Source organism: Symphodus melops (genome assembly GCF_947650265.1).
Source record: "Symphodus melops genome assembly, chromosome: 18".
Classification (NCBI taxonomy): domain Eukaryota; kingdom Metazoa; phylum Chordata; class Actinopteri; order Labriformes; family Labridae; genus Symphodus; species Symphodus melops.
Genome location: NC_136708.1, coordinates 9332609 through 9404697, shown reverse-complemented (window position 1 = coordinate 9404697; position 72089 = coordinate 9332609).

The window sequence follows — 72089 nt, the reverse complement described above, 5'->3', positions numbered from 1 at the left end:
TCTCTCTTGCACATAAACTGACATTCTGAACAGCAGTTCAAGGCTATAAGTCTGTCTGAACAGGGCTGTCCACTCATTTATAGGTACTTTTATGAAGCAACAATGGCTCTCTTCTTTTCACATGAATCACTTGACATTATCACGAGTGGATGAGTCGGTCAGAGTTTGTTGCATGCTGTTACCGCCGATTCCTTAGTCTGATTTGGTGCTCTTTGATATAGAAAATCCACCTGAGCCCTGCGTGTCACATTCTTCCCGGTCTGAATAGAAGTCAGGGGTCATTATCAGGCAGTGCTGTGCATGCAGGATGCTTAGAGGACAAAGCACTTATCTTTGTTGTGCACAGTTGGAGGCTTGGGCTGTAATTAAAGAAAGTTAATTTGACTCTTCATGTGGAGTGAAGGATCTTTTCACTGCAAAGACAATATGCTTGCTTCCTGCCTGATTGATGTTGTAGTATAATGTGTGCTGAAGTGTATTTTGTGAGGGTGTGTGACTAATCTATTGTGCAGTTTGAATGGCCTTTCCTATATGGCACTCCTCTCCTCCATCTGCCTCAGTTGCCATGACACATCGCAGATGTGCTCCCTCGTTGCCTCACCTCCCTTATCTCTTTATCGTATTTTTCCAGCAAGGGACAAGCTCAATTATGGTTTGGAAAATACCAACTGCGATCTGGTCGAGGGTTGTAAAAATGTTAAGCGTCACCAGGCGGTACCTTTTCGTCCGCCAAAGCCGCATCAGTATTTTTTCTTATTGAATGATGACGCTACATGGCGATTTGTAAATGCTGTTCAAATGTACCGAATATTATTGTAACTTGAATCGAAATGAGTTTAAGAGACGGGCATAATCTTGCTTGAGCTCCTGCTGAGTTTTTGATGCACAAGTCTTCAAAATATTCAAACATTGCTTCTCAGAGGGGTTGAGTTGACTTTTGATTGGTGCATATCCTCATGCCGGAGCAGCTTGCGTTCCACAGTACCACTTTAGTTTCCGGGGGGGGGGGGGGGGGGGTTGACGGTTGACGGTGCCACTGACAGAGTGAGACTGCCGCCTCACTCAGTGAAGCACAGCGCTTGGATTCCCCCTCGTTCTGTCACCGAGCAGAGTCTCAGCTCTCTGTCTCGGTGCTTTTCTAGGTCAGCACTATCACAGCACTGCAGCAGCACAACACACCACGACACAGACACACGTGCATGAACAGCAGCAGGCCAACAAAGACTGTTTACTGTACAGTATGATCACATGAAGTGTTGATGTTCATGTTGTGCACAGTCACAATAAATGAGGCGGTAGAAAAAAGTTTTTAAATGCTTTTGATGGATGACAGAGAAATGTGTTGTTGCACTGGTCAACTTCTGTTTAGCTTAATATATGGCTTTCTGACACGGACAATACCAGTCTTTTGCAGATGGATGGATGGATGGATGGATGGATGGATGGATGGATGGATGGATGGATGGATGGATGGATGGATGGATGGATGGATGGATGGATGGATGGATGGATGGATGGATGGATGGATGGATGGATGGATGGATGGATGGATGGATAGATAGATAGATAGATAGATAGATAGATAGATAGATAGATAGATAGATAGATACTCACTTTATTGATCCCAACGGAAATTTAAGTTTCAACCCTTCTAATAGGTTTGTTTTAAGGGTATTTTGATATTAATTATTAATTAATTATATAGATATTAATTAAGATAATAAGGGTATTATCATTTCTCTCTACTGGCAATAGACTTAAAACACTTTCAGGTCAGGTGATGAGATCAGTATTTTTACATGCGACCTCGACATAATACAGCTCCATTCATTGTGTTGACATTAATGTGCAGCAAAAACAGCATGCAATGCCTTGTCACGTTGTCCGACGCGCTCCACAGACAAGTGTCGACCTGAAGTCTATTCTTCACAAATGAGCGCATTGGTCCACTTAGGTGCCTCATGGAGGCAACTTCACCTACATTGTAATTGGTGTAATTGTATTATAATCTACAACATGATGCCAGAAGCACAACCTCAATGTCAGTAGGTGAGTGACAGTGAAACATGTGGTCTGCTTATGGACTAACAGGGAGGAAGACCTTATCCTAATCCATGGAACTATATCGGAGAGAGTTTGCACACTCAGATTCCTCTGGGTTTCCATCTGCACCTGACCTTGATTGACCACATAAACACCATCACAAGAATAATGACATGATGGTCCTCTTACGCCTGCATTCTGAGGAGGTCTTACATGGCATTATGGACACTCTAGTACAGAGTGTTTCCCGGCTGCTCTCCCACCACTGAGTGCACAAGGCCTTACAGACATTGCACCAGTTTTAGTTTTAAAACGCCAGACACAAGCGATGCCACAAAAACAAGAAGAAGAAGAAAAAAAACAACAACTCCTGAGCACTAATAACAAAACAAAACACTGAATGGACCTCATAGATGAATAAAAACCCCAAAAAGCATTGCTGCCAAGTAAAGTGGGTCATCTTCACTTACTCTATTCCCTTTAAAGCTTCTAAAAGCTATGCAACAGTGTTTTGTTTTTTTGGAGAACTTTGTATAAGACGTTAAACTCGAGACTTGATGGAGTTCAACATGCTCTCAGGCAGTTGAAGCAAATGAAAAACTACAAGCGATCAACAATGTACCAGTGTCGAGTTTCCCCTCTCTTCAACATATCTCTATTGAAAGCCAATTAGCCAAAAAGCACTTTAATGATTTAATCAATGCTTTTTGCTACTAAGAAGACCCCGATGTGGGCTTTGAGTGAAGAATAAACTCCAACGTTAAGTTTATTGACTTCAGTACATTATCATCATCATCATGTGCACTTCACTGGACATTAAAGCACAAAAGCTACAACCGAAGCACATTTTCAAGGCCCAGTCATCATACCGCCACATAAACCTTTATCCTCTCTACCTGTATCTTTTTAAACTTCGCTCATGTAAAGCACCTTGAGTTTCCCCTGTGTCTAAAATGAGCCGTATAAATGAACTAGACTTGTCTGCCATGAAAGCACAGCCCAGAGACGTCGTATAAGGGATGAACGGACACAATAAGATTGAGAAACACTCTCCAGAATGCCTTATTTTGAAGAGGCAATGAGGTTTGTTTCAAGAGCAAACCGGCTGCCATCATCCAAAATGAGAGAGCAAAGTAGTCCAAGAGCCCTCCTTGATTAATAGAAATTGGCTCGTCAACTTAATAGACGGGGCGAGGCACAAATGAACCATCAGCTCTTGAGACACTAATTATACATTCTTTGTGAACAAATTGCATTATAAGTATCACTTTTCTATTTATGCTTGTTTCTTTCCAACCACTCTTCAAAATGCCTTTCCTTCACTTGCCATTGAGACACCCTCACAAGACAGTATAGCTTCAGACAAAGCAGTCTGGTAAATCCAAGAAAGGATGGATCCATCGTGGTTTGAGCCGTCACTCATAAGTTGCAATGTCAGTCTTGGCAGTGAAAAGAATTTTTTTGAACCGGCTCGAAGGGTATGCATATCAAATGAAATGGAGTCTGAGAGATGAGGAGCTCTCAAATGAAAAAAAAAAAAAAAAAACCCAAAAACAAACAAACAACAACAACAAAAAAACAACACAGTTTACCATTGAGAGATACACAGGGAAAAATAGATAAACAAACCAAAAATGCACAATAATGAGCATTCCCCTGGCTGATTTGATTGCGTAACTCATTGGCTTTGACTTCCACACAGTCTATTCAGCATCCTCCCAGGAGCTCCTGCTGTGCAAACTTTGCAATCACAAGTAAGTAGTTCTGTGGGCTGTTTTCTCAATAATGGATATTTGAGGTAACAAAAATAGAGCTTGCAAGTCTTTCATTTCATGAAGGGTCACTTAAAGGTGCAGCTAGAGACACAATTCAACCAAATAAATGTTTTCCAGCAGACAGTTTTACTCACAGTTTGATCATGTTATGACTTTACAGGGAATGTGTAATGCATGGTTTCTGTTTTATTCAATCATTACTGTTCACAAATCCCATGAAAAATGATGATGCACAAAATGATGCTGACGACACCTAGTCATAACTATGTCCCATTACATCCACTTTTTAAGCACTCCTGACTACCATTCTACCACTAACTTTTTTTGAATGAAAACTTCTGGACTGTTTAAACTCACTCCAACTTAACAAATTCCAAACAGAAACTATCCTTTTAACCATAACCAATTATTTCAGAAAGTCCACACTCTCGGATCCCTATCATCCAGCTGTAGTCCCTGGCCAGTTGTGAATCAGAAACCTAAATTGCATAATAACAAAATTAAAATACAAGAAAATACATCACATTTGTGATAACAGAAGGCCTAGCTAAGTAGTTGCTGAATTTCAATGGTTAAATTGCGATAAATCACATTTTCTTAGCACAAGCTTGAATTCCTATTATTTTGCATTTTAAAATAGGTTTTGCTGTTGTTTTATTTTGTGTTTTCTACTGTTTCACACTACGGCTATACTCAACTTCCTGTTTTGAAAAAAATAAAAAAAATCATTCATCTTAAAGAAAATAAGAAACTTCTCATAGATCAAATGTTACAACATGAACCTAAACACAAAACAAGGAACTTGATGCACATCAAATTTGAAACGCAGGGAAAAGTTAAATGTTTAATGTCACAAGTTGAATATTACTTTTGACTTGTCAACTAATCAGGTGTTTAAGATGAAGTGAAATGAGCCATTTGAAGGCGCTGCAGGTCATTTTTTTCCATCACAAGAATAGAAACTGCACAAACAATACAATTAATGCGATTCCAATAAATGAATAAATTACATTTGAACCCTACTGACAGTCCTAAACATAATAATATATTATCTGTAATATACAATAGCAGTCAATCCAGCACTTTATTCTCCCTGATCCCACTTTCTCTTCCTCTACCTGCCACATGAGTTTGTTAAGATCAGTGTTTCTGGTCTTGTCCCACTCCAGAAAGCCACAGAGACCCAACAATAATGTGGCAATGTTGCTCAACATGGCGTGAAATGACTTTATTGCATTTTTACATTAAAAGCACTGATAGAATACATTTCAAGGAAAACGGCCCCAGTGCCCCAGGGAGCAGGCATGTGGTCTGCCAGTCATGCGAGGTATCGCATGAGTGTGTGAAAGAAAGTAAGTGAGTCTGGAAAAAGAACACAGCAACGATGTAATGGAAATGGCGCCGAGACCAAAAGAAACTTGTCAAATATTTCCCAGTATTCTCGGAAATTACATTCAAAATAGAATATATAAAGGCCCAGGCAAAGTGGTGTCATGAGAGTCCTTGATTGATTTTTTTTAAAGTAATTTTGACAACTAAGGGCATATCTTACTGCAGGCTCAAACACTACGACCACAATAATGGGACGATATATATATATATATATATATATATATATATATATATATATATATATATATATATATATATATATATATACAAACTGTTGCTGAAGAAACAAGACTACTTTGGTTGGTTTTTGATTGCTGGTTCCATTTTGTATTTGGTTCGAAGTCATTTTAAAACATTTCAATTAAATCATATGTTTTGTCTGTCCTCTGCTCAAAGCAGCTGGCTGGGATTATTACTTTTCAGTGGATGCACCTGTAATTCGAATAATGCTCTCACCTTTATATCAGTCCAGAGGGGTAAAATGTGATTGGAGGTTGATAAAGACACGATTGAGAGAACATTTGCAGAAACGTCAGCTCAAGTCGGAACAACAAGTCAACAACAAGGAAATAATTAGGTGCCCGATTTCCGCCATGAACTGGGGGGCAAAATTAGTTTTGTAATGTGAAGATACTTGTTAACAGGCTAATGCTCATGAATTTTAACATTTTGCTCAAAAATTAGGCTACTCGTACCAGAGACATTATACACATTGTCTTCGTAGTATCCATGCTGCCTGTTGTCGTCGTCACAACATTCTGACATTTCAAACTGAAAACACACTGAAGTCGGATTAATGACTGTGACCATCCGAGGAGCACCTGAATGCAGCATGCAGCTCCGGTGAGTAGCTGCTGCTATCATTCAGCCTGTGCTACAACCTGAAAGTAAACAAGACAGTGGAAAATTGGCATCCAGTAAAGCAGTACACTTTGACAGTAGCCTATTTTCATTTGTATATTCTCTTTTGAATATCAAAATATGAAATGGAACATGCCATTACCGAAAAAAACGAGATGTAATAAATTATTGACACACTAAAATAAACACAGGATGTTATTTTTAAAAGAGAGCATGCAAAATTAATTAAATGATGTATTTTGTGTATATATATGACATAAAAAGCAGTCCTATGTTAAAGGACTTCAAACCAATGGAAATCCAAAGAGTTTGTCTCTTTTTCTTTATAAAAACAGCTTTTCCCACTTAAATATTTTGCATATGGTGGCATACTTTTTTGAATGAAATTTTCCTTAACTTTCATCGAGGATATGCAAAATATGACCTTATTTACAGTATTGCAGTATATCCCAATATTGCACCCTGTAGCTATAGGTTTGTTTGTGTTTGTGGCACTAAAGAGCCATAGCAAAAACCGTTGTGCATCTTTTAGACTTCTCGGCCAACTCATCCAGTCTTAAACTCATCAGTTCATTCAACAATCAAATATTCACTTTTTAGTATTGTGAGGTACATGTCTGAGGCTGCCATTGCAGGATGTCCATGTTGTGTTTTTCCTCCTATAATAACACCAAAAATGAGCCTCCAGATATGTTGCTGGACCAGCACTTCTGCCAGCTCTCTCATGTTTGTGATCAGTCCATGAAGGCTCCTGGCTCAAAGCACTGCAGCAATCATCCAAGCAATTAAAAAAAAAAAAAAAGGATGTTTCTTACAACCAAAGCCAACAAATCCAAAAAGCAGAGATATGAAGATACAGAAGACAATAGTTTAGTTGGACGCTTTGTTTGTTCTCTCATATGATGGGGGAAGGGCTACTGAGTGATGCTGAAAATCATTATCTGCATTATTTTGACTGGTAGCAAGACCACGGTCATTTAACACGATTAGTTACTCTAGTTACTCATTTTGACACATCTGCATCACATAGCATTCCTCAAACTGCAACACTTAAAAATTGTGAGCACTTTGGGGGAAAAAAGCAATACAACATAATATATAAGTGAAAAAATATAATACACATAGGAATAAATTGAGGTAGTGGTGAGGCACTCATGTGGCCAAAATATAACAACAAACTACACCACACGTGACAAAGCAAGCACAACACTGTATGCAGCACAGTAATGGTTTAATCAGGATTATCTCATTTTTATGACCGAGGATTAATTAATTAATTGCTCAGCCCTACATGAGGGGTGTTGTTACAAAACTTTTTGAAACGTTTTGCTCCTCTCCCCTGTTGTTCGTATAAAAGCTAAAGAAAGAAGCGGAAAGATAGGAAGGCAGCACAAACACCATTTTGCCTTGGTCCTGCAGCAAGCTCTCATTCCTTCCCATCCCCTCGACTGACGTCTGATGTGATAACGCTGCCAGCCCTTGCCAGAAAGCCCAATGTCAGACAAGCGCTTAATTGCCTGGCAACATGTGTAAATAGCCCATCCTCTGTCCGGGAACAAGACTAATTCGAGCTGAACCCTGTGGCCGGAGGGACTCTTTACACATAACGCGAAAAACAACAGCATCACAGAATGGCCTTACCTTCCTAATGTGTGAGAGTGTGTGATGGAGAGTGAGACACACAATGAGGGAGAAAGGAAAAGGGAAACAGATTTTGGTTATTATCATTATAAGACTAATCACTAACATCTGCAGTGCACTATCACATGGGAGAGAGGGTGGAGGACCATTTGGTTAATGCACGTTTGTGTGTGTGTGTGTGTGTGTGTGTGTGTGTGTGTGTGTGTGAGGGGGGTGGGGGGGTGGATAGTTGCACATCAACGCTATTACTGTTATTTTTTTTAAAGACTATTCAGGGCCAAGGGGAGGAAAGAAGAATTTGGTTTTATCTGGGAAATTGCCAAACGGCCAAAAATCCAACAAGTGTCTATCACTGAAACAATTTTAACAGACTACTGAAGCTTTTACAAATGGAACCAAATTTACTCAAGTCTGTTTTTATTAATGAACCATCCCTTAAAGTACTTATTGGTTTGTACCAATCAATATTAATAGACACAAGCTAAAATAAACTTAAAAAGTAGTGAAGATGAAGAACTATTTTGTAATTTGGAGTCATTTTGCAACAGAAATGGTCAGAAACGTGACACATCAGTTCCTCTGGTGTTTTCTATAGCTTCACTGATTGAACTGCACTTTGTTGGACTCTTTGAAAACGCAACCATTTCAAGTAAACTTCTTCAGAACTGCTTGTAGGAGGGCGATACAGCTTTGTAAACTAAGTCCACTTCTCCTTCCCCATGCGGGTAGGGCTTTAAAACTTCTAAACTTCCAAACTGTTCGAGTTTAGAATGCAACACCTAGAATGCCTTTTAAAACAAAGATGTGTCCGGTAACCACCAACAAGAAAAAAGTTCAAACTCTTGATCCTCTGGCAACACCAAAGAAACCTAATTTAATGGATTTTCAAGCATTTATTTATTTCTTGTGGCCCTTTTTGGGCCTTTATTAGGACAACTGAAAAGAGACAGGAAATGTTGAGAATAGAACGTGGCGGTCGACACATCGCGAAGGGGTTCAGTCGGATTCGATTCCATGGCCACCGCTCGGACAATAGCTTCTGCACACAGGCCGCACAACATAACCATGAGGCCATCTGGCAGCCTCAATTATCCACTCTGTTGAATTATAACTGAAAGACTTCATTTCACAAAAAGCACACCAGACTTGGTAAAGAAAATAAATTAACATATGTAACAACAGCAGGGTGGTGTGTGAAGTGTGTTGGATGCCTTGTGAGTCTGATTCATTATTGTTCTCATTAGTTTGGTTGATTGCAAAATGGCAAAAACAAGCATGAGACAGAGTAATCAATTCTCCCTTAGCTGGAAAGCACTTGTTTGAGTTTGTGTGAACTTAAACTTATGTGACTCACACAGAAAACCGCATTTGAGAGGGAACCTTTTCAGGACTTCATGGGGATGAAGTTTCTTTTTCTTTTAAATGGTTTAATAAAAGCCTCTGCTGTTAAATGAATTTGTGGGTATTTAAATATTTTCTTCCTCCACTCCTAGAGAACATTTAAACTTTGAATATGTCGGAAACTCTATTCCACAAGTCAATCCCTGATGGAATGAATGGATGGCGGTTGAAGGATCTGACATCTGTGCTTTCCTTTCCCTCCGTGTCATTGCGTGTTTTTAGCTCGAAGTAGGATCTCAAAACACGGCCTCTCCGCTAGCTGTGCTTCATGCAACCGCTCAACTGTTCTCAGGTCGGAGAGTGTGTAATGATCTCTCACAGTGCTGATCGTCCACTCGCTCTGTCCCGTACTCCACTGCAGTATCTAATTAGCACCTTACTGAGAATCTGTACACACACACACACACACACACACACACACACATCACGTTTAATCTTTAGAAGCCTTTTGCTCACACAAGCTCAGACTTGCCTGGACATACTTTTTTAAAATAAGCATCAAAAGCAAGTTTGAAAACTTTTGTCGTCAGTCTGCTGAACACAGCTGCTCTTGTTTTTGGGGTGAATTTTTGCTTAAAGGCAGGTATTATATTTGAAACAAGAGTGTGTGACCTTGTGCTGCTGCGGAAGTAAACACAGGCAAAGATCACCAGATGTTCCTGCTTCTTTAAAGCAGCACGTTTCACTCTGAAATTAAAGTTAAAACAAGTAAAGAAGCTCTCCTCGATTTAACATTTGTATTAAAGGCAGCCACATAGGATGAGGTTATGCGGCGAACATGAGATGATCTCGCTTGAAGCACTTGCACAGTATTTCTGCCGAGCTGGTCTTTAATCGTTGTCATTTTACTGTATAATTAATTAGCACATTTTTGGTACAGACAAATGCGCCCTCTGACCCTTTCAAAAATTAATCACACTGCGATTCGTGATTCAGAAGGCAAAAACATAAAGCAATTTCATCTATAATCTGAAAACATCCTCAGTTTGGAACTATATATATACACATGATTCTGCAAAGGTTATTAATATGCATAATACCATACATATTTATTTGGCTTGTCCTGTATTTAGTAATCACGTGTTCAAGAAACGTTTCATTTTTGTTCCCTGGAAAAGTCAATTTGCATTGATGGACTGTTGGTCATATTTTATTTTTTCATCCTCACTGAGACCAGAAGCCCAAAATCCCCATTGATGTGAAAGAATTAGGATAATATTCTCCCTACTGCAATGCCATCATTTACTACATTGTCATTTTTTAACAGTGAACAAAACCCTGAATCTACATCAGTGAGGACAGACTCATTCAGTCAGGATTCATCAATGTCAGAAAAAAAGATTCAAGGAGGGAAGTGGAATTCCGTTGGTCTTGATGTTGCGTCCTGTAGTTTTGCCTGGTCTAACATGCTTTTTGGGACAATATTCTTGCTACATCCGTGCCTTGAAGGAAACGATGTGCCAGATGTCATGTTGATTCAGAGTGGCTGAAATATTCTTGGAAACAAGAGTGTGAAGCTCATCAAAAATATCTGAAAGAACTTGCAGGACATCCAGCGGCAGAAAAAAAAAACACCCATCTCTTTGCATCCACCAGGAAAGCCAGCCTATGGAGTTTAGATAACTAATGTGGATAGGGGATTCAGCCAAAAGTTTTGTCCTGTTTAAGAAATACTTTGTATTTAAGTGATATGCAGTCCATTTAGATTTACTGAATCACTGCACAGAACATGGGAACATGTGGCAGATTTCCGAAATAGTAAAAAAACGCTTTTGTTAAGAAAACATACATCAAACAACACATTACTAACTATTCTTATATACACCGTGGAAGGATAACAATTGTGAAAAGTTCGAGCAGAGACTGGCCTTCTCTGAGGTCACTTATAGTACTATCTTATACTGATAGTTAAGCAACAAACTAAAAGGTTTTTGCTCTCAGTGCTTAATAATGTAATGTTACATAACTGTTCATGGCAGGCCAGAGATATTTTCTTGGAAATCGTCTCAGCAAAAATATTGAAAAACCTGGCCTGCAATACCTGTAAAATCAGTAAAATAACATTTGAATTTAAGTTCAACCACAATAACATTCAGATTAATAATATAATTAGCTAATTTAGTTTGATCTGGAACTTATTCTCTAAAGTAAATTATAATTGGGAACTTGGAGGTGTGGATCAATCGCTTTCCACCACAAAGTTGACATTAGACTTGTTGTGTTTTTTAACTTGAGACTACATACAAATGACTCATGGTGCTTCATAGAGTTTACAGCGTTTCTGCTCAACATGTTGGTTAAAAACAGATATTCATATGGACAAAAAGTTAATGTAGTTGTAGCTTTATTTGAATTCTTCATTAGCATTGACACTCATTATAAAATGTAATAACATACATTTCAGATATGCATCTGTAAATATTGACAACAAAAACATTTCTGCTTGTAATGCGAAAAGCAATATTTGGAAGAACATATATATTATCTAAAGTGTATTTGATCTGGACATCGCAATTACATTTGACAAACCAGACACATTGAGTTGAGTGTTTTAGCACGTGCTAATTTGCAACACTTTGCGGCTATTGAAAGGATGAAAGAATTAAAATAGATGAAAAGGAAAAAATACAAAAAATGAATAAACAAAAACACAACTGGCAAACAAAGAATAAAATAACTAACAAATGCAAGCAAATTTCCACGTTAGTTACATACTAGAGAAAACAGCAACATGATCAAGCAATCACCAGTTAAGAGCTATTCACATGAGCACTGATGTTTAAATGTCAGCCATTAATTGAGTCCTTTGTTAAAAAAGCATTACTGTTGTTTTATCATTTTAGATTGTTGAGTAGAGAGTTCCAAAGTGAAGTACCCTTTACAGAGAGAGCCGACTGACAGAATGACGTTTTGCATCTTGCTAGCAGACAATCGCCACTCATAGTGCATTTCTATAATGGTGACCGGCATCATTGTGCCTCAAAATGCCTCTTGAGAAATCAAGGGGTGAGGTCACAGAGACCACATCCTTGTTTTATATAGTCTATGGTGTCAATGCAACTGTAAAAGCAAAGCTATAGGTGGAATGACCTTGGAGGAAAGTGGTTACAAAAATAAATGCAAAATAGGGATTTTTTTTTTTGCACCCTCAGTGCTTGACTTGGTATATTTTGTGCATGATTAAACACATGCTCCAGTAGTGCAGCAAGTTTTCCTGGTGGTATCAGACTCCATGGAGCGACACCAAAATGCTGACGAAAGAACAAAAGTAAAGACTGAGTAAAACAATAGCAAGACAATATAAAAATTGACAAGAAAATGGAAATGGAGCCATTGAAGACGTGCGAGAGACTGACTGAAAGTGGGTGAGGAGATGAATAGTTGACAGAAGTGGAAACAGAGTAGAGAAAATTGAATGAATTGAGACACATTTGAGAATTAAGATTGAGAAGTAAGAAAGGAACAAAGCCACAGAAAGATTGGAAAGACAGAAATAAATGAGAGGGGGATGAGGCTGGATGAAAAGAATGTAGGAAAAATGGAGGGAAGAGCCCGGTGAAGAAGGACAAGAACAACTAAAACAGGAAACACTGGTGGAGACAAACACAGAAAATGAGAAGACTTGAGGGAAATCAAATGGAATATTATGATTAGCTTTGTGCAGAGGAAAAAAAATGTTTTTGATTAAAAACATCTTTAAAAGTTATCTTCTTCTTTCACTGTATGTCAAAAATGTCCTGCCTACCGCTATACTATACTGCTTGAAAATAAATTTGTAATAAGTGAAATTGCTGCTTAATACCATATAAAAATAATTTTCTTAAATAACTTAATGTTTGTGTGAATAAAAACTCCAGCAAAGGTTTGTAGCTAAATGTAGATCAATGTCAGCATTCTATTAAGTTCAGTTACAGTGTGTCAAACCACTGTTGATTGGCTTTTGTGACAAACTTGTATCTGAGTGAATTGTGTGATCGTATCAAAAGTGTCTGTGACACTGACAATGACATTGATTCATAAATATACCTTAGATGTCAGAATCCTGTCCACTAAAAGCTAGACTTCTTCTTACACTAATGCACGTTACTTCATCCAAGTCATTAATTAACATAAATGAATAAAAAAAAAAAAGTTTTTGGTCAGAGAACATTCATGTGAATAGACCATATCTTTACAAATAATGTGGAGATGTGCTCCAGTGCAATATCTGTTCCCACCAGATGTAGAGATCACAACATTAAAACTATGTCTAGGCATGCAAAGGTACCTACAGGAAAGCACAACATAACGTATAAAAGAATCAAACAAAAGAGTAATTCCCTTACCCAAGTTTATAATTACAGAACTCTTCATCAGTGTCATCATCATCAATATGTGAAAACTTAGCTGGGTCTTCAGCTCTGCCGAGTGAATGAAGTATGGTAGTTTGTTCCACCACTGGGGCAACTGAGAAGAAGAGTCCGGCAAGAGACTTAGGGACCTGTTCTGAAAGATGGACTTGGCGCCTTTCATTGGAAGAGGGCAGTGGGAGGGATATGAGCAGTAACTGGTAGCCAGTGGAGGGATATGTTCAGTGGCCTGATGTGCTGTTTTGAGTAGTTTGAAGACTAGTCACACTGCTGCGTGTTGTATCATCAACACAGGTGATATCAAAAGAGCTTGTACCTGGAGCTGTTTCGCTTCGTCTGAAAGGAAACTTCTGATCACCTGATGTTGTATAGAGCAATCAAGACCAATTGAACCTTCAGCCATCAATCACACCTAGGTTCCGAGGGGATAAGGGCATGCGTTTGGTTGTGCCCAGCTGGATCTTGATCTGTGGTTGCGTAGAGGGACTGACTGGGATGACAAAGAGCTCAGTCTTTGAGAGTTTGAGTTGAAGGTGGTTTTCATTCATGTATTTAGAGATATCTGCAAGGCATAACTATATTCTTGTTGAGACTGTTATGTCATCCTGCAGGAATAACAAGAACAGCTTGGTATCGTCTGCATAGCATTAGCATGAAAAACCTTGACAGCAGATGACCGCACCCAATGAGATGGTGTATGTGACCAGGTACTGAACCTTGAAGCAGCCCTGTGTGCTTTGGACACTTCTTCTATCCAAGTCACTCTAAAAAAGATCTCCCTGAGAGGCAGGAGATGAACCAGCAGAGAGCAGATCCTGAGATGCCAAGTTCAGAAAGCCACCAGCCACAATCTCCACATACTCCGTAAGTGCCGCTCACCATGTCGCTTTTTGCTGCCAGGCTAGTCAATGATTATGTTTCCATAGCAAGCGCCAGGGTCCATCCTTTGAATGTGCCAGAGGTTCCATTATGCGCTGCTCCTTTTCAAATACAATGCAAGTACATTTTTGAATGATGAAGATAAGTTGACTGAATTAACTCCAATATTCAATTGAGGAACAATACCTGCTGAGCCTTAAGCAATACATCATTTGCTCTGCCGTCATCACATCAGGTTTTTGCTGATGTAATCAATCAGCATGTGTTTGAAAATAGAGACGGCATAAGATAGGCCTTTGGATATTTAGTGAAGGGTTTGCACAATAAGGCCATCGTGTAGGCCATGGGTTCTTCATTTCCTCTAGCATTGTGTCTTCTCATATCCTCCTCAAAATGTATTCCAACAGGCCTGACAAGTGGTAGTGATGCATTAACGCTGAATTTGGTTGCCTCAGAGAACCATCATCCACATGGAGGACAGACTGATAGAGACAAAGAGAAGCCTGAGGGATGACAAAAAGGAATGAATTCAGTCACCCTGGGGAGAGAGTGAAATATCCTCTATCACCAATGGGATCTCAGTCAACTCTCTATCTTAGACTTCACCTATTAACAAAGTTTAAAAAGGAGTAAAAAGACTTGACATTAGCAAGTGAATATTGAGCAGTAACACTTCATGCCATGTCCCTTTTGACCAGCCAGCCACAACCTACCCCTTTAAGACAAGAATCTTTGCATGCGTTGCCAATAACAACGTCCCATTAACTCACACTGACAATAATAAGGTCGGTCAGGGTCAAGGTGACCGCTCTTCTGCTCACCATGTAACCTACTGAAAGTAAAGAGTATAATGTGCAGAAAGCAACAGGAATAACCAAGCAGTCTTTCAAGACAAACATTAGTCACAGAACAATACGATTAATTAAAGGGCGGCCTTGCAAGATTGTGCAAAACCCACAGGCATCCGTGGATCCTGGCCCCAGACAGTTCTCTGTAGATATTTCTCTTTTGAATAAGTGTCAGGGTAGTTGTTGTGCATAGTAAGCTTGCTCGCCTCAAACAGAATGGCGTGATGCTGTTAATATAATTTCATGATGTGTAGTTCTGTTGTTACCGTCTCAGAGGCCTGCACTTTATTGGTTTTCTAGTTTGTGTCTTCCACTGTGGGGAGAAAAAAAGTAGAGGATAAGATAGAACAGAGTGAGAGGCATAACTAGATTTTTGGATAGATGCTTTGCAATTATTTTGAGTTATGCAAACGTGTTTGCTGGGTGACTCAGAAACCGTGTGGGTGGTATTTTTTTCCGTAGTGCTGCAAATGCACCCTGAAACAAAGTGCTCTGTCATTTGGTACAATGCAACCCCATAAGATGATACAAAACCTTGTACAGAGGACAAAGAAAATAATGCCCGGAAATAATCACAACTAGAGGAGGAGATTCAATATGGATGATTTATTCATCCATTTGTTTGTCATTTGTTCCTACTTGACTTTCTGCTATAGTAAACGTTGCATTTTTGAGTTTTAATTAACCTCAGAAAACCAAAAAAAGGCATTTGCCCTTTCTTCATAAATACACACAACGTACTGTTGAAGGGCATGTTCCCTCCTGACATGATTGATGTGAACAGGGGAAGGTATAAAACTAGCAATATAAAACATGCTTATGAGAACTTGTCATGCTCTGTGATTGGCTTTGCATGGGCTCTTGGCACACGAGAAGGCAAACGCTCATGTACATACTTTACAGCGTGACTTCAACGATGGCTTGTATCCGGCAACCTTATTCCAAACGGTGAACTGCTCTTTGATTTATATGAGAGTCAGACACAGGGCTCTTGGCACCGCTGTGCATGAACAAAGGTGGAAATTATGTGGAATGTAATTCATGGGGACAGAATGGACAGCCATAAAGGGGATCCTGGTGATGACTGCTCAATGTGCCTCGGCAGGCCTTTGGGAGAGTAAGTAAAGGGACATGAGGTAACACGTGCCCTACTATTGCACTCCATCTCAAAGACATAGAGTACATAAGGCTTTTTGTGCTTCCTGCATGTAGAGTTGGACACTGGGGGATATCTAGAGGGCTGAACAGTGTAATGTCCATAAACGTGCCCTTGTTGAGCAGCATTTATTTAAGACTACTTTAAGGTTTTTGCGGATCTACTTCGACGAGCTAATAATGCACACATCAGGGTACAGATCAGAAAGGAGTAACGCATTCAGCAACTTTGTCCCGCAAGGAATTCCTTTAGTTATTTTGAGTTGCTTGAGTTCTCTCTGTCAGCATTATTTTCTTTTATTGTACCCCCTGGGTTTTACACTAACTTAAATACACGCACACAGACAAACACAACGTACTGTATGTGTGTGTTAGTGTCTCAGCTTCGCAAATGTGACTCATCCCATGTCCTTCTTGACTCGGATGTGACCAACTGGCACCAGAGTGTGGCAAAGTACTCAGTCTGACTCCCCGAAACACAGGCCAGTACATGGATCCATGTGTGGGTTTTTTTTTCTCTCTCAATTTATCCAGATGAGTAAACCTGTGTATGTTTAAATTTAAATATGTATCGCCATCTTCTGCAACAACAAAGCTTTTTTGTTTTTGTTTGCATGATTCATATGCCTTTCAAGTGGATTTGAAGAAAAGCAGTTTTCAGTTTTAATCTTGTGATTGCATGCTCATGTTTTCTCACTTGTCTAGCTTGTGTATAGGCTGACATTTGCGTCATAATTCTTACACATATAGAGAAAGCTATAGTACATACAACCAATATTTACCCACTCTCTCACTCATCGTAAGAAACACAAACAAGGAACAAAAAGAGAGGAAATGCTTATTAAAATGAACAAGAAGCATTAAGATAAGAATTGACCAAGGGGGAAATTAGAAATGATGTCTGATTACTATTCCTCCCCCTGCACAGAAAGAGGCTGCTGGTGACGGATGAGCTCATACATCAAACACACCACACTGCTGACAGCTGCCACTGTCGCAGCTCAACTCCGACCCCTCGGCTTCATTCATCTGACTGCGTGTTGGCACGTATTTCAGGCAGGATTTTGCCTCTGCTGACATGGAAACCACACACACAGTCTCACACATACCACGTGTTTAAAACTGGTAAAGCCTCACATATATCTGGCTCTGCTTGTTCATGGTTATTATCTACACACGTGAATCTGCCTTAACAGACACACCGACGTATTCCTCTAGGCTTATCCCCCACACACCCTGTTTTCCCAGTGAGTGGGTTCATAGTGTAAGGGGAGCTTGGAGGAATTGGCTAATGGTGGGTACTGAAAAGTTAGCTTAAAAATACTACATTGACCCCACTCCAGTACCCCCATTACTCATAGCACCTTTGCACAGGTTTTCCCAGAATCCCTATGAGGCCTCTTCCTTGGGTTATTTTCTGTCCATGGGTAATGATGCTGCTCTCCTCTATGGTGGTCATATATCAACTGGTGGAAATGACAGGATAATGGGGGATTGGGTTGCACAGATTTGGATAGCATTTTGAGACTGAAATCAAATCCGGCTAGTATTCGATATATATTTCATTTTACATATACTCTGTTAAGGATGTTAACGATTCCGTCAACTCGCGATACGAGTCAATTCAATTCAATTCAATTCAACTCAAAAAAACGTTATTTGTCCCCGGGGCAATTCAAAGGCACACAGAGCAGTAAATGAATGACAGTGCAGCTATACTAAAAGTTTAACAAAAGATAAAGTGTCAACAAAAGCATAAACAATATTCACATATATTGATATTATTGGGTTCACAATGTGATTCTGTTACTATTTATTTTACAAAATGAGATTAAACAAAAATTATGACTAAAAAGGATTCCTTTAATTTTTAACAAAAACACCAATGTACCTCTTTATCTCTTTGGCTCTTAAACTTGTTTAGGCGAGTGGGGCAACACACCTGCTTGTTATGGTTTGGTCTCCACAGCTGCCATGGTAACACCTGCTAGTTACAACCAACCACCTCTGCTCTACAGCTGCTGACACTCACCATATGACCGACAGGGTCCGAAATTAACTGATTGACTCACCGGCCAAGGTGAAATAACACATAGTGTTGATGTGTCACATATACATATTGTATGTTTCTGTACAATTAATTGCAAAGGCTTTATGTTCTATTCAATCTTTTTTTCAGAGAAGGAAATTGAGAAATTAAAAAAAAAAAACATTTGCTGGCCTATATTTTTTAAATAGGTTGCCTAGTGCGGGTGGGTCGTGCTTGTGTGTGTGTGTGTGTGTGTGCATTGAAATGGATGTCGGTGTGTCTCTGTGTGCAGCAGATAGCTGCAGTTACATAAAACACACTTAATACTCACAGCACAGTTTTTATGACCTTATGGTGAACCTTTTACAGTTAGCCCTCTGAAATGTACCCACCAAACTGAAAATCTACCCGCATTTGGTGCTTGGTAGGTGTTGAGTTCGGACCGTTACTATGATTCAAGTATACCGTGAAAAACCATAAAAACCTTGAATCGATTTTTTAACTCACGATTAATCGTTACTTCCCTATACTCTTTCATAAGGAACAAATAGGGTCTTATTAAGGACTCTCATTTTAATCACAAAAAGCCTTTGGCTGAGTTGTATGGCCCACTTGTAACCTTGGTAACGCCCTGGCTGCTCATCTATTAACAAAGTTGTGTTTTGCTTGATGCTATTTGGGGCATCTGGTTATGCTGAAGGTGGCAATGGTGTTTAGGTTATGGTGGTCGCTCAGAGCCATGCGTCAGTGAGGCAAAAAGGCATTATTGTAACTTATCAGTAGGGGATAAGGAGATAATAGTAATGAGTGATTGACTCACTTCCTCACTTGTCATTTTCATTAGGGAACAGGTATCTAGTGTCATTTAAAAATTCACAAAACAAGCCAGAGCTCTGAGGTTAGCAACATCTGTTTGCTGTGTGGGTGGTTAGTCCACAACTTCGGTCCAGATTGATGCATTTCAACACGTTCTAGATGAATTGCCCTGACTTTTGTTCAGATATTCATTGTCCCCAGAAGAAAGCTACCATTAGCTAACTTGCATGGTGTTTGCAAAAAAGGAAAGAAAAAGTGAATACCATGTTCCAATTACAAAAAACCTATTGCTGTTTGTGACAGATGCACCTCCCTCCACCCCTTAATGTCTTTAATAAGAAGGAAACTAAAGTCAAACCATGCATGGTGTGACCGAGCACCAGGGAACCACAAACTAATCTATGGATGTTGAAAAAGTAAATTATTTTCCATTTAAATGTTATTGATGAGCACATAATCCACCAAAGGGGGGAGCTGGCTAATTAGTGAAAACGCTGTGTTATAAGTTGGGTGAAACGCTGACTTTGATGTCAACACCCTCTTGACTATTTAACTTCATTTTAACTCAGTTTTAATTTACAAGTGAAACCAACAAATATAAGAATACAGTCTCTTGTTATTGTATACTTCCTCACAGAGTTGGTAGATATTTTTTGTCTCATCCATTCCTTTTGCACTTCTGAACCTCCTGTGCACACACGGTGAACTCTCTGGGTTCCACTCCACTGACTATGAAGGCCTCCCAGAGCATTATATTATTATTATTATTTTACACCCTCGTTTATTTTTAATGCCACAGGCCCTAATAAATCCAATCCGATTTTTGTCTTGTGCAAATTTTACTCAGCACTGTGACTGTGCACAGAAGAAAGAGCCTTTTCAAAGCATGATTCACCATGTGTACTATACACAAAACAAAGTGCAATAACAACAATATGGCAGAGTTGTGTGAAAAAAAATAACAAGTTGCTGACTGGCTTGCCTTTGTAAATAAAAGCAAAAATGCAAACAAATACAAACGAGGATAACGTATAAGGCTTGTGAGGGATTTTGAGCTGCACTTCAAGTTTAAGGTAAATCTAATCTGCTCGGAATCCAAATGAAGAAAACAAATTATACAAATAGAACAAAGTGTGTTTTAGGCTCCTCCAACCATCCCATAGAATTGTTAATTATTTTCTCCTACTTCTCTATTCCCTATAGTGTGTATATAAGTGTTTCCTATCCACCAGTTGCTGCTTTCTTTTTCCAAGACATAGCCCACACTTCACCCAGCAGTCTGTTGTCACATTTTCCATCTCTTCATCCCTTAACAGATCTGTTTTCTATAAATACTAACCAACCACACCAAGCCAAGCCAAGGTACGTTAGAGGACTGCATTCTGGATATTGGTCGGGATGTGGTCGCCAGCTTCTAAAATAAGGGTATAATGGTGTTCATCTACCTACGAAGAAAGGAGCAAAATAGACCAGACTAAATAGAATGTTGAGTACTTTTTAAAAGAAAAATAAATTTGTGTCCCCTGAACCCAAATGCAGTCCTCATTCTTTCCTACCCTTCTTCTAGATGCCAATGGTTTAATCTTGATTTGGTTGACATCTACCTTGTAAAGCATTATGGGTAAAAGCCATCATCCATTAATAGACTGCTCAACATCATCATGTTAAGTTGGCATTATGAGCATATTATCAATAAGACGTCCTCATTTTGCTCATTTGTGTCAATTTTGGCAAATACTATTATCTCATAGCTTTTTGTCCTGTACATAGCTAAAACTCACCCTGCTGTCTTTTCACAAATCTATCACTGAAAATGTAAACAAAGGCTGTTTCTGTCATGCATACAATCACTCTGTCTGACATGTACCCTGCAGCAGCAGTTTGAGGCACGAGTGGTCACACTAAATACATCATCTTGTTGCTGATGCTCAACTTTGCATTTGCATATCACAGTATTCATTTCAGTTTGCTTCAAAAGTAGTCCAAAACTCCTCATAGCAGCTTTAAAAAAAGAAACACCTTTTACCTTGCACAGCACAGCTACTCTTACATCTCTCCTCTCAAAACTGATCATGTTTTCATTCAATTTAATCATGTTTTTTTTTTCTTCTTTTATATAGTTACAGTTCACTGAACACATTGCCTTTTCATTTAATTGTGGAAAACCGCATTTTAGATTCGAGTTGGTGTAATGATGACGACCGCAGTGTGGGGAAAAGAAAAAAAAAAAAAAAAGCGCCAAGATGCGAGCGCTGCTGAATGTGAGCAGCCGTCTCTGGCTGTTAGTGTTGGATTTGAGAACAACTTGTCAGCTACAGTAAGTGACAGGGGAACAAGCAAAAGCTGTTATTGTTGTGTCTGTCAGATAGAAATTCAGGACAGCACACCCGTCCCTCTCTCAGACATTTATCTATTCTCACAGCTGCCTGACTCAAACCCAAACAAACGCTGCAACGTTGTTTTGCTCTCAATTTAACATATTTTTTTCATGAAGAATTAATTAGAAGACATGCCTGCGACTGGTGAATACAATTACTTTTGTTTGCGAAGATTTCAGTACAACCTATCTTCCACCACATCCTTTTAAACATGATAAAGAAAAAATGAATGCGTTTATCCAGTTTCTCGGTTAACAGGGGGTTTCAGAAGTACTGGAGAGGTGAGTCATCATGGGTCACAGAGGACCTTATTTTTCGGACCATTCGTGTCTTGCGCCTGTGAGAGATGTCGATGTTACATTTTGTAAGACCTGTTCTGTGTCACTGCACCAAATGTCCGCGGCACTGCAGAGCTTTGATAAGGTTATTGATCGAAGTCAATGACCATGTTCACACTGAGGGTACGACAAGTCTGACTAATATGGTGCCCTTCAGAGGAACACACCACCTTAATCCTTTGGAGCTCACACACGTTTGGATGAAAAAGAAAGCGATAACCAAATAGGACATGTATACAAACAAGAAAATGCAAAAGATATTCTTACCCATCCTTACACACTTGTTTTCTTTGAGGTGTCTTTTAATATGTTGTAAGTGTGAGCGCAGTGATTGAAATGTGACCTCGGAACATTCACAGTTTGGATGAGACCCAAAGCTGAACTCTTAAGTGCTAAGCGGTTCACTTAAAAGGAATAAAAATCTCAGGAGTGTGTGAAGTTGTTGTCAAAGGTAATTAATCACAAGAGAAACCTCCTTGCTGCGCAATAGGTGAAACAGTTTTCATGCTTGTACAATGGTAGTAAGATTGCAGCCAATGATAACTTTTTAAAGGGGTTGTGAGTTCAAGGTTTTAAAAGTTCCCCTTTTGGCTCATGTCGATTAACTTTCATAGCAAACAAACAAATTCTGCTTTTGCTTCCTTTTTGTGTTGATGGTTCTTTGACTTGCTGAGAGTTAAATATGAGATAAGGAGATAAATTTCAATCTCATAGCTGCTGAGTTAAGGCTACACACAAGGCACAAATATAAAAAAAACTATCTAAATTTATCTAGAAAAATGTGGGAGGACTGCTCCAGATATTCTTCTGACCTGGCTGTTCACATTTTACTATCCCTGTCAGATGGGAGGAGGTGCGGGGGGACTCTTAAAAAAAAAAAAAAAAAGGTGCAGAAGTAGCGGACGGAGCAACAGTGTTGGGAATTTTCAGGAGCGAATACCTGACCAACAGTTATGTTGGGTTTTGTGAAGTAAAATTTGATTGTCAAAATAAATTAATAATTAAGTTTATTTAATTATTAATCTAAATCAATAATTGTTATTAAACTGCGTTTAATAAACCTCGGGGCACCACCCTGTAAACAGGGAACAATCAAAATATTACCAATATCAGTCTCAAATTATTTAATTAAATACCAATATCATTGATAATTAATAATCCGTATTTAATTGAAGGTGTGAAATCCGAACACAAAGCCCTTTCACCCAGCCTAAGTCACAAAGCAAATTCACAGTGATCACAAACAACGACTTTTTAAGATATAATAGAATTTATTTAACAAAGCAACATCAAGTAAATCAATGAAACCCAATCAAACAAATAACCATCATAAGCCAAACTACAAGTAACAAACAAAACAAACAAGCGTGGCACGTGTGTGTGTGTGTGTGTGTGCGCGCGTGTGAGAGAGAGAAAGAGAGAGGGGGAGGGACAGACAGACAGAGACAGATCAAAATGGCGACGACCACGCGTGGTCACGTGATGGCGGACACAGAACGTGATCTACGTTTCTGCAGCGTCTGGAAAGCCACAGGTCTCTATGTGTGTGCGTCTACCGAAAGGTGTGTGTGTAAAGGCGAGAGAGCGAGAGAAAACAACGCACCTCGACAGCTCAATCTCGGACTGGAGCTCACCACAACTCAGAGCACAGTTTACGTCGCGTACCAGAAGCTAGTGGCCGGATTTGTATCAGACGGCGTTCACACTAGTCTTTCTGATAGTGAGTCTATTACCCGGTTATGACGTGGGAGCTCACAGATAAACACACGAGACACAGCGGCACAAATAAGGAGAACAAAAGAGATTTTACTCTGGTAAAATCTAAGACACAGTGGTCAAACACCAAGCAAATATTATCACCGTTTCACAATAATAACTCAGTTATTAAACACACTCTCTATATCTAACTGCCCAGACCTAGTTAAGCCTCACTTGTAACCGTTTGTCCACGGTTGATGAAAGGAAGAAAAGAGGTTCTGGCGCGGCCTTTCTGCAGTTGTAAGGTGATGGCGGTGCGTGTCCAGTGGGGTTGAGCAGGGCCGTCTTGTCCTCCGTCGAGCGAGGTGATCTCCGTGGGTGTCCTTTCTTTAAAGGACGGAACGAGACGTAATCCTTACAGTCTCTCTCAATACCGTTTTGATACGGGAGAAATAGAACGCTATACTTCTGAGATGCGTTCAAGTGGATGATCTAGGCTCGGAAATTAGGACGTCGGTGTGCTTCAAGGCCTTGGATCAGCTGCGCGCCAAAACTTTTAAACAAAGAGAAGCATGCTGGAAACAGGAACAGAGTTGGGTATCCTCGGACGTCGCCAGACGATGTTTGAAAGAAAGTGAACAATGGGGCATGGCCGGTTTTATACCTCCCAGACTTCACACCTATGTGTTAGGTGTGGCAAGGCATTCTGGGAGTACCTGCAAGGCATGCTGGGATAAAGAGTCTTTTGTCGTAGTTCTCCAAACATACACAGCCTGAACTTTGCCATCCTGGCTGGACCCAACAACAGAGTGCGCTATACAATGCTATAATTAGAATATTTCCATTTATATCAATGCTGCTTGTGATACTGACAACATACTGACGGTCAGACATCGTAATTAACGATTAATAACCTGAACAGAAAATGAAATGGCACTGACTCCAGTCACAGTTTACACGTCATCACCCTCTCCCATTGGCTCGAGCTGAGTTTACCGGAGAGTGTCCTGCTGCGTTCTCACATCAGCTCATTCAGACTTGCTGCTGAAATTTTTTTGGGGATAAACTCCTTTTGAAGTCCACGTTAAGAATCCAACTGTTGCGTTCACACATACTGTACAACCCCTTCTGGAAATATAAGCACTTTGTCAGGAGGTTTCTGTAACTGTGAAAGCCCTAACAGCAACCTCTGTCATCAGTGTGTGAATGGGTAGGTGTGACCTGCTGTGTAAAAGTATTCTAAGTACAACACTTGAAAGTGCTCGAGTATACAAAATCAAGTCCATTAACAATTTAACCTTGAAAGCCAATAGTCATTTCCCCGTGTTTTCTTCATGCTAAAGGCACAGTATGTACAGTACTTTTTAGAGTGCTCTCAATCAACACAATAACAAGATGACCTTAAGACTGGCGGGGACTCGTCCATAATGAAAACCAACTGATGATGTATCTAAGTGTAATTTACAAGACGTTTTTATTACGGCAGCTTTCAGGAGCAATTTCTGCTTTCATATGTTTTCAACTGTTTTTGATGTAACTTCCAGTGTTTCCATGGCAACAATGAATGTCGTGTCATTGCGGCACCACAAGATACAACTTACAACTTTAAAATTACGGATTCATCTGGCTTTGATAACTGTTGGGAATATTTGAGCAGCATTTTCTGCATATTATTTTCATGTTTAGTGGGTGCCAACTTAGCTCACTGCCACACATGCAGGCCCTCTGCCTTTTGGTGGACCTTATTCCCACTTTTTGTTCTTCACATTTCCTGACAGCTCGTTGTCCTTTCAAATGATGACAAAGGCCAAATAATGTTAACAGAGAACCTTGAGCTTTTGTTGTGTCTAAACTTGTGAAGAAAACTCTGGTGTTAAGAAATATCACATGCACTCTACAACAGCGTGGCTTTTACTTGATCAGTGGGTCTTAAGCCTCATAAAGCTATACTTATATTGATGTATGCCATCTTTTCCAACCATCACTATGCTTTGAAAGTGTGTTTAAATGTAGTTAAGGTATCAAAGACTAATTTAAATTGCTTTAGATAATCTGAAAGTCTCCCCAAGTGTGAAATATATCAAAAGTTTTTCAAAGAGAGCTGCCTTCACACTTTTCAGAATTAATGTGCTTCTCACACCCTGATGATCTGCCATTCAAACAGAAAATGAATCAATAGGTGAAGAGGTCACTCTTTCTGCCACCCAACTGAATTTCATTTTCTTCCTCATATACATAAAACGTCTTCATTTTTTCAGAGCCAGACCACAACTGATTTCCAGCCACAAACATTAAAGTCCCATTAAATTGGGGAAACGGTGCAGCTTTAGGCCTTCACTGGCATAAAGTAAAGCATTAATGCTCCGATTTTAAAATACCGCCTATCAGCAAGTCCTCGCACCACTGAGATGGAACTTTGACTCTGATCACAGAGCTCTATTTTAAAGTTTCAAAAGTGAAAGCTAGTTTGCTGTCATCAGCGAGACAACTGTATCGACATGAGCTTCTTCTTTCAAAACACAGTGAATTAAGATCTTCATGGACTTGTAGCTTTAAGTGTAAAGAGAACAAAGGATCATGCGAGGCAAGGCTTGAATAACAACTACCTCTCTGACCTAGCGTTATGAATTCATATCTCCTTTTATATTCTGAAGGCTTGCTGTCTCCAACTTGCATATTGACATGTGTCCTTCGCACCAACACAAACTGTAAAACTCACAGGCTGTGATTTATAATGTACAGATTCCAATGACCTTGGACGATAAAAACTGTGGAACTGTTATAACTTACTATCGCAGTGTTTTTGTCTGGCTCAACAACTCTTTATAGCCGTTGTGTTGGAGTAGCTGGGGTTCTAAAGGGAGTTGGTTAGGGTTGACTTAACAATGATCAGATGGAGCTGACAGATACAATATAGAAAGTGCAGAACTGTCCAGAGTAGAGAGAAAGATCCATCTCAACAGCCTCATTCATATTACAAGTGAACTTTGTAAAATTTGACAGAAAGCGGGACACTTTCATTCTACTCCTACTGTATTATTATACTGATGGGCCTTTCATTTTTGTCAGAACTTTGTGAACTTGGCTATAGAAGCAAAAAATGATAGGGCTCCAGGGTGTAGATATTTGACATGTGTACCCATGTAATGAGGGGTAAAATGACCTGAACCACTCTCTCTCTCTGCCTGACCAGGCTACATAAGTGGCCCCCAGTGAGTACCCAGCATCCCTGAGGCGAGACCCTTTCCCTTTCAGTTCCAGGCTTCACATCCGGCCTGTCAGAGACAGAAATGGCTGACCCCTCAGTAAAAATTAACACACATTTTCACTCGAGAGTCTGCTCTTCATTTATCTTCTGATAAAAAAAAAACAGACAGCAATTGAATCAAATGACTGATCTCGAGCGCTGTTTCAAATGCTTTCAAATATTGCTTGACTTGAGGCGCTCTCTCTCAATTGACAGCGAACAAGAAACAGTTATAGCTATATCGGTTAGGCAGAGTAATGGTGAAAATTAAATTGTTTAGTGACAATAAAAGAGGCATTTTATTTAAATATATTGATATTGTGTTTATGGATGGTGATAAATAAGCTATATTTTTGACTGTTATATTCTCTTTTCACTTGATGTCTTATATTTAGAGTGTGTTCTTTTGTTTTATACCCTCAGACTCTCCATAGGGTTTACAGAAAAAAAACACACCCACACTGACACACATACACTCCTCTGTCCCGGTAACATCCTGTATCTGTATTTCTGATTAATACTCGCCCCTGGTCATCCATCAACATATGGCTGTCATTACCCCGATCGAATCCTCACTCTGAAATGCATTTAGGGGAAAAAAGACCAAATTTCGACGTTTTTTGCGCGTCGTCCCATCTGGTGGCATGGATAATTAATCACCTAAGCGATGTGCCTCCGTTCTTCATTATTTAGCCCCCGAGAAGAGGATGACTCTCGTGCATGTGTGTGTGTGTGCGCGCGCGTGTAGTGTGTGTAATGTGTAGTTTGCAGACAGATAGAGCCGCAGCGTTGTCTGGCTCACTGCTTCAGCTTGTTTATGGCAGCTTGTTTGCTCAGCTCCTAACACAAACATGATCAGATTAACAAACAGTGTTGCTCAGGCAATCAGCCCCCCCTGTGATACAAATACAACAGTTCATCTAATGAGGGACATGAGGTACAAAGCTAATCTTTTTTCATTTGGTACCTGAATGGGTGTCATATATAGATATATTTAAAAAACAGGAAACAAATTGTACGGAACAGAAACACTTTGTAATCAGAAAGCTACAAAATCCTCATGGAGTGTGCAAGATTTAAAAATGAGGAGATTATCTTTAAGCATGAATGATTTACTTATGCTGGAGCTTTGCCAGTCCAGACCATACAGAAAATACAGCAGGACTTTTTGGGGATTCAGCCAGTTTAGTCACGAATCTAGTCATGTTCAGCCCTCCGTGAGAAGGGAAAGTTGTACATCTGTGTTTTGTTGTCATTATTTAGCCACTACTATCATTTATTTGTCCTCTGGTTAAAAAAGGTGGGTATGTATAAGGACCATTTAAGTACTCGCTGTTAGGAGTCACATTGTGAGTTGTGCTAAGGTAACCGTAAGGTAACCCAACAAAAGGGTAAGACACAGTGGCACGCTGACGATCTTTATTTACAGATACAGCATCGAGGATTTTGTGCATCGGAAGCATTCTGGTTTCCATTTGTTGTCTGCCAGCATTTGAGTTGTGTTGTGCATATCTACTGTCATGAAATCCAGCCATCAGTTGTCATTTTTCATTTTCTTTGTTCTTTCAGGTTTTTTTTTCATTAATTGGAGCAGCAGTAGTTTAGTCCAAGTAAGGACTTGGGTTGGGAAGCGGAGAATCGCTGGTTCACGTCCTGATGCGGACCAAAGTATGGAACTCTTGTCTGGTGAGAGGTGCAACTTCCACTTACCGAGTACCGCTGAGGTTTCCTTGAGCAAGGCACTGAACCTCCAAAGACTGACGCGCTCCCTTTGTAGTAGCCCCACTCTGATATCCACAGCATCTGTTTGTGCTCGTGTGTCAAAGTCACTTTTCCCGCTTCCAACAGAACAACTTTAAAAACAGACTTCTACCATCCACGGACAGTTGCCATTGTAACAAGATGATCAATGTTCGTCACTTAAGCTGTTCCAGGTCGTCATGTTGTACTAATAGGTGAATAAGGTGAAGATTAGTTGGTTGTTTGAACTCTTGTTTCAGCTCTTATCTCGATGGAAGTGCAGCTAAGAAAAAAATCAACTCTTAGACACCTGCTCTTAATTGCAACTCTAATCAGCTCCTGAAGTTGTCAGTTGGATCACACATGCAACAGGAAGTCAGGGCAGTGACTCCTTTAATTGCTAGCCCTGACAATGTGTCCATCACTACCGGAGGTTTAATCATGGCCAGACAATTGGTGATGCGTTGCACGCTGAAAATGTGTATCTCTTATTAAATGTGTTTAAAACTGTATGGACAAAGGAACGTTTGTAATATCATAGTGGTTAATACACCGAGCCAAAATATGAGCTTTAACTCACTGAACCAATGTGCAGTTTGACCCTGCTTCACACTAATATCTCCCGAGTTTGTTAAAGGATAGCGTGCTGCACAGTCATCCGTCTACACCGCTGCGCCTAGGTGTGAATCAATTATTCGCTGCTTACAAGTGGAAAATTTGATTCAACATCCCCCACTTTTCAAATAAAGCAGTAGCAGTGCCTTACAGCGATGAGGGCTTCATGCTTTATTATGTGTCTTATTTGCTGAGAAAGGTGAGCCCAGTTAGTTGGTGATTTTTTTTTTTTAACTGGGGAGAAAATACAAACAAGGGTAACACATTCCTCCTTCGAGCTGCCTTGCCGGCAGACAAACACATTAGAAATACATTATGTTTGAGCCTCCCTTCACTGGAGAATACAGGAACCTTATTAGCCTCTACATGAGGTAAAGTTGTCAACAATATAATAAACCAACAAAGTAAATTAATGTTGCATTGAAAGGCACATATTAATCTTCGTAATGGAAAACTGCTGTACATGTAGCAGTTAAAGCACAAAGCAAAAAGATAAGTGACACCAGCGAAAACAAAAAAAGATAGAGCGATACCAATATATTACCATGCAATACTTTTCAGAGAATGTGTGCTCAAACAGACTGTTTGGAGATTTTCCCTTTGTGACATCACAATGGGCTCTAACCCCTCCCCCAGGTGGATGACGCTCCGACATCTAGGTGTTTCTTCTGCCCTCTGAGTCTGCCTTCTTACCGTCAACAATAGCACATGGTGCAAGAAAAGCCTAAGCCCTTCCAGAGAGGGGCGTGGTCAGACACAGCTCATTTGCATTTAAAGCTACAGGCACAGAAACGACATGTCCCGAGCAGGGCTGAAATAAAGGGTTTATTGGCATGCTAGAATACAGTTTTCACTCCTTGATGAAAAGAAGACGAGAGGAAAAACAACCTCAGTATCACCCCTCTAAATCTCCCATTAGCATGAAAACCCACCACATTAGGTAAGAGAAATAATGGAGGGTATCAAAGCATATGACCTCTTGTAACGATTGTATCTATGTATCCATCCACCTCCTTATAGCGTCACTCGAGCTCCTTTTTATTTACATTTATAGATCAAACAGTAATGGACCTGTATGCAGGGATGAAAGTGATCAGAATCAACTCAATGATGAAGATAAGCTTGAAGATTAAAAGAATAAGTGTTTGTGCTTTAGATGTTCTCCATTGAAATGTTACTAAGTCACACAAAACGAAAACTGTTGAAAAATGCAGAGCACTCTGAAGTGCAAGGATCTGAACATTATTCAAGGATTGATTCTCTTGATTCTTCTCTTTTAATTTGGACACACTGCAGAGAGTATGCAATGTCTTTGATAACTGCTAATAGTTTTATCAAGGACAGACACAATGAGAACAAAGACATTTCAGCTCCTGTACGCAAGTGTTTATGCTTCCAGTGCATTTCACGTTATCTATGAGCCAAGATGCTGCAATCTCCACTCCAATGGCCCTGTGAGGAAATGTTGCTCTCTGCAACAGAATGGTTAAGTAAGCCGGGAGTGAAAACTGTGATACCATCCCTGAATCGCAGTGAAATGATTCTTGTATTTTCTTAAGAAAGAAAAGAAAAGCCAAAACTGCCTTCTTCATGACTGACTCCTCGGGTTACTTGAATTACATTACATGTATTCTTACAAAAAAAAACCCTATAGAGTAAGAAAAGTGTGTTAGTAAAGGATAACCTCTTTAGTGTCAAATATAATAATGATACACAATAATACATTCAATTTATGTAATGCTTGTGTAAATGCCCAAAAAACCTTTGACATAAAACAAACAACCATTAAACAAAACAAAAATGCTCAATGTAATGTGAAGGATGGGACTTAGTGATTGTAGATGAGGTTAGTTTTTAAAGATTACTGGAAGGAGGTGAGTGTCTCAAATGTTTTTTGGGATGGAGTTTTGGGACTGATAGTTTGTCCTGCAGGGGGGATGGAGAGCCAGTGAAGGACGGGCGTGATGTGATCTCTGGTGCGGGAGCGTGTGAGGAGACGGGGCAGTGGAGTTCTGAGTGTGTTGAAGTTTATTGAGTGATTTTGATGTTGATCTGTTGAGGAGACTGTTGCAGTAGTCTAGCCCGGAGGTGATGAATGCGTGGGTGAGGGTCTCGGCAGCTGTAAGCGAGATGCATGGGCGGAGGCGGGCGATGTTGCGGAGTTGAAAAAAGGCTGTTCTGGTAATGTGTTTGACGAATGAGACGGTTGGGTCGAAGATGACACCGAGGTTACAAGTGTGTGTGTGTGTGTGTGTGTGTGTGTGTGTGTGTGTGTGTGTGTGTGGGTTAGGGGGTGGGGGTGGTGGAGAGAGAGAACACAGTAGAGCCATTGATGGTGAGGGTGAAGTTGTGGGATTTTGGGCCGATGAAGATGACTTCCAATTTGTCCCAGCTGACTTTGAGAAAGTTGGTTTAGAGCCAGGATTGTATTTCTGGGATGCAGTCAGTGAGGATCGAATGAGTGGCAGGACTTAGACTAAATAAATCTGTCTCACCCAGAAGGTTCCCTTGCTTCAACAACCGTAGCGTGCTTACCCACGATTTACCCCGATGCCCCGTTTATATTTTTCTCTCTGCCGCTTGCGTAGACGGACAAGCTTAGAAGAAGGAGGGGGCTTTTCTCACACAACAGAGCTTGTTAGCTTGTTTTACAGTGGCGATAACAATGTATTGATATCGATTTAATCCATGAATAAAATGTTGAGCTTTGACTTGTGTCAACACCAGAGAAAAACCCTTTTTTTGCTCACTGCAAGGGTGTTTATTGACAGGCCTCTGAGTGTTACTCGAGTCAACAGCTTGTTAATACAAAGCGCCACACATCCGTTTGTCCACCTTCAATACAAAATCCTAAGATGTTATACTGTTTGCCAGGGGAAACTGAAATTCACAGAGCATAGAATGAAATATTTAACTCATGCAGTGTTGATCTACGCGCGCCTCTCGGCAAAATGCACGCGCATCCTTTGTGCATTTGCAGAGCATGATGATACTTTATTGATCCCGAAGGAAATTCAATTCACTTGTGCAAAATGGGGCCCCCAATGGATCGCGGGGCCCTACGCACAGCACGTGTTCTGCGTGTAGGGAGGGGCGGGCCTGGGTGACGTCATGACGTTGAAAGGTTAAGCGTTCGCTTCTGCTCACTACAGAAGTTAGTGGCAGGGATTGGCATATCATATGCAAGCAAAATTGCAATTTGGCGTATGTATGGCACGTAATTTGAAAGTGTAACGTTCTGTTATTTGTACACAGACTCACAACTCTGTTGATTTTTCTGTCATAGCTTACAAACATTTTTATTTTATACCCTCTCTTTCTTTTCTTTTGTTCTTTCCGTCCTACTCTTCTCTAGACTACTGCCAAATTTACCAAACTTCTTACTGCGAGTTGACATGGTAAGAATTTGTCCTCAAAACTTCTGTTATCAGACCTCAATCTCTGTATGGTCTGGTCTTCATAGTATAGGTTTGCATTCAGGGAATAACAAACCTTTAAATCTAGATTAATTAACCTAGAATTGAACAAGACCAGAAAATGCATTTATTTACTTATTGCATAATGCTATACGCTACAACAAAAAATCTGAAAATGATATCATTGGTGTTGTATTTTCTATTTCTCTCTCACATTAACTTGGCCTACAAATTCCATTTTTGTCTGCATGTTAAACTACACGAGACAAATACATGTGATGTATGTTTATTATGAATGCTCATGTTCAAAATGAATTTCATTTATTCATGTAGTGTTTCTTTGTTGAATGTTTGTCTCTGTCAAATTTTAACATACGTACATCTGTTCATCAACAATCTTTAAATATGCAACTGTGTGCTTCTTTTAGAGGACATGCCTCACTTGGCCCCCTTCAAGCCTGGCCATGGTTAAAATGTAGTGCTAATTTAATTGGCCTTCTTAAATATCACTTGGCTTCCACTGCCTCTCAGCCCCAAAAGAATCAGCCAGTAGATTCAGTCAATTCTTGCTAATAGAGGTCTGGATGGAAGCACTATTGACACATTTATACCATTTTGCACACTGACCAGTTTTCCCCTCATGGAACATTGACCAGCATTTATAGAAGAAAGATCAAACAGACAGTACTGAAGCATACATTTCTTGGAACTGTGGAAACATGAACTCAATTACAGATACGAGTGGGAATAATTGGGTGACTGGAAAAAACATTTGCAAAAGAAAAAAAAGAAAAGAAAAGCTCCATCTTCCCCTTGGTGCACGGATTTCCCTGTAATGAAATCATAACATGCTCTCTAATCAGAACTTTATAACACGATGTCAGAGTGGAATGAGTGGGTGTGGGAAGAGAGATGGCAGAGGCGGGGTATGGCATGACAATATAGCTTAAATTTTTTTGTATTACTCACACAGCAGTATGAGAACATGTTGTACTGTACAGATATAACATAGCCGTTGTGGCCTTGGGCAGCGCTAATATGAGGCTTTGAGAGATGTATGGTATTCATTGTTCAGTCCACCAAAAACTGGATTTGAAAAAATACAATTACAGCTGTGGCCTTCAAAAAGTGGTCTCGAGAACCGTACTGCAACACTCAGTTATTACTTTCAACGAAGCTTATTCACAAAGCTTTTCATTTGTAGGTCTGTGGAAGTAGCAGAGGAATGGTTCATTAATTGATCCAGTAGTTTTAATGCGTCTACACAAGTTATATTTTGCCAAGCATGTCTGAAGCTCAATGTTTTTAGACCTTTCTAATTGGAAGAGTAAGGGTTGCCTCAACATATACTAAATGATTTGTAGATGAAGGCACTGTCGTGGGACCACAGCATAACAAGCCAATCATTAGGTTGATACAGGGGAGTACACAGACACACGTTTAACATTCATGTTGGGGTTGAGATTGAAAGGAACTTCTGTTAAGTTTTGTGGTTGTACCCAAACAAAAACATGATTTGAATTGATTCCAATGAAAATTTTAAATATAATTGTTTACATTTGCATAAGGATGTATGAAATTGCCACAATATCTACATCAGTAATCTGATTGAATGTACAGGACTTAAGAAAAAACAAACAAAAAAAAAGTCAGCACTTTAACGTAATAATAGTAATTACATTTCAATCCAAAGTGTTTGCCTTCAGTTCCCCCTGACTGTGTGATTGCACTGCTTGAGTGACTGAAATACAAGTTTGCATGGGTTATTAAAATCGTGTCCAGAAAAAATCAGTAAGAAACACACGCACATCACTTATAGTATTTAGAGTAGAAAAAAAATACTATGGCTTCCAAAGATATACTCATTGATTTGCAATGTGCATTAGGGAACACAACATTTCAGTGCTGTGATTATTATTATGGATATCGTGTATCAATAAACATCAGCTTTTAGATATCTTGGGTGGATTTTCTCGACCATTTTCTTTCTGTCAGTCTAACAGTAAACCATCCCTTAATGTAGAAAAATAAAAAAGGTTATTTATCAGACAAGCAAAGTTTAGAACTAAGAACAGACAGAGATACTTCCTTTTTCTGTCTGCCTGATTACAAAAAACATTGTAATAAAATGGTTAAGCATTCAGTTTGCCTTGGTATTTGTCACACCAGCCTAATATTCCCATCTACCTTCAAAATAATCTGATTAAGGTGATTTTTCATGGGGTGTCAGAAAAGCAATTTTAATAATATGGCCAATCAACTAATCCGTAATATGTTCCCATAAAAATACACATAGACGAAATATCATTTTGTGGTCCTGACATCCAGATGGTTGGAAAGCATATAAATATGCTAAAAGGAAAAAGATAAGTGACTTGGCTGGTTGATTCAGCAATGTTGGCAATACATATTTAATCTTCCCTACTGGCCTTGAATGATTGGATATACTATATAATGTATTTTTGTTTCACTTATTCGATTAAATTAATCACTTCTATACTGATTTTATGCAAACTACCTCTCTGCAGGATTCAAGGTAGCCATTTTTAAAGGTCCCATATCTGCTTTTTCTGGTTTTCTATGTTCTTTAGTGTGTTTTTCAGGTGTCTTGTTCATCTTTTGGCCCATCGATGTGCAAAAATTCAAAGTCCGTAGAAACGCAACTTCTCCTATGTCCTCTTGTTAGGTGTAGCAGTAGCTACATTTAACGTTCGACCCCTAAACACTGCAGTCCATTGATTGGTCGAAAGATTGTCACTAAGTCAACACTAACTCTTAGAATTGAAACCTCCTGGTCTTAGATAGAACTCCCATCTTTGTTTTACCTATTAGTACCACCCCAAGGCACCTCTTTTACTCTTTTTAAAACTTTACCTGACTTCAAAGCTGGATCAAAAGAAACTGTTAGAGGACATGACCAAGAAATAATGTCAAAAGGCATGCGTGGTCGCTGACAGTTAGTGAATATTATCCAGAATAGACTTATATCGCACTTTTCTAGTCTTCAGACTACTCAAAGAGCTTTAACACCACAGGTACCATATTCACTCATTCAGAGGCTGCTCCCGCTGTTCCATCGGCGGCATGCGAATGCAAATGAATTTGGTTCGCTATTTCTGATGGTCACTTTAAATAGTAGCAACATAAGTAATCAGCGTATGAATGGTTGTGAATGGGCAGTGTTTACTTTGAGTAGTCAGAAGATGCTACACAAGCTCAAATCCATTTACCAAATAAACACAAATGAATGGCATTCCCATTAACCTCACATGCTTTGTAAACTGCATTCATTAGCGTGCTAACAAACTAACCGAAGGTGACTTACATGGTAAACTTTAAAATACAAACAAACATGCTAGCCAAGCATGCTATTGTTAAACAAGCATGCTATTGTTTTGGTCATTAGCTTGTCCGAATGCTGATATTGACACAACAGGTACAGCCACACAAAGTTGCTTGCATGAATTTGGACTCTTGCAGTCATAGAAGGGAATAATTGTTGTCCAGCACATATTTCAAAATTACTTTAACGGGAAGCAGGTGACATTTTTTCATCTTAAATATGACTAAACTCACATCACACCTGGCTGTGTCAGTAAATTTTATGGAGTAACCTGTTTATCATTGTGCCTGCAGTACTCATTCTGCAAACCTCATATTCTTAATGAGATGATTAAAGCTCTGGAAGCCGATTTCTATGACCTTCATAGCACCACAGTATCTATCAAGTTTGACTTTAATTTCCTCTCTCATTACTGGAATGATACAATTGTAAGTGATGAAAACATTACATACAGATTTGCTACTGCGAATAAACAGCAAACTGAAGCAACTAATCTTCAAATTCAAATCTAACCTAATTATTGTTCATTAATGTGCAACTCCATATTACATGGAGATATATGATGATTTGTGTAACTTATTGCAGATTGCTCAAGCACGACACTTTACAGCGTGTGTTTTTAAATAGCTAATGGTTATGATGCATTTGAATCCTCCAAGTATTTTATATTCAACCTTCATCTAATAAAACAGCCACTAGCTCCTTTACCATGTATGCAGCTTTGTCACTCTATATCTTTTTTCCCCTCCATTTTTTGTCACTTCTTTCATTTTCCATCTCCTCTTTCCAAATTGAGTTACTCCACCAAGGACGTTCTTCCACCAGCATAAGTATCCAAGGTCCTCGGCAACATTTTCAAAAAGAACAACTGTGCAATAAAAGCCATCTATATGTGCTTGCACATGCACAAAAATTACTGTTCAGATCATCACCCGAAAGCATTCTGTCATTTGTCTTCCACACTCGAGTTGTCATCGATGTTTGTAAAGCTGTCACAGTAATGATTCTTTATCTCTGCTGATAATGACATCAGTTCCTTTTGACGAGTTCTGAGCAGAATGCCGGGAATAAGATGCACACTGTGACAAAATGTGTGCGTTAGAGATGAGTGCTTGGAAAGAATGAGTGTGGAAGACAAGAGTGGAGAAACGTGAATAATGCTGTGATGACTGTGATGTGCCAAAGACATTTGTTGAAGACAATGGCATAGTCAGTAGGTTGGTCATGCAACCCCTGATACCTTAAGATAAGTGTACTCAAGAGAATAATGCAAAACAGGTATAACTCACTGTCTGGGGTCTTGATGTTTAGGACACATTTTTTTCAAAAGATTTATTCCTGGGCTTTTTATGTGCTTGTTTTAGAACTATAGGGAAGTTAATAGAGCCAGCAATCTAGAAGGGAGAGAGAGGGGAGTGACATGCAGATAAGCAGGTTTGAACCCGGGCCGTCTGCTGTCGGTGACTAAAGCCTCTGTGTCTACACCGTGTGCACTGACCACTGGATAACTGGCACCCCAGGACATCATTTTTCAATTTCCATGTGTTAACCTTTATCACAATAACAAAAACAAAAAAACTTTGTTGTACTATACAACATAAGACAGCAGTTTCTTTAAAAAGAAAGAAAAAATCCTTAAAGCGCTCATGACTCATTTGACTCAGTTATTATGATTTATGAAGTTGCCTGAATTCTGATTCTGAAGTTCTGATGTGGGTCGTGTTTTTGTTTGAGTTCTTTTACTGTTGTTGTTGTTTGTTGCTTGTTTCTTTTGTGGGTTGTTTTGTTGTCCCGGTGTATTTCTGCATGTGTCAAAGCAATTTATAAACCTCTTTCTTTTCAAGTGCTATACAAATGAAGTTATTCCTGTAATTAGCATGTTTGCTGTAACGGGTGAAATTATGTTTACTCAAGCTTCAGATCAGATTCTACGGAAATTAGTCAGTTGTATCTCAGGAAAAGTCTGCATTGAAGAAGTGAACGAGGCACTGCCTACTCACCTATTCAACACATTTTAAGGAGTAATTTGGCAGGTTGAATACAGTACCCATTATTATATCTCTATCCTGGTTGATAGGCCTTCCTGAAAGTAGCTTGTCAATCACAGATAACCCGAAAGGATAACCTGCCTTAACTTGATTCTACACTTAAAGGGACAGTTATTCACAACATGAACTTATGCTGTCTTGAAAACAATATAAACTAATGACTGACACTTTAAATCAACTGGGAACATTAAATTGAGAAGTTAGGCTATTTTTTCATCTGGTTTCATCCAACCTGGCTTCTTTTGCAACCAGGGGAGTCTCCCCCTTGATGCCCATCAGCAAGAATGCTGGATTAAGGCAGATGAAAATGGAAACCCTTAAAAACCAGAGGTATATTACAACCAATTGATTACAAAGTGTATTCCAAATTTTTAAATTCAAAGCCTAATGTTAAGGTCAATGTTTTCTGTGTTGAATAAAAATTGCCCTGTGTATCATGGCAATGCAGCTTTTACAAGAGTTCTCATGGCTTGTATATCTAGGAGCTCTTGTGAAATGAGCTGCTGTTGAGAAGCGAAGTTCTTTCATTCTCTTTCTATCCTCTCACATCATATTCCTCCGCAGAGCAGGGACACGAGCGGTGGCAGGAATGAATAAATAACGGTGTCACCCTACAAGATAAAAAATATCAAGAGGCAACCTTGGGCAACGACTCGACCAGTTTTTGCAATCAAACTGAACATGTCTAACCCCCCCCCCAAAAAAAAAAAAGAAAATCAAAAAAAAGAAAGAAAGAAAATTAAGATCCCTCCTTTTCTGAAATTGCAGCACGGCCTCGAGGACAATGCATCCATATTTATAAGACCTTCTCCATGACAAGAACTCACTCGCAAAGGTAGACCAGGGCCAAAGAAACAAGGAGAGCCTTAGGAAAAAGGTCAACATGGTGTAAATCCCTGATTCAAAAAAAAAACTTCACTACAACGTTGACACCCAATATTATCCAGCCAGAACAACAAGTCTCTTATCCAAAATCTCATCAAGTCATACTTATCTACAAGAACAATAGCCAATCCCATAGGATGCTACAATATGATTAATAGCTTGACAGTTGCTAAAGAATGCCTAAATTACCATCCAAATGACACTGTAGTGGTAATTATTATGATAACAATAGAAGCTGTGATCAATGAGATAATGCTTCCAATTATAAACATGACATCTCATGGAGAAATAATGGGGATCATGTACTGCAGTTAGCTGTTATGATGTCCTTTGTGAATCGGATAATTGGAAAAAGCATGGGTCAATGACAATGCAGCCGAGGACAAATCTGTTTATCAGACAAAAACAAAACGGGCAAACGATAGAATAAGCTGCATCTATTGTGGTCCTGTTGAGGCGTAGATGATGTTTAATGACAACATTAGAAAGCAGCTGATTGCGAAAAGGAAATTCCGGGCGAGTCCTCCAAGTCTCTTAAAAGCATTCCTCTTTACCTCTCCTTGGATCTCATTGTAGCCGTGCTGCATCATCACAGAGCCTTGCCCGAGGTTGCTGTCTAACAGAGGGGAAGTGTGATGGACTAAAGCCCATCAGCAAACGCTGTAACCTGAGCCTGCTCACCTCTGCAGAAGGGGAGTATTCAGCAGCACGCCAGATAACACAGACGAGCCACTCAATAGCTTTGTCTGGCTGGCTAGTGTTCAGGACTGTGAACCCTGTCCAACTCAATCTGCTGCTTTTGTTACGCGGAGAATGCTACAGCAGCTTTGTGACAGGCTGCACTGTTACATGGACATTCTCCCCCTCTCAGTCCTACTCTTCCTCTCTCTTTTTAACCATTTTCTTTTTCTAATGTGAAGACCGTTTGTTCTCTGCCTCAGCCGTCCTTCATTTCCTAATTTCCTGCTCCTCTCCTTCGTGCTGTACCCTATCACTCTCTGTCCTCCACTCCTGTTGGTTTTTTATGTCGCTTTCTTGAAACCACCTGCTCTCCACTCTCTTCACTCGCGTCATTCGGTTCGCCGTCTTGTCAGTTGGCTGTTTATTTTGTGTGCCAAATCATTTTGCTCTTCTCATGTTTCAGGGAGCGGTAAATTTGACAGGAGACAAGGAAGTTCACTTAACCAGACAAGAGCAGCCTGCAGGCACAAACAGAAACCATCAGCCTCACAATACGCCCTTGTCCCCTGGGTAGGGTTTAAAACCACAGCAAAGAGGGATTATCTTTTTCTATAAACACTGCTACATGGTTCACTAGTGCGGGCTGTTTAGAGTCAGGGCTCGTCAGTCTGTAGCCAGTCATCTTTAAAGATTTAAGCGGTACATGGTTGGATTTTTATGTAAAAACAAACTTTTTTGGACAGTCTAAATCACAAAGTAGAACAGCAAAAATACAACTATTCCTTCCCCCAAAACTGAGATCATGAACATGTTTTATAAAGAGAGTCAGAAAACAAACTAGAATGTACTAGGATGATAAAGAAGAAACTATAATAAACACTTGCTCTACAACCCTGGTTGTAGTTTTTACTTACGAATCTACAGTTTAAATAATTGTACTTATTACAGATTTTATAAGGGATATGTACCTTGGGGCGCAGATGGCCTCGCAGTTAGGTCAAGCCCAATGTATGGTTGTAGTTCCAAGACGCTAACTACAATAACAATAACAAAATGATCGAATGATGGATGTTCAACGAGGAGGTCAAATGCCTTGTCAAAATTACAGCAGATAAGCTAAACTGTCAAATGCTGAGCACCACTCACAAACTACATCCCATCAGAATGTGATTACTCTGACTACATAAATCAAAACTATCCGGGCCAAGGGGGAGAACATACCCAGTTGTAATTTTTTTGTTTTTTTTTCTCCAAATAATCCAGAAGTGAAAAGCAACCTAAAGACATCCTAAATCTTGGCCCTGGTCATCCTCTGCTGGATGTAAGGATATGAGAACAAACAACATATGGTCTTGTTCTGTTCTTTAGACTTTTTGGACCAGTCCAAGATCTTGCTTCAAAACATAAAAAGATGAATAAATGGCTAATAAATAGTAATAACAATACATGTACTTCTTTGTTGGTCATTATACATTTACTTAAATGTTATTTTAATATTTATTAAAAGTGTCTATTTGGTCTCCAGGGACAAAGTGGCATCTTCAACTTGCTTGGTTCGATTGGCAAACCTGAAATAAGAGTTCACACCCTTAAGTGCTCTCTGAAAAAGACCAAATCCAAAGTCTTAAGTAGATGGACTCTTCACTCAGAATTGACTCCAGCGTATTCTTGATTAGCAGTTTTACCCCCCTGCAACATCGACATGCTGAAACAATAATTTACTGAGTTTATTTGTGAAACTGACAAGGACCAAGGGAAACTTCATAAACCGGTATCTATTTATTTCCAAGTCCTGTGGTTACTCTGGAAGGGAAGTTGACTCGTGAAGCGTTGAAATGTGACATGGAGCTGAACAGGACCTTAAAATGGACATTTAGTTACAGAACGTCAGAGAGTCCCGATGAAAAACGTATTCTGTGCACCACCTCAGGCTGGCACTCAGTGAAGCAGGTCAGAGAAACGCAGACAGCCAGACGGACTTACGCAAGCCGAGCAAAGTGGAAGAAGAAAAAAAACGGGCAACACAATGCAGAACAGAGGATTTGGTATGCATTAGATACACATTGTCCGAGTATTTCTTCTCAACCTTTCCTCCTCTTCAGGCGCCGGCATTATCATTCAGTCTCCCTACAGTCGATAATGCCAAGACGACATCACTCAGGCTGAAATCATCTGCTTGATATGCGCTGGGAGGCTTTTGTGCCTCATCACATTTTCAGTCTGATGTCCAGTGCTGCTCTTCGGGAGAATTCATCACATCCCCATCCTGTCCTGCACTCTCATTTCTCCGGCACACCCTGGAATTCAACAGCAACACTCTTATCCATCGTTTTTTTTTTTTTCCCCTCCTGCATTCCTGCAATTTCACACCTTCAAGTCCTCTTCGGTGTGCATTCGTCTGGTTGATCAATTTCCCATTTGGCTGTCAACATTTGTAATCATGAGTCTGTTGGCTTTCAATCATAATGTAGAGTTGCTGTGACTAACTGACTAATTGATGAAACCTAAATGGCCAACGTTTTAGCCGGAAATAAGCACGTGTTAGTGAAGTGAAGTGTCCATTTTTGTCTTTCCCTCCGGCATCGACTCTTATTTTAAACCTTATTTTCTACCTTCACCTCCGTGTCTTCTTTTTCTTGTTACACCATTTACCCACACCACCTTTTGAAATGTAATTGCGTCATCGCTTTGGAAAGCCTGGCAATGTATCCAAGTAAAAAGCAAGGGGACTAAGTGAGAGGAGCTGTGTGACCCGGAGCTGGCCTCCACTGGCATGGACTAACTACCTCCTGTGCTATCCAAAATCCCTCACACAACTTAGGTGATTAAATTAGCAAGTTCCACAGCGTGTACTTTTGATCCACGGCTGAGTTATGCTCTTAAGGTATTTCACCATCGCCGCAACTTTTATTCAGCGCACTAAATCACATTTATCTCCCCCCGATATTTTATCTCAGCTTGGTTGAGAGTTTCAAAAATGACTGCATTGCATCTTTTTCAGTGCTCATTTTCATTCAGCGATTGAAGAAGAGAGTACAATAATCACACTTTATTACATTTTATTTAGGGTTTTGACAAGTTACCAAGCTATGGAAAATGTAGAATTCATCTATGAGTCTATTCCCTGCCTAATGAAACGGAAGAGTCAGGGGGTTTTTTTCCTTACATTTTAAATTGCTGTTGCCTAACCCAAGTGATGGAGTGGATTCCATTTACAAGCGGTTATCTAACAACAGCATTTACATTTCCATGTCAAGGTCAGAGTGATCAATTGATCCATGTACACTACTGGAGCAACACTTAACAGTTTTCATCGATATCGAGGAAGAGACGAAGGGAGGGGCTGAGAGTACAAGATGTACAGGAGGAAGTGACGGAAGCAAAAAAAAGGAGACGTTCAGAGGCAGACGAAGATATTCAGATGTGGAACTTCTTTGCCTTTGGCCCATTGTCTAAACTCACCATACCCTTGGCTGTCCCCAAAATTAAAGATCATTTTTAATCACTTTGATAATGGAAGCTCCTTTTTTTGTTGGGAGGAGGCTCTGATAGATATAATAGTTTATGGGAGTTGACAAGGGACATTGCACTGAGGGCATTAGAACTGGCAGCTTGTCAAACAGCCCAGTGGAAAAAAAAAAAAAAAAAGGAGCAGCGAGTTAAGGGAGGAATACAAAGAAAGGGAGAGAGAGAGAGAGAGAGAGAGAGAGGGATACAGCTCGAGCTAGAGAGAGGGGGGCGTCTAAGGGCACAGAGCAGGTCACCAGACTGTTTCCACTTTGCCTTCTTCCTGCTCTTCATCATCCACCTCCTCATCCTTCCATTGTCCATTAATTAGAGTACAGGACATGAGAGGGGTGCAGAGTGCTCTCATTAAGGTACAACAAATAGCCAGCGCATGAGGAACTTGATTAAGACCGGAGGTTGTTCCACTGTAGTGCGGCGAAGCTTCTCCACCTCTAAACTCAATTTTTGCCCTCGCAGTGAAACCCCTAGAATGCCTTTAAATCTGAGATGTACAGTCATTTATAATGCTCGTTGTGCCATTTCTCCTGTTGGACTTCGCCGCTTATTCAGGGGTTACCTCTTAAAACATTCTTTGCACCAAATCCTTTCTTTCCTTATAAGCGCAAAAGAAAGGACTCTCTTCATTATTTCCGTTTTGTTCTTGTTCAGTTTGCCCATGCGCATACATTTTGGGATTTTTCAATTTCTGACGTCCCTGCTGGTGGCTGTCTTATTCAATTAATGACATTCATTTCCCGCATGAGTTCTGGACTGATGATGCTTCTTAATATGTCAGCAATTGTTCCACCCCTCCTTTAATCCTAGCCTCGCTCTCTCCTGTCCCTACCCTCTCTTTTATGTCATGTATTTATCACTGTAATCACAAGGCTTCTCCTATAATCATAATAAACGATCACATGGGGGTTTGCATAGAACGCGCCTTAATCTGGATAGGTTCACTGTAGGGCCATGCAGGGTGCCACACTGATGATTATCTTAATTAAAGTCTGTCATTGGGAAACGTGCACAAACAACAACCCCCCCCCCCCCCGCTCCAAAAGCAACACGCCACATATCCCCAACTCTGCTCATACAAGCCTCGGCTGCAGCAATCAGATATACAAGTCAATAACGTGGCCTCATAAGATGCGAGAAAGGAGCAAATAGGAGAATAAAATGGTAGATGCAATATTCCAGGTGGAGCGGTGCCCACGCCTTTGGGTTTTGTCAATAATTGTCAATATTTTCTAATCTCTCGCAAAGACTCTGAAGGCGCATATCGGAAAGCGTTTTTGGTATGCAAATCAGGGCGCTATTGTCATCCAAGATGGATGGGCTCAGGAGATGGGCTCAGGGATGTCGGAGAGAAATGGGGTGCAGTGAAATTTAGTCTCACCCTGGCTCACCCACCTCCCCTCAAAACATACTCTCACACACATTTCTCCTCATTCTTTGGCTTATCGTTATCACCCCCCCCCCCCCCGCCCCACCCCCCGCCTGTGCCAATGTTACCTGTTGTTTAAAATGTCCTCTAATAAAATATCACTTCATGCTCCCTTTTTGCGTCTGCCCTCCTTCTCTTCTTTCTCCTCCTCTGGGCTCCAGAGAAATATTTTTGAATTTGCATTCTGTTCTTTTCTTCAATTAGCAGGAAGGGGAATTATTTTCACTGTTGCTGCACAAGGCTTCCTCTTCTTCAAAGTTTCCATTTCTTAATCACTAGCCTGTCTTAAAACCTGTTTTAATTTCCAGCATCACACTAATTCACATGCTAATTCAATGAACCCCAAATTAACCTGGCTGGCTACTATTTCCCCATTAGCTCGTCTTCGCTTCCCTCTCCATTGTCTCAATAATTAAGAAACATCAATGTCCACGAGCTGATTCAAAAGTTGTCAGCGGAGGAGCCGGTGTCATCCGGTGTCTGGGTTCAGCGGAGCACAGCAGCCGCATATTAAGGACGGGGGCTGATGGGTGAATTACAGACGATTAAGATCTGGTAATCACATCCCCTGCCTGTAATATTGTCACACTGTGGTGGGTGCTGGGCTCATCTTCCTCAGGCAAGGGGATAGGTTGTGGGCGCAGGGAGGTGGAGGATATAACCCGGCACCATTGTACCATTAGAGAGCTTCACCTTACTTCTTAATTCACCCACAGCATGTTCCTGGATGTCCCTTCATTCCCTGCTACATCAGCCTGAGCTAAAAGGTGGAGCTGTCTTCTTCTTATGTTGCTTAGCTATCCATGTCAGCACAAGTCTGTGGAATCATTACAACACATTACACAATTTATCGTGCAGTTACAGGTTGCAATTTAAAGCTCAGTAATAACCAAGACCAACAGAGCTAGAACAGAGGCATGTCAAGAGTTTTTAGACTGGGGGTTCTCAAGTTGGTAAAAAGGAGGCAACCCACATTGGAAACACCGCTGTCACTGAGTGCTGTCAATGGCACGGCTCAGGCATCCATGTGACTCACTTTGATCCAAACGCTGCTGTAATTGATCTTCTTTGAGAACTTGTCAATTGGCTCTTATTTTGAAATAGCCACTTTTTTTTCCACTTGCTGCCTCCCTCTGATATTGGGCATTACTCATATCACTGCTGCCAACTTGACTTGGACATTAGACTTGTGAGTAAAAGGCCAGCTTGGTTGAATCAGGCACACAGCTGCACACATCCACTAACACAATAACACACACATACACAGAGTGAATGACACACTAGTTTCATCAGCTTGTCAGTAATCCTTAGCATTGGTCGTCTTCACAGCGCAGTTAATGTGAAACCAAGGCCTCAAGTCTCTCTTTGAGTCACTGACACTGGAGCTCTTACTCTGAATGTGGAAGAGAGGAACACGGACTGTACTTCACAGAGTGAGTGCTGAAGCCTTTAAACCTGGTAATGGTTGTTTCTTTCTCAATTCAACATGACTTAACGCTCATGAATCATGCAGCTTGGGTTACGCTAAATGCAGCCAGTTTGGGCAAGTTAAAGCCTGCAGAAGAGAACATCCATTGATGTGATATCTCCTGAGATAAGCATCTTATCTTCAAGTCACATGTGAAGCTTTTTGGATATCTCTCTCATACAAGATTCATGACAGATACAGGGGTGTCATGCGATGAAGCTCATCTCTGTGAAAATCCTCATCATCGTGTCGAAATCTTGTGGAGATCTCTTTTAGTGAGGCTTTTTTTTTCTTTCTTCAATCTCTCTATATCTGTCACATGTTGCCAAACAAAACAAAATCGAATTTAATGGGGATAGCCTCATCTCTTCATGTTCTCTTTTCCCCAGCACTTTATCTTCAGCTAAACTGGGAATCACATCCCTCTTTAGGTGGGGGGGGTGTGTGATTTCTTAAAAGGGTTTCAATTCGACAGGCTTCATTTCAATTATGCACAAATTATCTTAAGTAGCCCCAAAGGACAGAATCCAAATGGACGCCCTAACAGGGCTTGAGGGAGAGCAGAGTTAAATGGTTCTTGACCCCTCACAACGCATTACTGACACAAATATTCATCCTTGACCCCGCTTCACACTCTCGTTACGCCCTCCTCTGATCCCTTTTGTACCCTTCAGCACTCTGTCACTAGGACTAACATCATTTGCCTTTAACTGGTCTGTTTTGTTTTCCGCTATAATCCCAACGCAAACTGTCTTTGAAAGGGTATTTTTCATCGCTGGATAATGTATTGGATACTTCCAGCTGTTTGTCTTGCAGTCAGGTTTATTGATGAGAACAGGGTCTCCCAAAAGGGTGTCTGATACTTAAGTAATCAATCAGGGGTTAGCGGTCAAGACGCAGTTATCGATAGCATATTAGATTAGCAAAGTGACCCTTAAGGATTAACTCGGGCAGGTTGTAAAGGGGAAAGTCTGGGTCAGCAGAGCAATTAGATTACCAGGACACATACGTTGTCACACTGGGATGTTCGGCTTCGGTGCAGCTGTGTTGCTAAGCTGCTAACAGGTAATTGTGGCTACTTTCTATTAACTAAGAGGGCTTTTCTTCACTCTGTCTGCTCATTGAGTGATGAATGATCTCAGAAGCAGGGAAACACTATTGATGTGAACATACACTCTTTGCTTTTTAAAGCAGGTAGTCAGGTGTAAGATCCTTTAAGCACCTCACATTTACATTTCACTAGATGGCACTGTTCACACTTTACCTAAGCAGACAATCTGGCAAGTGATGTCTTAAAGTCTTAAAAGGCTTCCTTATCTTGTACTGCATTTCCCATCCAAGCAAATCTCATGTGAAAACCAAGAAAGGGTTAGATCTAATGTGTGTGAGTAGGTGTGCTTGCAAATGTTTGATTCAGTTTTATCTGATCGAGGTGAAGGGCCTGCAGGATTAGAGGATTTAGCATAATAGAGCTCGGATTTCCATAAAAATAAAGCCAACAACGACATTTAAAGGACACAAATCTTTGACTTTTTTTAAAGCAGGGAAAGAAATGGTATTATGTCTTTTGAGTGGCAAATGCCCTTTCATTTACCGCAGAACTTCCTGCGATGCTTATATATTTTGGTTAAAAGAAAAATAGAGAAAAGCGCCTCAGATAGATGGTGAAAACGGGAGCGAGGAAAGTGGAACCGCAGAGTTTAAAGACAGATGGAGGATAAGATGTTAGCGATGGTGTTGGTGGTGTGGACCAGTGCCTATGTCACGACCTTTTGCTTTTGCCTGCTGTCATGGAGTCTCGCTATCTGCAGGACTGGAAGGCATGCGAAAAGAGACAGAACAAACCGTGCACATGTTAGTTCTTCACGCGTGCTTTCTCCTGTTTGAATAATATGCACCTGTGTCACTCTCACGGGGGCATGAGAGATAAAGAAGGTAAGACGATACATGCACTGAAAGGATATATCCTATTGCAAAAATACCCTCTGACTCTGTTTTTTTACCCATAGAGAGCATCTGTAGGCCATATTCTTGAGGAGCTTTGGGAGATGTATAAGCTGGTCATGTTCAGTTGAATTCATGAGCAGAGCAGAAATCCAATTTCCCTCCCTGGATCCATCCCACTTCTGCACTGCAGTGCGAGGGGCTTATAAACTTAAAATATTATTTCCTCAAAAGTTGGGGAAAGTGTTTCTAGATTAGGCTGATGTGTTGAGGGTTTTTTTTTTCTCTCTCTCTCTCTCACTACGCTACGGGTTCAGAGCGGCACAACACCCACACAAATCACATTGTGTTTTGGCATAGTACATTTCCTACCTGTGCAACCTCATCACTCTATTTGCAGACTTTCACACACTGCTTACACACAACTTTCTGCCAGATTCATGCATGCAAATCAGAAAATGCATGCCAACACACTTACAAACACGCCAAACAAATTATACTGAGGCTTTGACCTGCATGTCTCACATGCAGATAAAATCCCCCCCAACATTCTGCATGTCCATATTTTCACATAATCGCATAAACCTGTCTATGGCACACACACACACATACACACACACACACACACACACACCATTTTCCTCATCCACACATACTCACACCTCTGCCCTCCTTTGGGATTATCATGCTTGACGCCTCTCAGACTGAATGGCTGGTTTAACACTGACAGACCGGTGATCTCTGTCTCAGTCTGCTTCTGAGAGGCAATGCAGCCTCCCTCCACCCAGCGCTCACACTCCAATCTCTTTCCTCTATTGTGTGTATGTAAATCTCTGCCTGAGGAAGAGAGAGAGAGAGAGAGAGAGAGGGAGAGAGAGAGAGAGAGAGAGAGAGAGAGAGAGAGAGAGAGAGAGAGGCAGACAGACTGAGGCACTGAGAGCGAGAGAAGGAAAATGAGTATTGCTTATGTAAAAGGAGCCAAATCCAGGTCAGGCTGTAGATTCATTAGGCACTGCTTCCTTTTTTCACATGGATCCAAATGGCTCTAATTGAAAATGTCACATATACCAAAGATGACTACTCCAAATATGAAACTTGACTTAGATATCTCATTAAAATCTATCCTTATTATGAGTGAAATGATTATCTTATCTGACAATCAACAAGAAGTTCCTTAACAGTTTTTAGAACTGATTAATCAATTCTCATTTATGAAGTCAAAACACCACACGGTTCCTTCTTAAAAAATGATGCTTTTTTTGTTGTTGCTTTTTCAGTTCAAAGAGCTGTAACTCACTGATGCTTCATTCGCCGTACAGTAAGAAGCTCATCCCTTATCTACTCTGTTTCTTGTAAACGCAGACTTTGTGTTGGTACTTAGTAATGTAAATATCTTTCAAATGTAAGTCTGAGTTCAGTTTCTTGCTTTGTGGAGCTGCAGGAGTTTAGCTATATCTGCTTTGTCCAGTTTGATACAATGTAGAGACATCAGTCCAAATGACAGAGGCATCACTGGACTTGGTGGGAGAAGAGATAGAAGCAAACGTCTGGTCTTTAGTTAAATTGGCCAGATGTTGTGATGTGCTTATATTTCCAAATGTTAGCAGGAAAATGTTGTCCATTTGACGGGTGAACGATCCTGTACTAAGTTAAAAATGTCCCCTTTGTCTCCAGAAGCTGCTCAACTTAAATTTCTAATTCAAAAGCTTGTCCCCAGGGGGTAATTTAAGGCAGTAAATGAACAACAGTGCAGGTATAGTAATGAAAGAAAAAAAAAAAAACTGTTACATTTTAAATGCAAAATGACCTTAATTTCATTACAAAAATGTATTTTATTTTAATAACAGAAAATTGGTGCCTTCTCTCGCGAGAAATGTTCTTTGCAACTTTATTTTATTCAACTTTATTTAGATTTTAAAGGAAATCTAATTTTAGACTAACAGGCCAGTTGAAAGGTAAGAAATCAATGAGGAAAAAGTTTCAATAATTAATTTAATTAAAATGGTGGATATAAATGGTTATATTAAGAACTGCTGGTTCTTAATATAATTTGGTCTTCTTTACAGGTTAAAGTCCATGTGCTTGTGCTAAATGTGGTTATGCGTTGCTCGGGTCGATATGCCGGTTTGAACTGATACAGCTTTCATACGGTTATTCCAATTGTCTGTGGATGTTTACGTCAATGCGGTAGAGCCAGAAGAGAATTCCAATGAGCCATGAGCTACAGCCTGTCCATGGTTGAAAATCTGCCCAGTGGTTGGTGATTGCATTACAGTTTGAGCACAACATTTGACAGGCATTGAAGGCTGACGTGTTTAAATAATGGTTTTGTGTCAGATCATTTTACTGTTTAATCGGCTGAAGTTGCACAAGTCCAATTCTGTACCTAAAATCTTTGTCCTCTTCACTGATGTGTATGTATGGGATAAGCTATCAGGGGCCAGCTCAAAGAATGGATCTATTCAGTGTTCCATGTGCTATAAGTATTAATACTCACCATATTCATCCTCAGAAAACAATACAGGTTTAAAAGCATTAAAACAGATAGCCTCCAAATGGTACATTTTACAGACTGTATGACCCAAAAAGAAAAAGTTAACAATCAAAAATGCACTGTGTGCATGTGTGTGTGTGTATACACCTGACCGCGCCTTTCATATTTTGTTGACTTCAGCGTTTTCCCTTTGAAACAGCTACTCTTTTAAATTCACATTGACTCTTTACACTTCAGAGTGGTGTCTTCCTGAGGCTAACACACTGCCCTTCACTTTACCTCTCAGCCCTTCACTCAACACACTCTCACTTCTGCTCCTCACCTTGTTATTACAACGACCTGGGCTGTAATTAGAAAAGGAGTGCTCCTTTTCACTAAGTGAACCAGACAACCACAGGTTCTCCACGAAGGCTCCACTTGTGCATTAGTGATGGGAATCTGCTAAGTGAACTGCAGAATAGTAAGAACCACAAGGTAGCTCAAAATGTTGCTACAATATGGATCACATTATGTACAGTGATTCTGCTGTCATGTAGACGGTTATTATAATACATCACAACATCTGATGAACTGAAGGGTATGAAAAACCTGCATGATTAATGTATTTATTCCATGCACTTTGGTGTTAGCCTTACCTCTGAAATCATCCTTTTGCTTCTTGTCATCGCTTTCGGAAATTATCCTACTTGCAACTACTTATTTGGCCAATCAATTCAATTTCCCCTTACCCCTAATCATGTGTTAAGCACCGCAGTTAGTCATAAAGTAGTGACAATGTAACTCAAATGGCCCAGAAAATCTCTTAAGAGTGCTACAGTTCCATTCTTTTTCTTTTTTTTTTTAAATTAAAATATTATGAATCACCGGAGATTTGATCATTTCACAACTCAAGTTAGAATGATGATGTATTGCTATATGACTATTTTGTACCATCCCTTTCATCCATTACTGTTGCATATATTGTCCTTTAGCACTGTGACAAAAATACAAAAAAAAATGCAGTTTATTGCATGAAACACGACGAGTCATACACCGTACAGTTCCATTAAGAACCTTCCATATGGGAATGCCATCTCTGGAGCTGCCCTCTTGGTAACTCTCCAGCATGTATTTATGTTGGTGAGATGGGGTATAACTATGTTTATGATGCTATAAAGTCTTTTTGGCCAAAGACCCCGTTGCCCAAGCTGTGTCTTTAGGTCCATCGTAAAGCTGAGAATGGGCTTTGCCCTTGGAAAGCGTGTGTGTGTGTGTGTGTGTGTGTGTGTGGGTGCGCGCACACCCTCGTGTATATGTTCAGTTGATTTTTACTGGCGCTCCGGTTCAAGCTGCTATCTTTATGGCTACAAACACAGCATCATTTGACTTGCAGAGCTGTTTGCATATCAAACCCAGTGCCTTTAAAGTTCATATTTATTAACATCTTCAATTTACAGACGCTTCTTCCTATATCATCACCTTGTTACCGTTGATCACTTTTTTTTTTTAACACAGCATGAAGAGGGTACAGGGTAATGCCTTTTGATTAAAGTGGTGCTCCTCCCAAGGTCAGTCATTGGACGACTCACCCTGTAAGCTTGAAAAGTATAGCTGTTAGAATGTGTCGTTTTTCTTTCAGACGAGGAACATGCGCTTGGATCCATTTGCTTGAAACTGCCTTTTTTTTTCCCCCACCAAGATGTGGCGAAGCTCACTTTGAAATCATGGTGGTGGAGATCTAATGGAAATCGATTGTTTCAAACATGCTGAGAGGTTTCTGTGGCTGTTTTGATATTTATTTCCAACTGTGAAAAGTTATTGGAATTGACGCTAACCATCAATGCTGCTTGCTCATTCAATCCAACTCTATTAACTGCCCACAACAAAACACGTTTTGGTTTACTTTAATTCTCAAAGGCAGATGTTAGTTAAAATGTCACAAATACTGCCGTTTCAAATAAAAAGCATCAGTGTTAATACACAATACAGGTTTTTCCCCATGAGATTTGGTGATGTCTTTGAAGCCATGGTCTCCGTTACACAACAGAACAAAAGCAAGAAGCTTTCGCTGCTGTCAGAGCATGTATGTGTTTCTAATGAGTTCATGATTGCTCATAGCTCACCAGCTCCGAACGGCACGCTAAAGTAGCAGTGTCAGAGAGCACATCAGTGTGTTAAAGCGAGCAAATGCTTGGACACACACACACACACACACACACACACACACACACAAGCACACACACAGTTAGAGAGGAGGGCAATAACACAGAGAGACAATAAGAGGCATCTAGGTAATGTCAAAGAGAGGAATAGGTTATTGTGAAAAGGATCAATCAGATTCTTACGCACGTTTTTCAAAGCATGATTTTCTCATGAATGTTGGTGTCTGTGTGTACATCCATGAAGAGGTGGGAACACCACACAATGCACTTTCAATGTGTGTATCTGTGGATGTGTGTCAGTGTCAGTGTTCCCATGTAATATACGTCTGGCTTTGCCGCGAGCAGAAGGTTTCAGGTTTGTCTCATTACCGATGTAATTCCTCCCGAGCAACAGCCTCATAATGGAAGGAGTTGGTAATGATCCTTTAATAGCCCTCTTCATTGCCCACTGGCCAAATCCTAACACACAATTTGCCTACTGTGCTACAGCTCTCACTGAGCCAGGGAGATGAATAGAAAACTAACCATCATGATATCTGCCATAGAAATCAAATCAAAGCAGCCGTAATCTACTTCTTAGCTCCCTCCTTTTTGTCTCATTTTCATACAGTCTGTCCCTCTGTCTGTCAGTCTATACCTCCCCTCCACTTCCTCTTTCTTTCCCTCCATTCTTGGACCTTCTGGTGCCTCATCCCTCACATCACATTCTCCTGCTTGTCTTTTGTCTTTTTGTATGAACGATTTCCATTTTCTATACTTCAAAAGACATCAGTAGATTGGATTCCTTTATTGGCATTTAGCTGTAATTAAGGATGACAGAGTCTGAGTTGCGTAAGCAAGGCGATCAACCCGTGCTAACCCTTGCAATACAACGCATGGGAGTCCGGCTAAATGTGAAGCTAGGCTAAGTAAAACAGTGCGTGTTGGTTTAATGTGTGTGCTTGTTGTTGTGGAATTGGAATCTGAGTTAAACAACTGAAAAACCGTATCGTGGAATGTTGAGGATTGCTTCAGCTTTATCATCACCCTTCAAAGTTTCAAGAACACAATGCTCTAATGTAGAAATTGATGACGTGTGTGTGTGTGTGTGTACGTGAATGTGCATGTCCGACACTGCTCTTATCACAAGTGAGAAAAAATCCAGACAACTCCACACTAATCTCCTCCACATATGGTTGAGTTTCTCACATATCCTTGATAAGATTTATAGGGATTAGTTTGTCCCCCAAAATAGTCAGTGTTGAAAAATGGCTGTCTGGAGGGTCCTTTAATCTCTCAGCCATCAGCTTTGCTGACACCACAGGCCGATACTGAGGAAGTGAGGCCGTTACTTAGTTTGACTCTGAAACATCACAGTCGACGCGCTTTAACTGCCTGGTATGACGAGCTTTTAATGCTACAGGATAATGACAGAGTTTAGATGAGAAAATCACCACATATGCATAAATGTACATGGATCAGTTCAGTGATAGTTGAATCTTTCCGCCTTTTTTTTAATGCCTCTCTCTCTTTCTCTCTCTCTCTCTCTCTCTCTCTCTCTGTCTGTCTGGCCCTCTCTCTCTTTTTCTGTGTTCATCTAAATAATTCAGCTCAAATCCCGGCCAGTCTTTAATCAGATGTCAGTACTTCTCCTCACCGACGCGTTCTCCGCTCATAATCATCTATATCTCAGTCGTGCCAGCTGCTAACGACACTCTTGAACTCACGATGTTGTACACACTGTCTGATAATCTGTACACTTTATGTTGTGTTAACCCTTTAAAACTCGCATTAATATTAACAAGGCCATTTGATCTGTTTCTAAATGGCCTTTTTCACAACAGCCTGGCTCCAGTTAAACTGACCTTTACAGAGTGTAAGTTAATACAAGTAGCTTAAATAAAGGTTCTTTTCTGTCGCTTTGTGAAGGAAAATATTTATATATTTTTTTTTAAACAAATCTTTAATAACAATTACAAAGAAAACATTTAAAAACGCTTGTGTACCGGTACTCAAAAGTACTCATGCAAGTCTTTGGTTTGCTTTAAAAAATTTAACCAAACATGCCCATCTATCTAGAAGTAGACTGTTCCATAATGTCGGTGCTGGGGAATGAAAATGCCCACTCACAGACTGCCTTCTATTTGACCTTGGGTACACTGAACACCAGTCCAAGGGGAGCGCAGTGACAATGCAGACACACATGTGTCCACAAGGTCAGTCAAATAAGATGTTCTGTCAGGGTTTCTGTTTGGGTTTTGTTTTTTTTTGAGTTAACAGCAGCACCTTAAAGGCTCCTCTAACAGGGAGGCCATGAAAGGAGGACATAACTGGAGTAGTGTCGGCCTGGTACGAAGCACAAGCAGCTGCATTCTGAAGCATCTGCATACATTAAAATCTCTTCTTTGGAAAACGTGACAGAAGGTCATTTAATAATAAGATCTAGATGATAGGAAGGCATGGATAAGAACCTCAGCAGCCTTACACGACAACACTGATCTAATTTTAGAAGTGTTTCTGATGTGAAACTGGCTACTCTTGTCATCTCCTTTATGACAATCTGACAACAGGTAGGTTAATCTCATATAATTTAATTCCCTGAATGAAAACATTTCTTTTTTTTTCTGGTTGGTTCATTAGTGGATATTCACAAGCTTTACTTTGAATATTAAGAGAATGCATTGCATGACTGATGTCTGCAGTTGTTACAGATCTATGGAAGTTAAGAGAGTTACAGGTGGGAGAGCGAGCAACTGATGAGACCGAGTTACTTAAATACAGTTTATACAGCTAGACACAATACTGTCTCCTGTGCACCAGCTCCAACTAGTGAACACTGACAAGCAAACAAGACAGGTAGGGTGAGCACAGACACAGACACCAGATAACTATGGCTGATGTTAAAATAACAACACCAGATTTTCCCTTGCTGGAAAACCTCTACCCAGACAGCCTGAGATCAAAAAAAAAAAACACACAAAAAACAAACACAGCAAGCAATGTTGTTATTGGTTCAATATTTGAATGAAATACTTTTCAAAAAACATCAATGACACAAAAACAGCAGGGATGTTGAATTCAATGACTAAATAAACTGTGATGCAAAACAGTTTAACAAACCCATTACCTCAAGTCGAAGTATGATTTGCCTGGATGTGTTACATAAAAATGCATCTCCCTGTATAATTGTCTTAAATGTCAATATCAGGCCTCTTTTTTTTGTACTATGCTGGAAACAGATACAATGCTGCTGCAAACCTTGACATGTTAACATGTACTTCCAAGGAGATTAAATCACTTCTGAAACCAGCCTCAAGTGGTCACTCAATGAGCTGCAGTTTTTTTGTTTTTTCTTAGCACTTCAGCGTTCATTACTTCTGTGGTTTCTGCTTATAGTAAAAGATCAGTGCATTAAATGACAACTGTTTTTCCCCACCCAACAAACATAGAGGTATAGTCTAAATGTTCATGGGAGAAATTGGAAAGTCAAACAATTCCAAAACAAGGTTTTTCAAGTGTTCAAAGTCTAAAGTTGGATTGATCTTGAGTAAGATGTTTGCTGAAACAGTCATCCAAAACCTCCAAAAATTGTGTGCCACTCCTTTATCCTTTTCATTTTCAGTCGAAGAAACCCTTCGTACGACCCTGCAATGCCTCGTCTTCAGTGTGATATATGATATAATTTAGCTGCTGTACTGTATAATGTAGATCTCCAGTTTTTCCAGTACATGTTGCAGATTCAGCCAACTTACTAAGAAGATAAAACGTCCCAGAATACACCATGGCTTCGCCGCCTGAGGCAAGGAGGAAGCAGTGTTGGAATTCAAATCTTATCAGTCTTCTCTATAGGGGATACAGTGCATATAGGAAATGCAGACAGGTCGGGTTAAGTGATTTGTCAGGGCCAACACATCTTCTAGAAACAGATTTGGTGGAGAGTGTCAATGTGTAATCTGTTGTGTGTCAATTTGTGTGAGTGTGTGTGTGTGTGTTTGGAGGGCTCCGCCGTTTGCAGTTTCAACCACATTTGCTTGGCAGCTTCACTCCTAGTTTAATTAGAGGAAAAGCTTCTGCAACAAGGGTCACAACAGAAGGAGTGAGAAAGAGAGGGAAAGAGGTGTATACAGTGAAAACAAAACCCAGCCCACTCAGCCAGAGTGAACACAAGAATCCCTCAAGGTTAGTTTTCAAGCAATTTGGAGCTGACTTAATGCTTTTATTATAAAAAAAAATAATGAAATAATGTAACTCATTACTGTCTGTGTTCATGTTTCTCTCTTTTATCATCAGGCCAGGAGTCTGTTCTAGTTTACACCTCATTCATAGCTTGTAAAACTTTTTTTTTTTTCTGACTATATATAAAGCAAAGAGCATCGGATAGAGAACTTCCAGCTCTCTGAAAAATTGATGGAAGGGCCATATGCAGGCACGTATAGGTAAAGGTTAAGGTAAAACATTAATGGGAAAATCTAGGCTACCATTAGTTATAGTGCACTGTTTACTTTAGCACAAAGTCAACTGCTGGTATGGTATTTATGAGCATGTTGTTGTGCTTAACATTAGTAAACTCTGCAAAACTACCATTCCAGCACTGATGCTATCCATCACTCGTCAGCAGTGGTTGATGGAGAACAATCTTAGGAAAGTATTATTATTTAAATTGAGGGCTGAGAACTTCTATGTTTTTGCACTAATCACTGCAGGAGTGTACAATCTGAATTTTAACGTTAAACTCGGAGCTGACTTATTCAATGCGGTTTTCTCCTCTCTAACCCAGGCAGACGCTGTGGTTTGTAGGTGGCTGTGGCTCATTGGTAAAGTCGGTCTCTGAACCAGAAGTTGGGGATTCGATCCCCAGCGCCTTCATCAACATGTCCAATGTGTCCTTGGCTAAGACACTTAATGGTCCCATATTGTGCCCCTTTTGGGGGTTCATATATCTATTTTATGTGCCTACTGAAGTACGTTCACGATCACAAATGTCTGAAAAAAAGTGTCTCTTTTCATGCCGCTCCACGCAGGCTCTCTCATCTGCCTCTATTTCTAACACTCAGAATAATTTTCAAAAATAAAAAAAAAAGGAAGGAGAAGGTTTCCCTTGTGCCAAGTCTGATCTGCTGTCCCGTAATTGGTCAGTCCTTCGTTTTTGTTCTCGGATATGTCCTGCCCCTTTTACCATATTGGGAATGCTACAGCACGCCCGAGGGGAGCTTGCGCTTGCTTCAACGAGCCAATGGGCTTGGATCAGTTAGATCATGAGTTTGTGATGTCACAAACCCATTTTCAACGAAAGGGGCTAGGGACCAAGCATTACATGCAGCTATTGCTAACAGGAGGTAGGAGAAGCGTTTCTGCAGACTTTGGATTTTTGCACATAGATGTGCCTAAACATGCACAAGACACCTGGAAAACACACTATAGAGCATATAAAACCAGAAAATGCAGAATATGGGATTGGCATTGATAGCATATGAATGGGATTAGCTAATACTGATGGTCACTTTACATAGCAGCTTCTGCCATCAGTACTGTAAGTGCATGACTTGTGAGTGGGAACTTTAGCCATTCGCTGTAAAAGCCCTGTATGTAGCCTGAAAGCATTATACAAGCTCAGCTCCATTTACCATCTATTACTGTGGTTATATTTGTTAAAAAGTCAGAAAAAAGTCAGTTTGGACATTTTCTCTAATTTCTTATAACATGGGATGCTTGGAGGTGAGTCCACAGATTTATAATTATATCTAAACAAACGGCAGGAGGCAGGAGGTCTTCCCACATTTAGAGTATTCATTACTCGCTGAAATGTGAATCGGTGACCAAGCTATTTGTTTTGTCACAAAATTCAGACATAGATTTATGATCCACGACTTTGCTCATACAAAAAACAATGCAGGTTACGTGTATTCAATTCAAAAAATGTGTTGTTGAATTGGCTTTACTGTCTTTCCAACCCTAAGCCGGTTACATTCACACACTGTGGGTAGAGGTTAAGGTGGAAAGGAAAGAAAAAGGTGTGGAAATCGCCAACGCCATTCAGCCTAATGGCCTTTGTCATTGCCCTAACTACATCGCACCTTGTATTCTCCATTAGCCGACACACAGTGAGCATGCCAGCTTACATTAATAGTTTGAATAAAGAGCAGTGGGCGAGGCGGCATCTACGTGTAACCTGAAAGAACTAAGACCTGTTTTATTCCCGGTGAACAGCTTGTGATGATGGAAAATTCTCACTAAGTCAGTTTTTAACATAAATAATGCGACTAGTTATGACTAATATAAGAGGGGGAATGTCAGGCTGGATTGATGATAAAAAGGAAGGGAGAGTCTGTTACAGCCTTATATGGTAATGCTTTATGCTCTTTGAGATGAACCACTCATGTGATCTACTTCCACTCCTTTGTTTTACTCTGTGGATTATCTCCAGCATCAGCACGCCGCCTCCCATTTGCTCTCTGATGTCCTAAATTAAACACAATGCAGCTCCTCAGAGAGGGTTAGCATCATTAGCAGCATATAATTACCATGCACAATGGGCTGCACTGCTCTTTAGTGGCACTTTAACCACGAGTTTGCTGTTCTTTTTTCGTACACCCAGCTCATCTGTGACATATTTTCCACCTCCAGTTTTTTTGAAAAGTGTATTTTTTTTTCCTCCTCTAGTTTGTGCTTTTTTCCATACATCTCTCTGCCCTCAGATCCCAAATAGTCTCGAGTTTCTCCAGGCTCCTGCAATTTCTCTCTCCATGTCAACCAGTCTGATGCATTAAGCCTCTCTCTCCCTCTCTCTGATATCTTCCCTCTCCGTCTCTCTGTTTCTGTCTCTCTTTCTCCTCTCCCTGCTGTCCACTTTCATTGTCTGTCTGCTACTCTATAGCTCTTTCTCGTGTTTTTAGGTGTAAAAATTGGATGACATGTGGTGAGTTGTGGATTAAAGTGAATGTCAATCACCTTCTTCTTTATCCTCTCTTCTTCAGGCAATGCTCCCCGGTGGCTTTGCGTACCTGCAGGGATTTTCCATTTCTCCTTCTCTATCTCGCTCCTTTGTCTCATTTCTCCTCCACAATCTTGTTCACATACACCACCCCACATGCTAATTGCATTCCACAAGTAGCTGTATCCCACACGAGTCAATTCCTCCAGAAGCTGTCTCCTCCACCACCCCTACCACTTCATTCCCTCTGTCTTTTTCTCAGAATCGACATCTCATTTGCCTTGGCCTCTTTTCCTGTCACTACCCGTCTGTCTGTAGCCCTCTATAGGTCCCTCCTTCACTTCCTTTCTCGTTACACCTTAGACCTGTGAAAAGTAGAAGATGAAAATCTCTCCTATTTTTACCTGATAAAATCACACAGAGCTGTGGCTGCAGCCAAAGCCACTAAGCTTGTGAAGGAAAAAGAGCTTTGAGGAAGAGAGATTGGCAGAATGAGTCGATGGAAAGTAGGAAAAAAAAGTCCTTCTTTTATTTATCTGTTTGCACCTGAGGAAGTAGACTACAGAAAGTGGCCACAAAATGGCTCCCAATTTCATTAGCTCCTGAGAGAAAGCTGCTGTGATTCAATGGCTGGAAGGAGTGATCTTATTAAACTGGATTTGGCTCCTTTTTTGTGAGGCAAGGTGCAGACTCAGGCAGATTTTGGGTTATAAAGTGTCCCGATGCGTCACATGGGCTTCACAACTTCGAAGATTTTCACTTAAGTGCTATGCGTCTAAGTGTGTGTGAAGGCCTGGCATCAATAAGGGCCAACAAAATCAGCTCACCTCCTTTTTAAAATAAGAGCAATCACCGACACCATTTCCTGAAACATTCACAGCAGAGAGTAGAATCTAAAGCAGTGGCTCAAATATTCATACAGAGACTGCTTTGGTATCACTGTGCGTATGCTGCTTGTAAAAGTAGGTCTTGTTATAATTTTGATGTAGACCCCCCACCCATCAGCCATCAGCAAAATGTAAAATAAGACCAAGCTCATTTAAATAATGCAATTTGTAATTTCTGTGCAAAAAAGATCCCTTCGAAAAAATTAAACACATTTGAGCTCTCACCTAGCAAATCTTATCTGGCCCTCTATATTATTTTTGAATTGGGACTCTTTACAACAACCAGTTGACAGACAGTGTTTAAGCAGTGCTGCAGATGTTGCCTGATGCTGAAACAAAGCACTGTCACAGCAGCAACGGTTATCACCACCATCGTGCGATTTCAAAGAATAAAATAAGATCTGTACAGTTTGGCTGCGATTTGACTACAGAGTACATAACAACAGGCTTATCTCTTAATGTGAAAACGAGCTCTACTGTCAGAAGGTCTGGACACTCAGTGAGGTCTGAACATCGTTGTAGTGACTATTTGTCCGGAAAAACAATAAACCAAACCTGATCAAATGACCACTGATGCACCAACGGGGCTTTGATCTAAGCAGGCAAAAGAAATCCAATATCCATGCAGGAGATATATACCTTTTTTTTTTGTTGGTTTATTTTTATTAAAGGAAAGCAAACGACAGAAAATCTTAGCTCCTGCCATGCCTCTCTTGAGCTGTGGTAAAAAACCTTAGCCCCACCCAGGTGCATGCTGGTCATCTATCTGCCTCTAACTTAAATAATCTCAGGTGCCCATGGTGTTACCCAACATATTCTAAATAAAGAAAACATGTAGAATAATTAAATAAACACCACCACCCAACTATTAGTGAACTAAATCACAAACAACAATTAAATAGCCCCAATAATTGTCAATGTCTCTCTCTCTCTCTCTGTTAACTGTTGCTGCTTGTTTCAGCACCAGGCGCTGTCCACTGTCTGCAGCTCTGCATCATTGTGTGGTGGGAGCGTTTGAGTCTGTCCCTGATTTTCACTTTGTTGTTGTAAAAAAAAAAAAGCGTAAATGTAACAATCAGAATAATCAGGCCAGATATTAATGCTGCCAGGCCAGTTTCTGATTCACAAACACATTTGCTAAATAAAGGAGTGATGTTGTTACGATCTCCTACTGGATCGGACCCAAAAGCACAACTCGCAAACCAGATTCAAGCAAGTGTCAAATTTAATGAACAAGTAAGTGACAGTGAGGGGGAGGGGGTGATGCATCCAGGGATCCCAACGGTGAGGTGAACACTCGGTCCGAGTGTGGCGTGAGTTTCCAATCCCTGAGAAGTATCAGCAGGCAGTGAGCAGGTAGTGAAGTAACACACACGAATCCAAGAGCAACGACGATCACACTGGTGGGGAAGCACAAAGGAGTTAGTGACCCAGCTTAACCAAGCTAGATAAAAATACAAAAAAGGCCGTGATCCACAAAACACTACTACCACACTGGTAAGACGCAACGATCTGGCGCCGAGGCAGAGGAAATCCATGTTTAAGTACAGCCAGGGTTGATGAGGAGATTAGGTACACCTGGTGCAGCCAGCACCCAGGTAGCCACGCCTACAGCCACACACAGAGACTAACAGGGGAAAGAAACATGAGGATCACAGACAGGGAATACAAACAACACAACGGGGAAGGAGGGACCTGCCATGATGGGATCATGACAGATGTGATAATACCTCACTATTGAGAACCAACCACCACAGTGAGAATTCCTTTACTGTGATTGACCTATTCAATAGGTTTGATATATATATTAGAATCATACTGGTTATTGCAGATTCCATACTTGATGTGGGAGTACAGAGAGATACATGTAAGTCTATGATTAAAACACTCCTTAGTTGCTTCACTCACATTGGATTTTATTGACCCACAAGGAAAATGACAAGCAACTGATATTAAGTTAAAAGGAGTGAAGTGGGAAACATCTCGACAGTAGGGATGCAGTATGCGAAATAGTTAGCGCAGCTTTCGCTCTACTTGCATGAAAAAGTACAGACAACTAGTTAAGCAACTTGCAGTTCTGAGCTCTTATATCTTTGCTGATCTTGGTCTGTACATGGATTTTTTTTTTTCTCATGCAAAACTATATCCTGCTTTATTTTGACTTTTAAATGTACAACTCACTGTGAAACTCCTCCATGGAAATGGTTAAAGCATAAAAGCTTTCTTGACACTGTGCTGTTAATCTCCTCGTCTGACACTTACCATGTCGACAGCGATAACGGGCACTAAAAATTGTTTTATAGAAATATACAGTCTTGACAGTGATGGTCTCTTTTGAGGACGTACGGAAGCATTAGTTCATAAACTTAATCTGTTTCATTACCAGCTAAACCTTCACGCATTGGCTTTGAACAAACCTCACCATCTCCCTCTACAAAATGCACTGCAGGTGTCAACTGTAACTCCCAATTTCTACATACGCCGTGCACACCGTTGTCCATCTGTACCGCACACTACACCGTTCAGTTCCACCTTCGTCAATTCGCTAATTTCCCAGCTTTTTTGAGCTACAATCACACGTCAAACTGGACCGAAGAGAAGGACGCAGACAGGAAGTCAGATGAGGACACGCACAGTCCGAGAGTGCATCCGGTCATTTTCAAAATAAAGCACAATATATCCACTCACCATTGCATTTTCCATCACTTTATCAAGATTACGTCAGAACAGGCACCAAACGAACAACAAAGCAACCTCAGAAAGACAAAGCAATGTTTGCACGTTTCTTTTAGTCCCGCGTGATCTTGTTGTTTAAAGTAATACCTTTGCCTCAAGATATATCTGTCAGCCTTTGCCCTGTTCAACCTTACCATGTTGGGTCAATTCTGATATACCCACCTGGACCTATTGGTGAGCTATTAGGAGGGCCTTTGTATTTCTGCAAAGTCGTACTTGCCTTCATCGTGACATGATTGGACAATAAACTTTGCCAGTGCACAGAGCGACACTTCTCTGGCAACGCACAAGCTCCAGGAGTGACTGCTTATCATAGCCATGTTTTTTTTCTTCCGTCGAAAGGGTTCAGGTCAAACAGTCATTACCAATACCTCGGAGCGATTCACTTCACGTTTAGCTTACGTAGCACTTTGATCGGAACTTAATAGCATTAGGCAACCATTAGGGCTGTAAGTGTATGGACCAGAGTGTATCAAAACCTTCCGACAGACACATCAGTCTGACTTGCAGTTTTTATAGTTTCCATTTTTTTTTTCTTCTCCAGTTTGATCCAAAATCAGTTTGATAGGCGACATCAATAGATCTCGCACTGGGGCAGGAAATGAGCAGCTGAACCTTGTGAAACATATCAAATCAGTTTGAAGGATGGCTGAACAAAAGAGGAGGCCAGCTTTGGACACACACAGCCTTGGTGGATGCACTGCTTGCTTTCCCACAGGATTTTGAAGGTGTGGGGAAACAATAATGTAGAAATATCAAACTTTCAGAAACCTGTAAGTTGTAAAGACGGAAATACGTAATTGTGTAGAGGTTCAAGAGTGACTCGGTCTCATATCAAGCAGCATTTCGATCAAGTGCTTGCATTGCTTTTTAAGCGATTAGAGAATAACGCGATTAGATCTGTTTCTTTAGAACTAATATGAAATATCCTCTGGTTCTTTTTGGATAAGCAAACCGCTTGTAGGCTCAACATCTTGAATTAGATCAGGAAAACTTAGTCGGAACAGACTTAAGAGAGTGCAACAAAAAAGGTACAAAACTTTCAGCTTATGCTGGCATCTTTATAATTAATTATTTCTGGGAACTATCCCTCTTTTGTCTCAAGGGTGAACTTTTTCATAGTTGTTTTATTTCATATTGTATCAGACATACATTTATATTCCCAGCCCACATAGACTCACGGGACACCATGAATTTAAATGTTCCAGGATCAGAGTGCATAAAAGGTCTCTTCATTGTCATGGAACAGAAAAAAAAAAAAGAAAAGCAAGGTAACCCCTCTTGAAATGTCTGTAGTCTTCTTTTCCAAGCTCTTGAGACAAAATGAGCAGGCAAATTTAACACATCACACTTGAACAGCCATTCCCAATTTCCACCCCATGATTTCAGGTTTTTGACAAGCCACTTCATGAAACAATAACTCTCTCAAGTCATCATATTTTGTAGAATGCAAAAGAAAATGAGACTCACTTTCTACTTGATCCAAATCACACCTCTCTCAAAGTCTGTTTTCTTTTGGTATTCTTCCTCTCAGTAAATAAAATATTGTAGATCTTATCTAAGCTATCGAGAATCTAACTTCTAGTTAGCGACGTGTTATATATAATCCAGGCATACAATTCTGTTTGATCTGTACATATGTCCTTAGTTTTGGCTTGGATATAATGTCTTTGCTACAAGAGCTTATCTTTCATAGAGTCCACATTACAGTAGTGTTGTAGTCCGGAAATGCACTAACCAAGACCAGAGTGCTCCACGACCAAGACAAGACCAAGACATTAAGGCATCGAGACCACGACCAAAGCAGGGTGAGACACAGACAAGACCAAGATCATAACTATCAATGATAAATCATCATCTTGTGTGCAGCAGGCGTATCACCCACTTAGGCTGTAACACTGAGAAGGTTGCAACCATAACCAGGGGATCACAATCAAATCATAAATGAACTGAAGTCATTGGTCATTTTAGAAATTCACAGTGAATTCTTGGAAAAATAGCCTGTCAGTTTAAAATCCGGAGTGCACCAAGTCTGAGACTGACTCAAGACTGAGTCAAAATGCTCTTGATTCCAAGAATCATTACAGGCCAGATTGTGCCTGTAAATATAAGTCACGTCGACATCCCTAAAAATGGAATGAAGCTCTTTTAATAGGTACATATTATTTGATTCAAAGGTCATTCAAAGGAGTTGAAGTGAACTTTTAAAAAGATGGAGACAAGAAGAGGGGAGAGGGTGTGTGTGTGTGTGTGTGTGTGTGTGTGTGTAGGTGTGTGTGTGTGTGTGTGTGTGTGTGTGTGTGTGTGTGGTGGTGGGGGTGAAGGGGTGTACATGGGTGGAAGACGGAGAAGCAGAGTAATGTATCATACTGGCAGAGGTCAAGCAAGAGCAGACTATGTAATTAACCATAGAGGAGATCGGTAATCATGCAACTAATACAGTGATTCAGCAGATAATTAGTCACACTACTGTACCAGGGTGTTTCATACATACGGACATACAGTAAATATGCTTTTATTTATTTATTTATACATCCTTTGAAATCAACGCAGCCTCGCATACATGCACGCTGATACATGCAAGTCTATATTCAGATTAGCTTTACATACACAACTAAGCTTAAATGTCCTGACGCCCCCACCCTCCCTATTTGTTTTTCCTTTCATCAGACGCCTTCGTCTTTCCGTCTGTGGTGCGTCTCCCTCCATCCGGCTGCCTCGGCGGTGCAGACCCCCCAGAGAGGGGGCTAATGAGGGCTAACGACAGGGACGCATGCTGCCGTTTCCTTTTCATTATCGGGTCCACACTCGTGCGACGAGCTTTTCATCATCAGCAGTCTGCCATCAGCGCCGGCTCTTCTTTTCCCTTCATCTATCACCTCCTCGCTCCATCTCTTAGGCTTCACCCCTTTCATCACTCAAATCGAGTGGCTTTCTTTCTCCTTTTTTCCTCGACCTATACTTATCCTCCTTGTCTCGCTCTGTTCTTTCGTTTACCACCACCACCACCACCCCCCCCCCCCCCCCCCCCCCCCCCCCCCCTCTGTAAATACTAACGTGTTAATGTGAGCCTAATTACTGCCTGGTGCTATTTCAGTGGGCAGATGGAGAACGTGTTGGGAAACGTTCAGCCGTTGTTATAAATGGCCTTTGGGAGCAGGTTCAGCAAAACCTTTAGTGCAACTCAATTTAAACTTAACTTATATTTCTAGCTTAATCTGATTTCTAATGGCATACCTGTGCTAAGAGGTAGAGTGAAATAAGTTTATAAGGCAGGCATGTTTTCTTTCAGTGTTTGTTTCTCAGAGCTTCCTGGCTACAGATGGTCCAAGAAAACAGAGGGATGGCTTGAAAGCTTAAAGGGATACATTTCTTTAAGTGTGTCTTATTTCAGTGCACCTGCCCATGTAGTCTTTATTAGTTGTTTTGAGTTGTTTGTGTCTTTGCTTCACTGCAATAAGGAGAAAGTAAAACAGAAAAGAAAAGTTCAACTTAAAATGTTCTATAATGCAACAAAGAGACTTGAAAGGATTTAACTATCCTTTAAGATAAGACAAGATCATTCAGATAGATCAGCAATCATTCTGAAAGATGCTCGAGTGCCAGATGGCTCCGGGATTACCTTTTTAAAAAAGCTAAAGTGAAAATGAAATGAAACTTTGCCAAACAGAACAACATCAACATAAATGTGCAAAAAAAAAAAAAAGTCATCAGAGAAGTAAAGAAATGGCAATGACATGAATGCTGTTTTTTTTTTTTTTTAGAGATTATGAGAGTTAATAAATCCATTATAGTGCTCAAGATAATGAATAAAAAAATCACCCATCATATTCAACTTAATCACATTGTTATAATGTCTATTATTATTACACATACCAATGTGCATCTGTGAATGTCTCCAGAACACATTTAGTAGATCTACAATACACTTTAATTGCTTCAGCACGATCATTGAGAACCTGTGTTACTGCAGGACTGTCTTCCATGCTGCTGCTGATGGAAACAAAGGAGTAATGAAAATGGCGTAATCTTAACTGGGCAACTCTGACTGCAAAACATGTCATGTCAGGTCCCACGTTTGTGGCGCCTTGTGGCTCGGTTGGTAAAGTTAGTCGTCTCTCAACCGGAAGGTTCGGAGTTCGATCCCTAGCTATAAAAGGTAGGTATGACTTGGTGGTGGTGTAAAAGTGCTTTGTGTTGTCAGAAGACTAGAAAAGAGCCATTCAAGCTCAAGTCCATTTACGACGGACATGTGGACGAGTCACATCTTATATAAACACACTTATGGAGTTTCATAATTTTCATACAGAAATGAATGTGTATCGCAGTCTTTTCTGTCCTTGCCTATGGCTTCCCTGTGATGTTAACCACAGCGTAGGCTTTTACAAAAGAGGAGAGCTTTTTAAAACAGTATGGAGTAAGTGGGTGAAAACAACCAAGCTGTAAATCCCCCCCCACCTCCACCTATAGCTCCTATCAAGCTCTACGTTTCCATCCCACATGTTTCAGCACCATCAGGCCGCATGTTCTGTGGCTCTGAAAGACACATTTACAAGCTACCAAGAAAATGAATAAAACATCAAAGTTGTCAGACAGGCAGCTGCGGCCGCTCACTGTGGCTTCGTTTCGAAGCTCAGAGAGGAGACGAAACGTCATGTTTGATACATGTTTGGCACACGGAAACCGCCTCTATTAACCTGAACAGAACATGTCTGGGATTTTCGGAAGCGGGTGTCTTCTCTGTCCAATATTGTGTAGTGAAATAATGTGAGATGGGCTGCACTGCTGCGAGTTAACATTTTATTTCTATAGTTAAATGTAGGGTTGTTGATTTGTTGTTACTAACGTTATTGTGGCACTTTAACACATTCCACAGTAGCTATGGAAAAATCTAGTCTGTTTTTTGTTCTGTGGACTTCCAGACAAAGTGGACAGCTGAGAAACTTGCTGTGATATAATGGATTAGCTGTGGATTTGTTTTGCTTCTACTTTCTCTCTGTCTGAGGGACTGGGAGTACTTCCAGTTTTTGTTTTTTTTACTTCCTCGCAAGATTGGTGTCTCGCAGATGTGTAGATAACCCCCCGATCACCGCTGGGCTGCCGTAGCCTCACTGGCATCCGACCTCTCTGACGGTCATTGATGATTTCAATTTTGCTTCATGATGCCTTTTCACTGACTGCAGTGCTGGGAATAGATTTCTCGCCTGTTGCACTTGCTGTTGTTTTTGGCTCCAATCGATTTGGTAAGCGGGATATAATTAGATAGCATCTCGCTTCGTTATCATTTCCCATGAGGAGCGGCTCCTGAACATGACAGCCATTTCTCCCTCTGATTACTTCTATCTGTTCTTCGACTCCTCTGTCTTCCTTGCAGCTATTTTTTTTCTACCTCCCCATTGACTCGTCCTCTTCCTCTGCATGCTCACTGTTATTGCTTCCGTACTTTTCTTTCTCAAACAATTGCAGCAATTAAAACACCCTTATTTAAATGTCCCCGTCATTCTTCCATTTCCCTTTCAGAGTGCAACATTTGCCTCTTTTATTTTTGTTTCTTCCTCAGGGTTGAAGAAGTAGAAGGTGGTTTCCTGTTGCCATGGCAGCACCTCACTGACCTGTTTAGTCTGTGGAGCTGCTGGTCAGGTGGCTGCATGGGGCAACATAGTTAGACTTACTCGCACCGTTAGACTCCGGTGAATTGTGTTCAGTGTTAGAGGCATTTAAGTCTTTATGCCTGCCCTAGGTTTACCAGATGCCAACAAGCCAAATGTAGGACAAAGAGATTATGTCCATGTGCGATATGTTACCACAATGCTTAGATGCAATATCCACAAAAATGCTTTACTTAAAGTGGATTTGAGCACAGTCACTATGGGAGTTTTAAATAGTAAATTGACTTGAGTTTGTTAAGTGTTTTCGAGACTTGTGACAACTCAAAGTTCAATACGTATATATATATATATATATATATATATATATATATATATATATATATATTTGTGTGTGTGCGTTTATTATAGTGATTATACATACATAAATATATTTTTGTGGTTGGTACAAACAAGTTATACATCGTACATACTGAGATAAATCATAAATCGTAATCATCATAAAGCAAAAAGTTTCATGATGTGAAGTGAAGTTCATATTAAGTACATATGTATAGTTTACCTGCATACTATTTATACTGCCTTATTGATCCATAGTCATATCCTTATTAGGGTGGTTGCCTGAAAGGCATGCCACACTACTGCTATTACCAATATTATTATTATTCTTATATCCGGTTTTTGACGCACTACTCCTCCAACAGTGTTTGCGCCACATACACGAAAAAGGTATCAAAACGAGCGGCTCGGTCAAAAAATTGCCCTAAAATTTCTTAGAGTAGTGACATCATTGCTGGAGTGGGACAGAGTTTTGAGATGGTTTCTAAATCTCCCAGACAAATTGCTCTCCTGATCACGATGTTCATCCCACACAAATAAATTTACTGTCAAAACGTAGGAAAACTTGTCCTCTTTGACCCCCCCCCCCCCCCCTGCATCATATCCAGCTTCAACTCTCTGTGCTCCTCTGCAAAGTGAGGCTGGTAGCACAGAGAGCTGGAGGCACATGAGACGAGACTTTGGTCCCTGTAAAGCTTTTCACAGCAGACAGAGACTAAATGTCTCCAGTGAACAAGGTGTCACGTTTGAAGATGGACTTGAACGGCTTGGCAATGGACTGGAACATGTTCCCAAAGACCTCTTTGATGCCGGTCTTCTGCTTCGTCACCTGGTGTTTCTTCAGGGTGTCCACAATACACATGATGACAAAGTCATGCTGATTCAGCATGCTCCTCCACAGCATCTCTGCACCAACTTCCTTGCAGAGCTCTTTGTTAACACGTTTGAAGAGTTTCTTCAGGTTGGCCGGGGTGAGGCTGATAAGAGATTTTGCTGCTGTGCATCTCTTCCCAGAGCAGCTCAGTTAGATATGCAATGGCTGATCTACAGGCCTCACTGGAATGATCTTGCTCAGGTTTTGCTGCAAACATCTCGATTTGACAATTTGTGAGAGCTGAAGCTCGACTCTCATCTACAAGTCCCCTGATCTTTGGCAGAGCGGCAGAGGCGAGGTCCATCCTCTTCTCGTGCTCCTGTTTCTGCTGCTTAAGCCAGCACCACATCTTCTTGATAAAGTGGTCCACTCTAGGGCGAATGAAGCCCATAAAAAAAACATATTTAGTTTTTTGTCATTTGACAGATGGGTGAAAATGAGCTCAACCAGACTCTGCTTGGTCGGTTCATACTTACCCCGTGTGATGTTTCTGGCCATCCTTTGGTACAGACACATCTCCGTCTCATCCTCCTCTGATGGGATCACGTCCTCCAATAAGTCATCCAAATCATCACTCATCGACTTCATGGATGCTTCTTCTTTTTTATGAAGCATGTTTGCAAATTGTTCCCTCAGTTTTGCAAACAAGTTGATAATGGACTTCTTGGCAAATCGTTTTACTAGAAAAGCCTTAATGGCATGAATGATCTTCTTCCATGTGGACATGTCCTCTGACTTAATTGACTCAAGCAACCTTTTTGGTGTTCCTGCTAACTCTATTAAGCGCTGACTGTCGCTCTCGATGAGTTCAACTATAAGAGAAGATACCTCGTCTGAATCCCTGTCAGAGCTGGAGATAACACCGCTTAATTCTTCCTCTGGAGTATCAGTACCTTCATTTATAATAAAGATTTCCTCCACTCATTCTTTCAGGATTAACTTGACAGTTTCCTTGGTCACATACAAAGGGCTGTCTCTGGAAATAACACTTCCCAAGGGAGTTCTGCTGTGACTTCTCCTTCCAACTTCAACCAGCTCCCCCTGCTGTCCTGTCTCTGTCGACACCGGTGTTCTTTTACATTCCTGTTCTCTTCTGAACTTAGATGGTAATTTCACAGATTTGAAAACTCTTTGCAGAATTGTGAGATTTGCTGCCATTTTCCTCAACCTGTCCGTGAATCTCTTGGAGGCCATGGGTTCATCGCTCTCATTGACTTGCTCCGTGTTAATCCTCTCTGTTACCTCTTTGACCATGAGCTTGGTCACCTCCTCTGTGCTCTGGCAACGGATGTCCTTTTTGATACACATCACCTCCGCCAGGGCCAGTGGGATTGAGTCACCCAGACACTGTTGGACCTGGTCTTCAGTGACACTCCTCTGTGATTTGGAAGATCCTGATCTTTCAGAGGATTTAGGAGCACTTTGTTGGAAGTTCGTCCTGTTCAGTACTGTGTCGATGTATGTGGCTAAAACATTGACTAAATCTACGCACATGGCTGTGATGATTTTGTTGATCTCTTTGTTGTGAGACCCCTCCTTGAAATGAGCCCACTGCTCCACAGTTATCTTGTCCAGAAACAAGAAAAATACAAGAAACAAGAAACAAGAACGTTTTTGATGTGACCACTGGAATAGACCGAGCCATCATCTGTTCGGCATTTGGGCTCTGCATTGTTGCTGTGATTGTATTATCATGTAAGATGTAATGTTTTGTAATCTAATATTATAGTAAGATAATACTATAATATGAGATATATATATGATTGGTCGATTAGTTTAGAAAAATAACAACAACAAAGCATGGCACTTTCAGACATGGCTAAGAAAAATATTAATTAAATTGGACATTTTATTTTAATTTTTTAAGTGACATGCAGTGATCCACCCTGACTACAAGTTTCATACTTGGCTCAGGTTTATCATAGGCTGATGCTGATACTTTGAAACAGGTAAATGAAAGTCAGGCAACCCGAGCTGCCCAAATGTAAATGTCCATAGTCCACCTTAAATAGTTAGAATCACTGTTGTGTCCAAAAGTTACAAATTTAAACCAATGTTCGCCTGTTTTACTCCCGTTTTCATTGTAACCACTTCTCAACGCAGTGGTATCTTTGGATCTTTGCTACTCAGTCCCACTAAGGGGTCGTGGTCAGGGGGAAAG